This window comes from Hemitrygon akajei, chromosome 9, assembly GCF_048418815.1.
Source record: "Hemitrygon akajei chromosome 9, sHemAka1.3, whole genome shotgun sequence".
Lineage (NCBI taxonomy): Eukaryota > Metazoa > Chordata > Chondrichthyes > Myliobatiformes > Dasyatidae > Hemitrygon > Hemitrygon akajei.
In genome coordinates, this window is record NC_133132.1 from 50,055,236 (window position 1) to 50,127,324 (window position 72,089).

The 72,089-nt window shown below is 44.5% G+C and overlaps 1 pseudogene; it reads left to right on the plus strand.

Annotated features, from left to right (window-relative positions):
- Nucleotides 1–911: 911 nt before the first annotated feature.
- On the plus strand, nt 912–32,474 carry LOC140732651 (uncharacterized; annotated as a pseudogene).
- Nucleotides 32,475–72,089: the final 39,615 nt, after the last annotated feature.

Sequence of the window (72,089 nt, forward strand, 5' to 3'; positions counted from 1 at the left end):
ACTCAGAGAGTGGTTGGTGCATGGAATGCACTGCCTGAGTCAGTGGTGGAGGCAGATACACTAGTGAAATTTAAGAGACTACTAGACAGGTTTATGGAGGAATTTAAGGTGGGGGATTCTATGGGAGGCAGGGTTTAAGGGTCGGCACAACATTGTGGGCCAAAGGGCCTGTACTGTGCTATATTGTTCTATGTTCTATCTGGAATGTGTCTGCCCATTAACTCCCAGACTGGCCAGATATACAATGGACGATAAGATGCTAACTCATATGCCACATAATAGGGCAAACAAAGTTTTCCTATTAAGCTGAAAGGGTGTGAGGGATTAGATGAGGGGGGTGGGTTGGAATCACATGAGAAGCACTGAATGGAATAGGGTGTGTGTGCAGAACAGGACAGGGGTGTGGGGAAATCTACAGGGTGTGGGCACAGAACAGTGCAGGGAGCGTGGTGAAACAGCGTGGGGCTAGGACGGGGTGTCATGGAACAGGACAGGTTATGAGGAGAGAAAGGGTGGGCCTAGGACAGTGTATGTGTGGGCAACGGGCCAGGTTGTGTGGGGTAAGGACATGGAGAACGGGACATGTCTTTGGGGCAGGTCCTGGTGTACTGACAACTGCTCTTTTATACCCTCACCATCTCACCTTGGAGTTTGTGTCCTTCCTCGGGAATGTACCTTTTAATTTCTGTCCCGGGCCGCCTCTGCTGCTGCAGTAAGGTCTCTGCAGAAGCAGCAGACGCCACCGAGAACGTGTGGGAAGCATCGCCCTTGACAGGAGCACGCCAGATGGCCGAGGTACGCACCTGCCGCTGCTGGAGTCGGCACCTGTAGCCCCCAAGCCGGCGTGGGTTTGCAGCTTCCACCGCTCTTATCCGCGCTCACGCCTTCGTCATGTTATATATAGCCGGGGCATGTGGGCAGATGCGAACGGCAGCCTGCGGAATCCGCGCCACCTTTCCTTCCCGAGGGCCGGTGGAAGGGAGGATGAGGTGCTTCACCGTGTGCGCCCAGTCCCCGCAGAGGCTGCCGCACTCCAGCACAGGACCCCATCCGGGGAGGTGGCTACATGCAGTGTGCGAATTCAGTTTACAGCAGGCCCAGAGACATCTCCGAATCGCTTGGTCGAACAGACAGCGCCGTGCGGACTCTCCTTCCCGGCCTCGGGAGAAGTCAGTGCATTTACACAGGGCCTGAGGCAGAGTACCACTTCAGTACAGAAGCATCTTCTATCTCCCAGGGGGAGAGAGAGAGACTGTGCGTGTGTGACTGCTTTAATACACGTTTGTGTGTTTTCGTACTTCGCTCTCTTTCTACGTTCCACGAACAGACGCAGATGGAATGCCACTGTGCTTTCTGCTTCAGATGCAGACCGACCTCACTGACATTTCTCGCGTCCAACTTGTGTGTTTTACCGCCATTTCCACCCCAATGCGTCTGTCTTTTAGCGTGCCCGTGTAGTTCCGCCTGCTCCCGTGTCTCATGCTCCCCGTCTCTCCCAGTCTGTTTCTTTCAGCGTGCCCGTGTAGTTCCGCCTGCTCCCGTGTCTCATGCTCCCCGTCTCTCCCAGTCTGTTTCTTTCTGCGTGCCCGTGCTTAGCTGCCTCTTTATGTCCCTATTTAAGCCTTTTGAAGTCTTGAGGCGGGAATAGATTGAACAAACGAGGAACAAAACTTCAAAATATTTCACTGAATGGCCGGAGAGGGGTTGGGGTGAAGGTCCAGGACTTAAAACTTTTTTCTAAATCGGCGCTTTTATGGAGCTAAACGTCTCTCCAGTTTTACCATTAGAACATTATAACACAAGAAAGTTTTTGGACAAGACCAGGCCATTCGGCCCAACAAAGCCTGCCAAATTCCTATTCACGTAGTCTATTGAAATAACTATTAAATTTAGATTTGCAAGTCTCTAAGGTACCACTCTCAGCTTCACAACTAGGTAGTTTGTTCCATGTGTCCACAATACACTGTGTAAAGGAATGCTTCCTGATGTTAGTCTGAAATCTCCCTTTAGCTAGTCTCCACCTGCAGCCCTGGGTCCTCATTGATGGATTAATTCTGAAGTACCAGCTGGCATCCACCCTTAATGATTTTGAACACTTCTGTCATGTCTGCTCTTATTCTACATCTGCTTAGGCTAAAGAGATATAATTCTTTCAGTCTTTCTTCATAGTTCACACCCTGCAGATCCGGAATGAGTCTCGTCGCCCTTCTCGGGACTCTCTCCAGTGCCGTCAACGGATTCAATCAATTTCTTTTAGAAAAAGGGATCCAGTGCTTTCTCAGCATACGTGATGAATAAGCTCTTCTCGGGCTTCCAGCCGATACAAGTATTGATTACAACTGACGTTTCGATGACGAAGCGATGTTTGTCAGCGAAACCCTGAAGAAGATGCCCGTATCCGGCTGGAAGCCCGAGGAAAGTTTATTTATGTTTGTGAGTGAGAGAGAGCGAGAGAAGATTTCAGAGGGAGACAGAGGAAAGGATATGGGGGAGAGTGAGAGAGTTAGGGAGGATTTCAGAGGGAGGCAGAGGAAAGGATATGGGGGAGAGTGAGAGAATATTTCAGAGGGAGACAGAGGAAAGGATATGGGGAGAGTGAGAGAGAGAAAGAGTGAGAGAAGATTTCAGAGGGAGACAGAGGAAAGGATATGGGGAGAGTGAGAGAGAGAAAGAGTGAGAGAAGATTTCAGAGGGAGACAGAGGAAAGGATATGGGGGAGAGTGAGAGAGAGTAAGAGTGAGAGAAGATTTCAGAGGGAGACAGGAAAGGATATGGGGGAGAGTGAGAGAGAGAAAGAGTGAGAGAGAGAAAGAGTGAGAGAAGATTTCAGAGGGAGACAGAGGAAAGGATACAGGGGAGAGTGAGAGAGTTAGGGAGGATTTCAGAGGGAGGCAGAGGAAAGGATATGGGGGAAAGTGAGAGAGAGAAAGAGTGAGAGAAGATTTCAGAGGGAGACAGAGGAAAGGATACAGGGGAGAGTGAGAGAGTTAGGGAGGATTTCAGAGGGAGGCAGAGGAAAGGATATGGGGGAGAGTGAGAGAGGGAGGATTTCAGAGGGAGGCAGAGGAAAGGATATGGGGGAGAGTGAGAGAGAGAAAGAGTGAGAGAAGATTTCAGAGGGAGACAGAGGAAAGGATATGGGGAGAGTGAGAGAGTTAGGGAGGATTTCAGAGGGAGGCAGAGGAAAGGATATGGGGAGAGTGAGAGAGAGAAAGAGTGAGAGATTTCAGAGGGAGACAGAGGAAAGGATATGGGGGAGAGTGAGAGAGTTAGGGAGGATTTCAGAGGGAGGCAGAGGAAAGGACATGGGGAGAGTGAGAGAGAGAAAGAGTGAGAGATTTCAGAGGGAGACAGGAAAGGATATGGGGGAGAGTGAGAGAGTTAGGGAGGATTTCAGAGGGAGGCAGAGGAAAGGACATGGGGAGAGTGAGAGAGAGAAAGAGTGAGAGATTTCAGAGGGAGACAGGAAAGGATATGGGGGAGAGTGAGAGAGAGAAAGAGTGAGAGAAGATTTCAGAGGGAGACAGAGGAAAGGATACAGGGGAGAGTGAGAGAGTTAGGGAGGATTTCAGAGGGAGGCAGAGGAAAGGATATGGGGAGAGTGAGAGAGAGAAAGAGTGAGAGATTTCAGAGGGAGACAGAGGAAAGGATATGGGGGAGAGTGAGAGAGAGAAAGAGTGAGAAGATTTCAGAGGGAGACAGAGGAAAGGATATGGGGAGAGTGAGAGAGTTAGGGAGGATTTCAGAGGGAGACAGGAAAGGATATGGGGGAGAGTGAGAGAGTTAGGGAGGATTTCAGAGGGAGGCAGAGGAAAGGATATGGGGGAGAGTGAGAGAGAGAAAGAGTGAGAGAAGATTTCAGAGGGAGACAGAGGAAAGGATACAGGGGAGAGTGAGAGAGTTAGGGAGGATTTCAGAGGGAGGCAGAGGAAAGGATATGGGGGAGAGTGAGAGAGTTAGGGAGGATTTCAGAGGGAGGCAGAGGAAAGGATATGGGGAGAGTGAGAGAGTTAGGGAGGATTTCAGAGGGAGGCAGAGGAAAGGATATGGGGGAGAGTGAGAGAGAGAAAGAGTGAGAGAAGATTTCAGAGGGAGACAGAGGAAAGGATATGGGGGAGAGTGAGAGAGAGAAAGAGTGAGAGAAGATTTCAGAGGGAGACAGAGGAAAGGATATGGGGAGAGTGAGAGAGTTAGGGAGGATTTCAGAGGGAGACAGGAAAGGATATGGGGGAGAGCGAGAGAGAAAGAGACTGGCAGTATGTGAAGAGCAAGAGGATAAGGAATGAGAGATTAGGACCAATCAAGTGTGACAGTGGAAAAGTGTGCATGGAACTGGATGAGATAGCAGAGGTACTTAATGAATACTTTGCTTCAGTATTCACTATGGAAAAGGACCTTGGCGATTGTAGGGATGACTTACAGTGGACTGAAAAGCTTGAGCATGTACTGTAAGGGGATGTGCTGGAGCTTTTGGAAAGCACCAAGTTGGATAAGTCACCGGGACCAGACTAGATATACCCCAGCAACACATACAAGCTGGATGAACTCAGCAGGTCGGGCAGCATCCGTGGAAACGAGCAGTCAATGTTTAGGGCCAAGACCTGACGAAGGGTCTTGGCCTGAAACGTTGACTGCTCATTTCCACGGATGCTGCCCGACCTGCTGAGTTCCTCCAGCTTGATGTACTTGTTGATCTGACCACAGCATCTGCAGTGTACTTTGTGAGATATACCCCAGGCTATGATGGGAGGAGAGTGAGGAGATTGCTGAGCCTCTGGCAATGATCTTTGCATCATCAGTAGGGACAGGAGAGGTTCTGGAGGATTGCAGATGTTGTTTCCCTATTCAAGAAAGGGAGGAGAGGTAGCCCCGGAAATTATAGACCAGTGAGTCTTATTTCAGTGGTTGGTAAGTTGATGGAAAAGATCCTGAGAGGCAGAATTTATGATCATTTGGAGAGGCATAATATGATTAGGAATAGTCAGCAGGGCTTTGTTAAAGGCAGGTCGTGCCTTATGAGCCTGATTACATTTTTTGGGGATGTGACTAAACACATGTAGATGCAGTGTATATGGATTTCAGCAAGGCATTTGATAAGGTACCCCATGCAAGGCTTATTGAGAAAGTAAGGAGGCATGGGATGCAAGGGGACATTGCTCTGTGGATCCAGAACTGACTTGCCCACAGAAGGCAAAGTGTTGTTGTAGACGGGTCATATTCTGCATGGAGGTCGGTCACCAGTGGGGTGTTTCAAGGACCCTTACTCTTCGTGATTTTTATAAATGACCTGGATGAGGAAGTGAAGGGAAGGGTTAGTAAATTTGTGGATGACACAAAGGTTGGGGGGTGTTGTGGATAGTGTGGAGGGCTGTCAGAGGTCGCAACGGGACATCGATAGGATGCCAAACTGGGATGAGAAGTGGCAGTTGGAGTTCAACCCAGATAAGTGTGAGGTGGTTCATTTTGGTAGGTCAAATATGATGGCAGAATATAGTATTAATGTTAAGACTCTTGGCAGTGTGGAGGGTAAGAGGGATCTTGGGGTCCCAGTCCATAGGACACTCAAAGCTGCTGTGCAAGTTGACTCTGTGGTTAAGAAGACGTATGGTGCATTAGATTTTATCAATCATGGGATTGAGTTTAAGAGCCGAGAGGTAATGTTACAGCTATATAGGACCCTGGTCAGACCCCACTTGGAGTACTGTGCTCAGTTCTGGTTGTCTCACTACAGGAAGGATGTGGAAACTATAGAAAGGGTGCAGTGGAGATTTAAAAGGATGTTGCCTGGATTGGGTAGCATGCCTTATGAGAACAGGTTGAGTGGACACGGCCTTTTCTCCTTGGAGCGACGGAGGATGAGAGGTGACCTGATAGAGTTGTATATAAGATGATGAGAGGCATTGATTATGTGGATGACCAGAGGCTTTTTCCCAGGGCTGAAATGACTAACACAAGAGGGCACAGTTTTAAGGTGCTTGGAAGTAGGTACAGAGGAGAGGTCAGGGGTAGGTTTTTTACGCAGAGAGTGGTGAGTGCATGGAATGAGCTGACAGCGACGGTGGTGGAGGCAGATACAATGAGGTCTTTTAAGATAATCTTGGATAGGCACATGCAGCTTAGCAAAACAGAGGGCTATGGGCATGTTCGGCACAGCATCGTGAGCTGATGGGCCTGTATTGGGCTGCTGGTTTTCCATGTTTCTATGAGTTGTAAAGAGTCTGTAGGTTGTAGGTGGTTGGTAGGTAGGAGACACATCTCTTGAAAAGGAAGTATAAGGCGCTTCTTCTCTCTGCTGTCCTGCAGGTCACCCTTGGGCAAGATGTAGTACCTGCTTACCCCCTTGATCAGGGTCACGGGAAACCATGGGAGCCGGTGGTGGATAGTCGTTTGAGCAGCTGGTGCATATCACAAGTCCTGGCTATGCAACCACTGATGCCAGGCAGACAATCTCTGAAGAGTATTGATAATGGCTGAGGTCACCCGTCTTGTAAAGGCACTGCCCAGAAGAAGACAATGGCAAACTACTCTGTAGAAAGATTTGCCAAGAACGATCATGGTCAAAGATCATGATCGCTTACGTCACACGGCACACAATGATGATGTTGAGGTTGTGGAGTCAGTTCAGGGTAGTAGTGAATTAAGTTATCCATGCTGGTTCAGGAGCCTGATGGCTGAGGGGTAATAACTGTTCCTGAGCCTGGTGGTGTGGGTCCTGAGGCTTCTGTACCTCCTGCCTGATGGCAGTCATGTGGAGATGGCATAGCCTGGATGGTGGCGATCTTTGATGAAGGATGCTACTTTCTTCTGTAGTGGTCCTTGTAAATGTGCTCATTGGTGGAGAGGCTAGGTAGGAGTTTTGTAGAGTGTCCCAGGAGAATCCTCAAGAGGGGTCTTGCCCTGTTACATCAACAATTTGTATCCCCCCCCCCATACAGATATTGCTCAACTCTTGGATTCCTCCAGAAGCTTGTTTGTTGCTTTAGAGAAAGTGATGTGAGCCGGTCACAGAGGGGAAGAGAGGCAGAAGAGTTGGAGAGGAAGGTCACCCCCCACCCCCACTGAGAGTGAGTATGAACACAGCTCAGGCAGCGTCTGCTTCTCCCCTGGTTAGTGGGCATCAGGAACTCTGGATGAGGGATGGATTGACATATCAATATCTCAGTCACAATCAGGAGTAACTTGTTCTGTCGATTTCAAATATAATCAGATCTGGCTAAGGCTCACTGGTTACACTTGAGGAGTCAGCAGAGTCCGAGCACTGGACGAAGGAGATTGCAATGAAATCTCCCAGCATAATGGTCAGCTTCACAACTGCTGTCTTCTGCTACTTTCTGTAAGGTTTTATCCACAGGACCTGCCTGTGTTGCCTCCTTCCTGAGTCTCTGCAACAGCCGTTGCTGTCAACTTGCCTCGGGGTCTCCCCAGCACTTGAGGAAATTCCCACTCACACAACAGCCCGGGGTATAGAAGTGATCGGGTAACCACTCAGAGGAGTGGCTGTTACCTACCTATAGTTCTGCGAGCGAAGGGTTCCACCTTACAAGAAACCAGGCCCCGTGAACATAATAAACGGACGGAGGCTCGGTGAATGTGGAGGTGCGGGCCGACAGCTCCAGGGACCCGGGAACCTGCACGCTCTCTCGCTCTCTTTGCCACTGTGGGCTTCCCCTGGAAGTTCCACTTTCCACAAAGGTGCGCGTAGGCAAATTATTTGGCCACTGTAAACTGCTCCATGGTGTCGCTTAGCTTTAAAATGATTATCTAAAGTGGCTATAAATTGGAATCAAAAGATTCATGGGGTCATACAGCACAGAAAAAGAACCTTGGGCCCAACCGGTCCATGCCGAACAAGATTCCCACCTAAGCTAGTCTTATTTGCCTATCTTTAATCCAAATCACTTAAACCTTCCGATCTATCTAAATGCCTTTTAAGTGTTGTTTTTGTACCTGCCTCAACCATTTCCTCTGGCAATTCATTTCATTTATCCACCGTCCTCTGTGTGATGAAGCTGCCCCTCAGGTTGCTTTCAAATCTTTCCCCTCTCACCCTAAACCCAAGCCCTGTAGATTTTGAATGCCTTTCCCTACAAAAGAAAAAGACTGTGCCTTTACCCTGTCCGTACCGCTCATGATTTTATATACCTCTGATGGGTCATCCCTGCATCCCCCGCACTCCACGGAATGAAGTCCTAGTGGAGGCCCTTTGGTCCATGATGTGGTGCTGACTTTATGCTAAGATCAATCCAACCCTTCCCTCGTACATAGCTCTCCATGGTTCTATCATTGTTCGTTTCTACCATTCAATGTTCAGTTTACAGGAATTTCAAGCTGCTGGGTGTCAAGATATCTGAGGACATAATCTGGTCCCAACATATTGATGCAGCTATGTTTCATTGAAATTTCATTAGGAGTCTGAGGAGATTTGGTTTGTCACCTAAAACAACACACAAAACCTTATACAGATGTACCATGGAGAACATTCTGACTGGCTGCATCACCGTCTGGTATTGGGGGTGGGCTGGGGAGTGGGGGGGGGGCTACTGCACCATGTCAATGTAAACTGCAGAGAGTGGTAAAATTGGTCAGCTCTATCATGGTCACTAGCTTCCATAGTATCCAAGACATCTTCGAGGAATGATGCCTCAGAAAGGCGGTGTCCATCAGTAAGGACCCCCACCACCCAGAACGTGCTCTCTTCTCATTGTTACCATCAAGGAGGAGGTACAGAAGCCTGAAGGCACACACTGAGTGATTCAGGAACAGCTTCTTCCCCTCTGCCACCAGATTACTGAATAGACAATGAACCCATGAACACTACCTCACCACTTTTTAAGATTTCTGTTTTTGTACTTACATATTTTAATTTAACTATTTAATATCCATATACATACTTACTATATTCAATTTTCCCATATCTATTATAATGTATTGCATTGTACTGCATCCACAAAATTAACAAATCCATAATGTACACCGATGATATTAAATCTGATTCTGACTTGAAACAGAGCTCAGTTTCTGGATATGAAAGAAATGAAGGATTATGGAGGTTGGGCAGGAGGTGATGCTGAGGAAGAAGATCAGCTGTGATCTCGATGCGCATTGAAGCAAGCCCAAATGGCGGGATGGCCTACTCCAGCTCCTTTTTTTTGTATGTTATTATATTAAATACAACTCCAAGATAAAGCAGTGCATTATCAAAATGCTTATTCCTCCCAACTGACTGAGGAAGCCAGAACATATTTGTTAATGGAATAACTTGGGTAGATTTGCGACCTTATATGTATGCTCCAGTAAGATTAGATCTTCTAGTGATGGGTCGGCTGGCTTCTCCTATCCCTCCACATAGGTTTAAGTGTTTCCCCTTGAAATTAGACAAAGGAGGGGGGAAGGGATATGTGTGGGTGGGGGAGGGAGATAAAGAGAGAGATGGGGTGGAGAGGGTGAGTGGGAGAGGGAAAGAGAGAATGAATGAATATTGAACATTTAGGGAGGGCTGTTGAGCATCAGTAGATGGTACTGGAGCAAGTTTTAAATATTATGGTTTGCAGATTTAGACTCTAATTCAGGTTTATGATGTGTTCTAGTTATAGTCGTTCCTTTCTTATTGCTAATTTTGAGCAATTTTTTAATTGGGGCAGCCTGAAGATAATGAACACTGAGCGGAACTGAAATATGCCTTTTACTTCTGTTTCGTGTTTTATATTTTGTGTTTTCCTCATTTTTTTGTTGGAGTTTGAGCGATTTTTTTTTGCATGCATGGAGGAGGAGGAGGAACATGCATGTGTTTCTTTGAATGGGTTGGTTCCATGGTCTTTGTTTCATGACTGTCTGTGGGGAAGATGAATTGCAGGGTTGTACACTGCGTACATACTTTGATAATAAATGTACTTTAAACTTTGACTATGGATGGCCCAAATCAGAAATGGAATCTGCGGGAGGAAAAGAAATTTGACATTGTCAGCATTTCATTTCAGGATTGAGAATCCTGATGCTCGGTTTCATCACAAAATGTCGGCAGCTCCTGTTCCCCCCTCAGATGCTGCTCAACTTCTGGAATTTGTTATTCCTGATTTCAGCATCTGTAGTCTCTTGTGTTTGCATCAGCTATGTTTCTCTCACTACAGCTCCTGCCTGTATTGCTGAGTGTTTCACACGTTTGCAGTTCCTACTCCAGGTTAGAACGTCTGTTTGGTAGAAAAGCAATATAACTCATATAAGGTGGGGCCCCAAGGTAGAATAAATCTCTGATTGTGCCTGGTTGTTTAAATTCAAGCATTAAAAATGCTTACACACAACTTAAAATGAAATTTGACTTCACCAGCAAAACCTCTTGGAAAATTCTGTGCTGAGTTACAGCTAAGGAATGTCTTTAATTCAGTACCTTCTCAAAATAAAACGATAAATAACCAAGGCAACAATCAATGCTGTTTTCTCAAGCAAGATTGCAAGGATTTATGTTTGCAGGACTTTTTTTTAAATTGAAAAGTAGCTCAGAAAATATCCTTTTCTCCCTGAAAAACACTATTTTCTAAGGAACTTCGTTAAAACAAACACCAAACCTCTGCCAATAAATTTTAAAGGAGGCTTATGAAATATTAGTAAGTGTCAAATTGCTAAGATCTACAGATAAATCTGTCTCCACAACAGAGAGTCTCTGCTGGCTCTGTGGCACTGCCTGTGTGCTCTGTTGCTTAGCAACCCATAGACATTTTCCTATGCTTATGGAGGGGAGTTCAAAGAGATTTTCTCCAAAAGCAGGGAAGTGGCAGTTACTTGTTGGCAAGACAGCTTATTACATATTGTAGGCGCTGACAGAGAAGAAAAGGAGTGCAGTGACATTACCGAGCCATCGAGCCATACAGCACTGAAGTGGGCCCTCTGGAACACCAACTTCACATGACCTGTTTACGTCCGACTACACTAATCCCCCTCATTCACATTAGATCTATGTTTTACCTATTTAAGTGTCTGACCAAATGTTCTTCAACGAGCTCCAGGTATTAACTGCACTCTGGGTAAAGAAAACTTTCCCCTCAGATCCCTTCAAAATTCCTTTGGCTCACCTTAAAAGTGTGCCCTGTTTACCAGTGCATTGCAATTTTCGGAAACGTGCTGCATGCAAGTTGGCTCTGCATTTTTAAGATCACAACACAGATACTCTGATCTCGCCATGAAGTGAGTATGATGTGCAGCAGGGTAGATGATCATGGTCATTTGGACATTGAGTGTAAGGTCAGTTCCATTGCATGCTTCAGTAACAAGTCACAGGAGTCTTCAATTGACAAAGACAGGCATCAGTGGCACGTAGAAAACCTACAGCACAATACAGGCCCTTCGGCCCACAAAGTTGTGCCGAACATGTCCCTACCTTAGAAATTACTAGGCTTACCTATAGCCCTCTATTTTTCTAAGCTCCATTCACCATTACCTGTAATGCATGAACATTGCCCTTGGTTAATTAAAAATCAAGACCTTGAATTTGGAACAAAACTCAGAGTACGCCAGTTACTTGTGTATATTCTTCAGAGACCGAGATTACTTAAAGTTGGCACTTTAAGGCTCTTGAAAGAGAATACACTGCTTTTTCTGCACAATTCTCTACATCCACCAGAAAGATAACCAAAGCAGTGTCAGTGACCAACATCCCTGACATTAAGGCCATGGTGGCATTCTCCTAGCTCCACCAGGCAGGCCATATTGTTCATGTAGGTGCTTTCCAACACAGGTACACTATTCCCAGCTCTGTCACAGGGAGAGATTACCAGGCAGACAGAGTATCTGCTCAAAGCCTCCTGGAGAAAGTATACAGTAGCTTCCTCCTGAATCCTGGGGATCTTTGTCCCATGACTGTTCAAAGTGGAGAAGGAGCACATAGCAGCCCCCCAGCAGGGGCACCCCACTTCATTAACTATCCGCCCAATCACTGCATCACCCACCACCTCTCCCAATGAGAGTCAATGGTAGCTTCATTTGCTTCATCGGAACCCACAAGAAACAGATGAAGGTAATTGTTGATCCCAAGGAACTGAGATAGAGAAAGAAGAAGATGACATTAATTACACTTGGGAGTACTTTCTTGGCTACAAAATGTTAAGATGTTCTGGGGCTGTGAAAACCATTATATTATTATATGTATTTATAAAAATGCAAAATGCAGCATAGGACTACTATTACCCTCAGTCTGCAGTGGTTCAATAATTCACCTCGTCAATGCCCTCACGTGGACAGTCACTGTTGGCCTTGCCAATAAATAATACAAAACACTTTCTTTGATGTTAATTCTCTTTGCAGTGGGGAATTTCATATTTTCCCATTCTCTGACTCCAACAATTTCTCTTGGATTGTTTGATGGATTTATTAAACATTACATTGTATTTATGGTACAGATAAATTTTAATCTTGGTGGGATAGAGGTTTGTTTTGGCAGTCACAAGCAAACCCAAATATGTGAAGGAAGCCATTTAAACCTCAAATTATGATCACTTTAACAGCTAAAATGTCTTCCTTTCCGGCCAAACAGCTCAAGGAGGATGAGTGGCCCATTCCATGGTAATGAGTATCCTACTTGGCCTCAATACGTGTCTGATCTAGCATGCGAACAGCGTCCTTTCATTCTACACCAGCGGGCTCAAAGCAACACTGTACTTCTCGATGTCAAATCAAACTGAAGTGTCAAGCAGCTTGACTCAATAATGTGATGGAAGAGGAGAGAGTAGGTGTCCAAATGAATTACTCCTGTACAGTTCATCCAGCAAAGTGGAAATTCTCACCGAGATCCCTAATTCCTGGAAAAAACAACCAATCTGTCAGTGGAATTCGACATGAGACGGATGTCATAGTTTGATGCATTGATAACATCCATCGCTGGAGCAGCCTTTTCTTGCCAATGAGTTCAAAGTTCAAAGCTCAAAGTACAATTATTATTAAAGTACGTTTGCTGTGTACAACCTTGAGATTTGTCTCCTTACAGGCTGCCACACAAAAAAACAATAGAATCTATTAAAAAAGAAAAAAAAACTTTTTTTTTCTTCTCCGCAAAGTTTTAGATTTGACCAGAAGGATTTTTCCTTTTTTTTCCAATTGTATCTTCAAAGTGGACTACCCAGTCCCTTTTTTTTAGTTTTAGGTTAGTTTAGTGGGTTTTTTCCTCTCAATAACAGAAATTTTGGAGTCTTTTTTTACTATGAATTGTTTAGAGGAGATGTGATCCTTTTTTTCCCTTTATATTAGCTTCACACTATATATGATTTTAGATAGATAGATAGATAGATAGATACTTTATTCATCCCCATGGGGAAATTCAACTTTTTTCCAATGTCCCATACACTTGTTGTAGCAAAACTAATTACATACAATACTTAACTCAGTAAAAAATATGATATACATCTAAATCACTATCTCAAAAAGCATTTTGACAGTGTATATTCCTTTCTTTGTACTATTATTGAAATATGTATTTGAGATAACTTCTCTGACTTTTATTTATCCTTATTCTTTTAAATCAATAAAAAAAGATTGAAAATGAAAAAAGACTATCAAACATAAAAACAAAAGAACAAATTGTGCAAGAAGTATAAAGTAAGCAAATGCATTCAGAACTGAAGTTCACGAAAGTGAGTTCACAGCCGTGAAGCCAGTCACCACTGCAGTCGGTCCAGGAGTCCGTTAGTTGCAGGCCACGGCGTCAGTTCAGCACAGAGATGCACTCACATGTATCATCATGAAGTGTTTCGAGAGGCTCATCATGAGGCACATCAAGACCCTGCTGCCCCCCTCACTGGACCCCCTGCAGTTTGTGTACCGTCCCAACTGTTCAACAGACGACGCCATTGCCATCACCTCCACCCGGCCCTAACCCGCCCGGACAAAAAAGACACGTACGTTCGAATGCTGTTCATAGACTTCAGTTCAGCATTCAACACAACCATTCCTCGGAAGATGATTGGAAAGCTGAGCCTACTGGCCTGAACACCTCCCTCTGCAACTGGATCTTAGACTTCCTGACCGGGAGACCTCAGTCAGTCCGGATCGGGAGCAGCATCTCCAACACCATCACACTGAGCACGGGGGCTCCCCAGGGCTGTGTGCTCAGTCCACTGCTGTTCACTCTGCTGACCCACGACTGTGCTGCAACACACAGCTCGAACCACATCATCAAGTTCGCCAATGACACGACCGTGCTGGGTCTCATCAGCAAGAACAATGAGTCAGCGTACAGAGAGGAGGTGCAGCGGCTAATGGACTGGTGCAGAGCCAGCAATCTGTCTCTGAATGTGAACAAAACAAAAGAGATGGTTGTTGACTTCAGGAGGGCACGGAGTGACCACTCCCTGCTGAACATTGATGGCTCCTCAGTAGAGATCGTTAAGATCACCAAATTTCTTAGTGTTCACCTGGCAGAGAATCTCACCTGGTCCCTCAACACCAGCTCCATAGCAAAGAAAGCCCAGCAGCGTCTCTACTTTCTGCGAAGGCTGAGGAAAGTCCATCTCCCACCCCACATCTTCATCACATTCTACAGGGGTTGTATTGAGAGCATCCTGAGCAGCTGAATCACTGCCTGGTTCGGAAATTGCACCATCTCAGATCACAAGACCCTGCAGCGGATAGTGAGGTCAGCTGAGAAGATCATCGGGGTCTCTCTTCCCGCCATTACAGACACTTACACCACACGCTGCATCCGCAAAGCAAACAGCATTATGAAGGACCCCACACACCCCTCATACAAACTCTTCTCCCTCCTGCCATCTGGGAAAAGGCACCAAAGTATTCGGGCTCTCACGACCAGACTATGTAACAGTTTCTTCCCCCAAGCCATTCGACTCCTCAATACCCAGAGTCTGGACTGACACCAACTTACTGCCCTGTGCTGTGCCTATAGTCTTGTTTATTATTTATTGTAATGTTTTGTGCACTTTATGCAGCCCTGGGTAGGCCTGTAGTCTAGTGCAGTTTTTGTGTTGGTTTATGTAGTTCAGTGTAGTTTTGTATTGTTTTCCGTAGCACCATGGTCCTGAAAAATGTTGTCTCGGTTTTTACTGTGTACTGTACCAGCAGTTAAGGTCGAAATGACAATAAAAAGTGACTTGACTTGAAACCTCGTCAAGTGGTGAGCTGTACATTGGCCTGTCCAGCCCTGACACCTCACCTTTTCAATCTGGCCCTTTCTATGAGTGAAGTCCTCCTGTAGTGACCTTCCAGCTGTATTCCTGCCATCTCCCACCAGAAGGGCAGCTTCTGTCCTACTGTTAAAAGAACGGACCTCATGTACAATAAGGATGGACTACTGATTTTCCAATCACGGACCTATTGTCTACCTGCCTTGCACTTTATCTGTAACTATAACTCCATATTCTATTAGGGTATTCCTTCTGTATTATCCCAAAGTACTTATGTTTGGAAATATCTATCTGTATGACCTGCAAAACAAACATTTTCACAGTACCTCAGTACAGGTGACATTACTAAACCAAAACTTGCAAAAGCTTGACCTTTCAGACTTTGTTGGAGAAACCACGGAGATCCCTCAGTGAGTGAAGGCGATGAATGGTGCTAGGAGTGGTTGCATTAATCACTTAGCTGTGGGTAAGGGGATTTGCAATAGTTACAATGAGAGAAGAAGCCGCAAGCTTGTTAAACCAATGAGCTACAGAGCAGGTTCATGTGGAGCATGACTGCTGCAGAGGCCACTCTGAAATCAAGCATCTACCTCTTCTGTGAAAAAAAACTAGGAGAAAGTCAGGATCCAGAGAAGAAAAGACTCTGCAGTTCTGCAGCAATATTCATATTTCTTGCAGATTGTATCGGATGCTTCACATTCAGTGAGGACTTCTGAGTTCTAGTCACTGTGACAGATATTTGACAGCCAGCCTGTACCTATCAATTCTCATTAACACTAAAGTGAAAATAACTAGATAAGCAGCTGTTGGAAATGCTGATAAATATTGGCTTGCCCACCACTGTGAGCTCCTCTTCTTTAGTGGAGTTCCATGAACTTCAAAGTGCAAAGTAAATTTATTATCAAAGTGCATATATGTCCCCATATACAACCCTGAGATTCATTTTCTTGCAGGCATACTCAATAAATTCAATTGATGCCACAGTAGTATTACAGTGTGGGATGTCAGAATTCAGAGTTCAATTCTGGCATCACCTGTACGTTCTCCCTGTGAAATGCACATGTTTTCTTCAGATGCTCTGCTTTCTTCCCACAGTCCAAAGATGTACTGGCTAGTAGGTTAATTGGTCAAAGTAAGTTGTCCTTGTAACTAGGCTAGGATTAAAATCGTGGGATTGCAGGGGCAGAAGGGCCTATTCTGTGCTGTACATTGAAATAAAATTGCCATGTGCAGAAGTTCGCTGATGACACGGCCATAGTGGGGTGTGTCAGGAATGGACAGGAGGAGGAGTATAGGAAACTGATACAGGACTTTGTGATATGGTGCAACTCAAACTACCTGCGTCTCAATATCACCAAGACCAAGGAGATGGTGGTGGACTTTAGGAGATCTAGGCCTCATATGGAGCCAGTGATCATTAATGGAGAACGTGTGGAGCAGGTTAAGACCTACAAGTATCTGGGAGTACAGTTAGACGAGAAGCTAGACTGGACTGCCAACACAGATGCCTTGTGCAGGAAGGCACAGAGTCGACTGTACTTCCTAAGAAGGTTGGCGTCATTCAATGTCTGTAGTGAGATGCTGAAGATGTTCTATAGGTCAGTTGTGGAGAGCGCCCTCTTCTTTGTGGTGGCGTGTTGGGGAGGAAGCATTAAGAAGAGGGACGCCTCACGTCTTAATAAGCTGGTAAGGAAGGCGGGCTCTGTCGTGGGCAAAGTACTCAAGAGTTTAACATCGGTAGCTAAGCGAAGGGCGCTGAGTAGGCTACGGTCAATTATGGATAACTCTGAACATCCTCTACATAGCACCATCCAGAGACAGAGAAGCAGTTTCAGCGACAGGTTACTATCGATGCAATGCTCCTCAGACAGGATGAAGAGGTCAATACTCCCCAATGCCATTAGGCTTTACAATTCTACTGCCAGGACTTAAGAACTTTTTAAAAGCTATTATTAATGCTTTTTGAGATAGTGATTTAGATGCATATCATAATTTTTACTGAGTTAAGTATTGTATGTAATTAGTTTTGCTACAACAAGTGTATGGGACATTGGGAAAAAAAGTTGAATTTCCCCATGGGGATGAATAAAGTATCTATCTATCTATCTATCTATCTATCTATCTATCTATCTATCTATCTATCTATCTATCTATCTATCTATCTATCTATCTATAATAAGCACAACAGAATTGAACATGGGCGTTCAACCAGTGTGCAAAAGACAGCAAACTCTGCAAATACAAAAAGCAAGAAATAATAATAATAATAAATTAATAAGCAATAAATATTTAAACCATGAAATAAAGAGTCCTTGAAAGTGAATCCATAGGTTGTGGGAACATTTTAATGATGGGACAAGTGAAGTTGAGTGAAGATATCCCCTTTGATTCAAGAAGCACCCTAGGAGCAGACAGTTTTAACATGCTGACAAAAGACGTCATCATGAGGCATCACTCAAGAGATAGCACATAAGTACTGCCTTGGAGAGTCTTCCTAGACTGCTGTGTTCAAACCCACTGAGGACTTTCTAAGTCAGTCTTTGACGCAACTACATGCTGACCACAGATACCAAACCTGCAGGAGGTCAGACCTAGACATTAATCTTTCTGCCTCCATAGTGTGACATGTCCACATTGGATGAAGATCTTAGAAAGCAAAAAAAAAAAAACTCATTATGCTGGGGATCACAATAATGTGGATCCTCCCAGAGCCCAATTTCAGAATTTACTAATTCTCAGTTGAGAGCTCTTGGGATATTGCAAGTTGGACATGCAGGCTTTGTCCCAACTTAACTTGAATAAAGTTTGCAAAAGTCTTGTTTGTTGATCCTGAAAATTAAATCATCCATTAGGCAAAGTTATGGATCATATAACAGAATCTTATGCTGTTTATTTAATCTCCTCTCTTCTAAAGAGGGAGGATGATTAAGTATCAAGACAAGTAGCCAGCACTCTGGACCATTTACCTAGACACACGAGTTCAGCTGGGAATTTACTTTCAAGTAATTAAATAAAACTGGATTTTGAAAAATGATAGTATCTGTAACAATGAAATGTTGCAAAAGCCCATCTAATTCAATGCTCTAAAGACCAGTCAATCTGCCAGTACCATTCAGTGTGGTCCACGTATCTCCAAATTAATGTGGTTGACAAGAGCAATTAGGAATGGACAAAAAATGTGCAGAGCTGGTGTGCATATAGACTCATAGAGCACGAGAGCACATAAACAGGCCCATCCATCCACGTAGCCAAATTTTTCTTAAATGTTGGAATTAAACTCATATCCATCACTTCCATTGCATTCCACACTTATACTACCCTCTTAGTGAAGAAGTTCTCCCTCAAGTTTCCTTTAAACATTTCACCTTTCACCCTTAACCTATGGCCTCCAGTTCTCATCTCACCCAACCTCAGTGGAAGAAAATCTGTGTGCTTTTACCCTATCTATACACCAACATAGAAACCTGATGCAGAGTTGACTAAGGTTTTCAGGAACAGAAGGAATGCGCTGGAAGGAATCGTTGTGGTTCTAAGCTACATTTCAGAGATTTGAGGAGATAAGCTAGGCTGACGTGATACTGAGTGTGTCTTGCACTGTCAATGCCATTCCTTTTCTCATTGTAGTGTGGTGGTTAACACAACGCTTTGCAGTACCAGCGGTTTCAAGGAGTTTGTACGTTCTCCCTATGACTGTGTCGGTTTCCTCCAGGTATTCCAGTTTTCTCCCACAGTCCAAAGACGTACTGGTTGGTAGGTTAATTGGTTATTGTAACAGTGCCGCGCTTGGAATAAAATTGGGGAATTGCCGGGCTTTACAGCTCGAAGGGCCAGAAGGGCCTATTTCAAACTGAGTCTTAATAAATGAATGAATAACGAATAAACTATATCTCAAGGGCCGTCTCTGATGAAATTAATAGCACAATATCAACAAAAATCAGATGGATTTTCAGCAGTGTTTATTACAGAACCATTGTATAATAATGTGTTATTGGTTTATTATTGTCACATAGAGGAGCAGAACTTGGCCTTTGGTCCATTGAGTCTGCTCCACCGTTTGATCATGGCTGATCTATTTTCCCTCGCTGCCCCATTCTCCTGCCTGATGAAGGAGGACAGGGAGGAAGAATAGGAGGTACCCTTCATTATGATTGTTGCTTTTCTGAGACAGTGGGAAGGGTAGATGGAGTCAGTGGTTTGTGTGATGCATTCACAACTCCCTGTAATTTCTTGCACTCTTGGGCAAATCAGTTATCACACCGACTTGTGATGCATCTACTTTCTGTGGTGCATCTATAAAAATTGGTGAGGGGCAATGGGGACGTCCCAAATTTCCTTAGCATCCTGGAGAAATACAGACACTGGTTCATTTTCTTGACTTTGGCATCTACGTGGTTGGAGCAGGACATAGTACAGTGGTACTTACTCTTAGGAACTTGAAGCTCTCAACCACCTCCACCTCCACCTCGGCATCATTGATGCATTCCAAATCATTGCTACCTGAGATGTGGCCCAATGCAGTGGTATCATCTGAAAACTTGTAGATGGAGTTAGAGAAAAATCTGGCCAGGTAGCCATAAGTATACAGAGACTGGGATGCAGAGGACAATCATGGTGGAAGTGGTGCTGCCTGTCCTTATTCAACTCATGGTTATAAAGTCAAAGATCCAGCTCCAGAGGGAGGCACTAGCTCCCAGGGTTTGGTGATGATTTTACTTGGAATCATAGTATTGTGGGCGGAGCAATAGTCTGACATAGATGCCTTTACTGTCCGGATGCTCCAATGAGATAGCATCGGCAAATTGCAGTAAGTTTAAGGTTGTCTGCAAAGTGAGAGCTGGGGTGTGCCAATGACAGCCTCTCAAAGCACTGAATATCCTGTTCAGGCTTATCCTCACCCTTACTCGTTAGAGCACTGGGCAGTAGGCATTAAGACACATTACATTTTTTTTCTTGTGTCGCAGGGTGATTGTGGTCTTATTAAAGCAGGGAGAAGTTAAAAATATCTGCAAATATCTCTGCCTGAATCCACCCAGGGCATGATCTGAACATGACACTATCTGAGTATTTACCTTCCAAAAAGCTGATCTGATATGTTAGAAAAGAAGAATTTGCAAGAACTCTTGAAAGATCCATGACTGTTCTTGGCAAATTTTTCGACAGAACTTGTTTGCCATTTCCTTCTGCTGGGCAGTGTCTTTACATGACAGGTGACCCCCAACCATTATCAGTACTCTTCAGAGATTGTCTGCCTGTTATTAGTGGTCGCTTAACCAGGACTTGTGATGTGCACCAGCTACTCGTACGACCATCCACCACCTGCTCCCATGGCTTCACATGACCTGATTGGGAGGGTGGGTCTATGCAGGTGCTACACCTTGCCCAAGGGGGACCTGCAGGCTGGTGGAGGCAAGGAGAGGCTTACACCTCCTCTGGTACAGACGTATCTCCACCCCACCACCCCGTACAGCAAGGTCCATAGCCGGAACAGTTTGCAAATTGGAAAACAAGTTGCCACTCGCTGGAAGATTCCTGGATTCCTGCAGCAGTGGCGAATCCATTACGCAGGTGCTCATTCCTACGTTCGCCCTGTACATAAACTTGTGTTTTGTAAGCTGAGGAGGACCTGTGTTAATCCCTAAACTCCTGGAGCTGGGTGAGGTTGAAGTGGGGGAAAGCTGGTGCAGGAGGCAACTTACAGAGTCTACTTTGGAGTCAATTAGTAAGTTGTGCCTAAAAGCCGAATAGTTGCTGGAACTGAGTATTCTGTTCGGGTTTATACTGGTATTGAATTCAAGGCAGCGGAATCCAGAAGAGCTTTATACACAATACTTCTACCGGTAGAATTATGTGTTTGGTCCTGGTAATCAGGTGCCTTTTCTGCAGAAAGTGCATTTATCCCCTCAGAATATGCTTTCATAATCAGTGACTGGTCCTTTGTTTGCCAGTCACTTCATTTTAAATTGCTGGAAATTACATCAAAATAAACTAAGCAAATATAGTCACTGTGCATTTATGTGTGGACCTTGGAAGAAGTTTGGACTGTTGAGTGTGTCTCCAGATAGCTATGGATTAAGAGGTGTAACCCGTGGACCAAGCTGGGGCCTGATCTACCCTGACTAGGTCACTGAGGTGAGGGTGTTTGATGTTGAAAGACCCGAAACACCCAATGAGCCCAGGTTACATCATTGATGATGTGTCCCAGTGCATCTGAGGATGTATCTCAGCATCATAATATCACTCCACTTCAGTTGTCTTTGAGAAGGTAGCAAAGAACCACCTCTGGGAGCTACTGCAGTCCTTCTGATGAAGTTTCTCCCACAGCGCTGTATATGATGGAAGCCCAAGATGTGGATCTGGAGATGATGAAGAAGAAACAGTGATATAGAGTATATCCAAAATAGAATAGCATGCAATATTAAGAAGAGATAATTATTTTTAATACTTTAAATGTCCTTATTATTGCTCTCCTTGAAATCAACATTAATTTGAAATGTTCTGTGTAAATGCAATGAGATCTCATTGAAACCTACTGAACAGAGTGGATGTGGAGAGGAGGTCTCCATTAGTAGGAAAATTTAGAATCTGAGGGCACGGCCTCAAAATAACGAGTCATCCTTTCAAAACTGAGATGAGAAGGAATTACTTCAGCCAGAGGTGGGATTGATCTGTAGAATTCATTGCCATTGAGGGTAGTGGAGGCCACGTCATTGGAAGTATTTTAGACAGAGATTGATAGGTTGAGGGGATGAAGGATTACAGAGAGAAAGCAGGAGATAGAGTTTGAAAAAGATACCAGCCACAATTGAATACCAGGGTAGATTTGATGGGCCAAATGGCCTGATTCTTCTCCGCTATCTTATTTAGAGATGGTGCCCAGAGGAGATTCCCAGATTCTGGGTTTCTTAGCCTATGACAGTCCTAATACATCTCCCTGACAAAATAGCCCAATTACGATAATATATATACTGTATCTCTTTAACAGAGTAAAAAAATGGCACAATGGCAATAATATCTACACTTTCATTGGAAACACCCAAAGCTGGTAATATGTGTGTCTCCATTGGTAGTCACATACTGTCTTGATATCAAAGGTATTGATCTCAGCTCTGCTCCAGCAGCGGCCTCTTGCATCCAGACCCAAATCTGAGGTTGTGATGAGCGCAGAGGTCAATAACTTAAGGCACAACACAAACTAAGCACTGGTGAGCAAGTTACTTTGGTGTTGGCATCACTACTGAGGCCTCTTTCCAGTAGATGACAAAGAGGGTGATGTAGCTGTCAACAGTTGGGTTTAATTTTTGAGCCATGCCTTGTAGCTACATACTGGAATAGTCGGAAGGTACCTTGAGCTATTACTTCAAAAAGCATTGTTAAATTGATCCTCACTCTTTATAGCCTCTGGGAATAAAAGGTTTTGCCTGAACTCCTGAAGAGACTTTCATGAAAAACATAACAAATCTTGCTGTTGTTATATAGGTGTGTATTGTCAAAGAAAGTTACAGGGCAGGAAGCAAAACCATTTAGAATTAAAACATTTTTAACAGTGGGAATTAGGGATGCCAGAAACCAGGGCCAAAAACCTGGATCATCTTAACAGTAATTAATGACCTGACTAAGGAAATAAGCAAAGGTCAGGAAAAACTGAATGATTTAATAAGTTTCCAGCTTGGAACTTAATAATAAAATAGCCAAACATGGAAAAAAGTGAATAGCTTTTGAAAAGGTAATCCCCACTAAACATCCTTAGGTTCGAGTTATTCAATTAAGAATATTTGCTGGAGTTTTCCATTGCACAGAGCAACTCTTTTCTTGAGAACCGGGGAAGCATCATGCTCCATCAGTCCTTGGGTCCAGTTGCAGAGTGAGCTATAGAGGCCCAAGTTTAGAAGCTTGGTGATTAGCACCAAGGGTACGAGCGGTAATGGATAAATAGTTGACTGGCATGTGTTCTGTTGTTGTCTCAATGCTCCAAAGCAGAGAAGAGAGCCAATGAGACTGCGTCCACCATACACCTCCCATGGCAGTAGGCGAATTGCATTGGATACAGGTCATTACTCAGGCAGGAGTTACACAGAGAGTGGTGGATGCCTGGAAAACTTCACTAGCAGCAGCAGAACAGTTGAGTTGAAGAAGTTTTTAAGAAGGTAGATAAATACTCAGGAACTGGAGAGATATGGAAGGGATTAGACCAATGTGATATTATGTTCAGTACAGACATGAAGAGCCAAAGGCCCCGACCCTGTGCTGTACATTTTCACCCTCTGTGGACGCCCGGAACTACTCCCCATGTGAATTACTCCAGTTTTTAGGCAGTGGTGGAGCTGAGTGAATTTGCAGGTATAACTTTAGCCACAGGCATCCTAGGAATTTGATGTTGTGGTGCTCACTGACCCTGGCAATTAGCCTGCAGACATTTCATCACCAGCCATCCTCCTTCATTCGGGCTGATCTCCCTTCTCCACCGCTTCCCCCCATTTTTCCTTTACGTCCTTTTAACTTTTTTATTTGGTTCCCGGGATCATGGTGAATATTGGTAGCTTGGGCTGAGGCATTTGATGTTGCAGTGTTCGCTGAGCTTGGCGATCAGATCACAGACGTTTCATCACCATTCGCCAGGACATCCTCAGTGCACAGTGGCTGGTGTTTCTCTCTGCCAGTGCTCACATTTACACAGGCCCCTGTTCACTTGCCTTGGTCTCAATTGGCTACCCCTTCAGTTGACCTTTGAATGCTATTGGCTCACGGTACTTTGTCTCTTAGGGGTTCGTAGGTGACATCTATTTTGATATTCTTGTTTATGGAACTGTCAGAAGAGAACCACGCTTCTAAAAGTTCTTGTGCCTGCTTCGTGTTTGTCTGTGCCAGAAACTCCGCCATGTCCCATTTAAAGTGGTCTTGGTGTACCGAGATCAGTGACAGTGGATCATGTCTCCTTACCACCAGTTTGTGTTTCCGTAAACGAGTTAAGGCTCTATGTCCTGTCTGGCTGACGTAGTTCTTGTCACAGTCTCCACAGGTGATCCCGTACACCACATTGCTTCTATCGGTTGTCTTTACTGGTACCTTGGTTCTTGAGAAAAGCTTCCTTAAAGTCGCCGTTGGTTTGTAAGCGATTGTGATGCTGTGAGGTTCGAGCAGTCAAGCTGCCATTTCTGAGATATTCTTGGTGTTGGCTAAAGTCATGTGTCTCAATGTGTGTTAAGTAATGTCTGCATGACTTTCTCTCCTTTGTAAGCATCCCTTGATGAAATTCTGTGGGTAACCATTGTTCTGGAGCACTCTGAATAAGTGCTTCTCTTCTCTGGAAGGAAATTCAGTGGTGCTGCAGTGTGTTTGTTCTCTCTTAAATAAGGTGTGAATGTAGCTTTCCTTGTGTCAGGCTGGGTGGTTGCTATGGTAGAACAATTCTTGGTCTGAGTGTGTCCCCTTCCGGTAGACAGAAGTCTCTAATTTACCATCAAGTACACCCAGGTTACTACTTTCTCTTTCCGTTGACTCAATAACCAAGGTACCTGTAAAGATAACCGCCAAAAGCACTGTGGTGTACAGAATCACCTGTGGAGACTGCAACAAGAACTCCATCGGCCGGACAGGATGTAAACTCTCAACTCGTTTACAGGAACATAAACTGGCCGTACAGAGCGTGATCCACTGTTGCTGGTCTTGACCAGTTTAACTGGGACACCACGGAGGCAAACATGAAGCAGGCAGGAGAATTTTTAGAAGCACGGTTCTCCTCTGCTAGTTCTGTAAACACACATATCGAAATAGATGTCATCTACGAACCCCTAAGAGACAAAGTACCGTGAACCAATAGCATTCAAAGGTCAACTGAAGGGGTAGCCAATCGAGACCAAGGCAAGCGAACAGGGGCCTGTGTAAATGTGAGCACTGGCAGAGAGAAACACCAGCCACTGTGCACTGAGGATGTCCTGGCGAATGGTGATGAAACGTCTGTGATCTAATCGCCAAGCTCAGCGAACACTGCAACATCAAATGCCTCAGCCCAAGCTACCGATATTCACCATGATCCCGGGAACCAAATAAAAAAGTTTAAAGGATGTAAAGGAAAAATGGGGGGAAGCGGTGGAGAAGGGAGATCAGCCCGAATGAAGGAGGATGATAACACATCATGGGAGGAAATGAATAAGAGCTTAATGGTAGAACTGGGGGAAAAATACATTTAATGTGTATAGGCTCTGTGGTAGAAGATGTGTAGGGACAGAATGTATAAAGGCAGAAACTAAGCAAGCATGTAACAAAGGCGGAGAGGTTTTAATGACGATTTAAGTGATAGTTAAAACCACAGCACAGCAGTCCCAGGAGAAAAAGGAAGAAGTTAATGTGATACAGAACAAATTTATATCTATAAGGAGCAAGGGCTGTAGGTGCCAAAAAAATTGGATTTGGAAAGTAAGGGATAGCAAAACAATGGAAGAGCAAAAGCTGGTGTTAATCATATCGAGCAGGAGAGATTGAAACAAGAGGCAAAAAGTGACAAAACAGACCTTATGAGCTACAAAAATTGAGCAAAAAAAATTCTTTTGTTATATTAAAAGCACACATAATAGAAAAAAAAGGGAGGGTAGTTAAGAAGAAAGAGGATCTAATAAAAATGAAATGGCGACATTTCAAAGGAAAATATGAGGCACAGCGAGTTAACGGAACTGGGAAAATAGAGACGCGAGTAGAGAGGGCATGAATGTCAGAGTTGTGGGGAGTTCATGAACATGGGAAGGATGAAAACAAAATATAAGCAGAGGATGTTTTTCTCTGGTGTGTTGGAAGCTGTTGGGAGACCCAATAGAAGTTTATAAAATGTTGAGAGACATAGATAGGGTATAAAGGCAGAATGTTGTATTCCCAGGATAGATTGTGCAGCTTTGAGGGGAAAAGGTTAAAGAACATTCACTGTGTGAGGCAAGTTTATTCCAGTGTGGCAGGTGCCTGGAATATGCTAGCAGGGGAAGAGGTGGAAGCTGTTACAATGGCAATGTTTTTTGACCAGGCAGGGAATAAAACGATACAGACTATGTGCATGCAGATGGGATTAATTTGGATTGGCATAATGTTTGGCATTCCTGCTCTGTATTGTTCTATGTTCTGTGTTTTTAAAAAACGGTCTAGTCCTGCAAGCTCACTGGGCATTCATCAAGACCTTGGATCAGTGATATGCAACGATGAATTATAGTTAGCTTAACAGCCACTGCAAGATTTTTATTTTCTAAAATTAAACATGGATCTCTTGAAATTTCTGAAAAGAAATAAAAAATGTTGATGCTAGTGTGATGATGCTATTAAGTTTGCCGACTGCCAAGTTCTAAACTCAAACGAAGACCTGAAGCCCTATCCGATGTAGATAGCTATGGGTACTCTCCATAACGGGAAGTTATACTGTAATAATCCAATCTTCAAAAGCTAGTTTTATCCTCCATGGTGAGCTTAGCTGCCAATACTCACTATTTGAGCAGTGCCCCCCCATCACCACCATGGAGAAGATACTTCCAGCTAACAAGGCCGTTTAAACAAAGTTCATTTATTTTCAGTGATACATGTTTAAATTCAAACAACATTCTTTAAAGCACATTTAAAACTCAGAGGGTTTCTACCTTATAAAAATTTCCAAATTACAAACCATTTCTAAAACACAAAGGATTTCCAAACTGCGGATACAATTCCTATGAGTGAAAAATACATACCAATGAGCTGCAGATGAACCATTCATTCATTGCAGAAATCGAAGGCAGAGGAGTGGATTCTATATCACCGCATGTTTTTGTCATTCTTCTTGAAGTTCCTGGATCATTCCTAATAAGCTTGGATTTCTCTCTTGGATTTCTGCTGTTTCTTTGCCACTTGGGTGACATCACACACATACAATATATCTATTTTTCAGATTCCTTCTAACACAAGCAGTTGAAAAACTTCTAGAGACTGAGATCCCAGGTACCCTCAATTAATGTTGTGAAACTGAATACACAGATTTTCCAACTACTAACAGATCAGCAAGTGATAATATCAATATGGTCTGCAGGTTTCCATGAACTAAACAACTTAATGGGTGTTGTCTGTTTTGAAACAAGCCCGATTAAATAACCCGTTATTTTACAATGCACCCCTTGAGCAGCTATCCCAGAGGTTGTAGGCCAACAGTCTGCTCTAAAGACAGTGTTTGTTTGTAAAGCTATCCTCTTAACTTCAAACTGCTTACTGCTTACCTCTTGCATTAAGAATGGAAGAAAGGCTCAACAAAGAATATTGGTTGGAAGATTCATTTATTCAAAAACAGCACTTTGATCTTTAAAAGTGCACGGCTGCCAATGTTTAGAAAGCTGAGGTTGGTAATAAAGAAAACCTACTGGCACAGGACAGTGAGTAACCGACAGACTAGAAATGTTGAAATAAGGAACAGAAAATTTTGGAAACACTCAGCAGGTCAGGTAGCATCGATGAAAAGAGGAACGGAATGAATATTTCAGGTTGAAGGCCTTCATCAGTGCTTAGCAAGAGATCAAGCAAGTTTATTTGAAATGGCAGAGAAGCTGGAGGATTGTTCAAAGGGTGAGGCTGGTGGTTGCTGTGGAGATAAGTTATTGAGGTCTTCCAGTCAACAGGTTAATGGCAGGTAGAGGAGAAGGTAAAACAAAGGCATAAGACTCTCTGTTGATCAGAGAGAGCCTATGTGATTGAGAGGGCTGTGGGTGGTGCAGGCCTTTGACAACTATTTAAATTGATAACTCAAATTCTATCATAAGAGAGCTCCATCATGGAACTGACAGCAACTTATTGATCAAAAACTGGCTGATTGTTTGCGTGCCAAGAAAAACAATGGATGAGAAATTAGTTGACAGACAGTAAGCTTATTGGTGTATTGCAGACATTCGTAATGTACAGTATATAACTGATGTGGATGAGGGTCAAAATTTGCCAATGACACTAAAATGGATGGAATTTGGCATTGTTGAGGAGGATGTAAAGAATCTTCATGGCAACAAAGACAAAAATAAGCAAAAACATGACAGATACTACAGCAAGACAGGAAGGCAATGGTTGGAAAATGTTGAAACAGACCGACTTGGATACAGGTCAATGAAAGAAAATATACAAATCAAAGGAGTAGCTAAGGCAGCAATTGGAAATGAATATTTTACTGCCGCTATACAATAGTTTACCAAGACTGCACCTGGAGACCAAAACCGATCTCCCTATCTTTCTTAAGTAAGGAGACTAGTCTAAGAAAGAATGTTCTTGCGATAGGGCCAGTGCAACAAAACCTCACCAAGCTGACTCCATGGATACCAGGACTGCCTTATGAGGAGAGCTTTGGGTCAATTTCACAAGTTGTATTCACAAGTTTAGAAGAATGAGAGGGGTTAAAACATGGAACATAGAGCAGTACAGCACTGGACAGGCCATTTGGCCCATGATATTGTGCTGGTCTTAATGCCAATTCATACTGAATGTCATCCATATCCCTCCATTCCTTCACATCCATGAGTCAATCCAAAAGCTTCTTAAACTCCACCAAACGGCCTGATTCGACAGATACCCCAGGTACCTCTCTGTGTAAAAATACATACTCCACACTTCACCTTTAAACACCCCACAACCTTAATAGCAAGTCCTCTGGTATTTGACAGTTTTCCCCTGGGGGACAGATTCTGACTCTCTACCCCATCTATGCTTCTCATAATTTAAAAGAAAATCTCTATGAGGTCTCCAGTCAGACACACTACAGAACTGAGGGAACAAACTTCCCTTATATCTCATGCTCTCTAATCCAGACAGCATCTTGGTAAACCCCTTTCTGCACAGTCTCCACATTCCCCTGTGGGGCAAACAGAACTGCATCCGCCAAGTGTAGTCTGAACAAGTTTTATACAGCTGAAGCATGACTTCCTTATGTTGATACTCAACACCCTTACCGATTAAGGCAAGCATGCCTTACAACGTTTTCACCATCTTATCCACTTCCATAGCTACTTTCAGTGAACTATGGACCTGGACCCCAAGATCCCTCTTCTCCTCAGTACTATTAAGTGATCTATCATTAACAGTACACTTTCTCCTTCCATTTGACCTCCCAAAATGCAACATTTCACACTTGCCCGGATTAACCTCCAGATGCCATTTCTTTGATCATCTCTGTATCTTATCTATTTCCTGCTGTATTTTTTTGATAGTCCTTTATGTTATGCACAACTCCACCAATCTTGGTGTCATCTGCAAACTTGCTAATCCAGCCATCTACATTTGCACTCAATCACAAACAAAGGTCACAGCACTGATCCCTGAAGAACACCACTAGTTATGGACCTCCACCCTTCCACTCCCATTCTCTGTTTTCAGTTCTGAATTCAAGCCTGAAATTTACCCTGGATCCCATGCATCTTTATCTTCAACCTACCATTAGGGACATTATCAAATGCCTTACTATCTAATTAAAATTTGCAAAATTCCAACTGGGCAATACTGATTGTTTATGGAATGAACTATCCCTGACTCATGCATTTAGAAATAAGGGTTACAATCTTATTTTACAGGACAAGAGATAAAAGACTGAGATCAAGAGAAGTTCCTTATCGGATGGTGGAGAACAAGTGGAATTTCCTATCACAGAGGATTGGAGAAACTCTATCAGCATAACACATCTCTAGAATGATTCCCAGTATCTGCACCTGTAGGCATACAATACCAACTTCCCATGTGAGGCACTGGTGACACCTCCAGAACTGGTGACCCAATTCAACCCACCCTGAGCCCACTGTGAAGAAGGTCAAAGAAGCAGTCAAATCAGCAAGAGCAAGTTCTGCCCCTGGCCCCAGCAGAGTGCTTTACAAAGTCTATAAGCAGCTCCCAAGGCTCCTTGTGCGACTCTGGAAGATCTTAAAGGTGTTCTGGTGGAGAGGAAAGGTCGCTGCTCAGTGGAGGAACGTGGAGGGTGTCTGGATACCAAAAGAAGATGATTCAAGCAACATCGAGCAGTTTCATATCATCTTGCTGTTCAGCGTTGAAGGGAAGATCTTCTTCAAGACTGCGGCCCAAAGTTTAACTGAGTTTCTCTTGAAGAATGGATACATAGACACCTCAGTACAGAAGGGGGGAGTCCCAGGAGTACCTGGCTACCTAGAGCACACAGGAGTGGTGACCCAGCTCACCCGGGAGGCAAGGGAAAACAGAGGAGACATTGCAGCACTCTGGCTAGACCTAACCAACGCCTATGGATCCACCCCACACAAGCTCGTTGTAACAGCACTGACAAGACACCATGTTCCAGAGATGGTACGAAACCTCATTCTTGACTATTACAGCAACTTCAGGTTGAGAATCTCCTCAGGGTCACTAACATCTGCCTGGCATTGGCTGGAGAAGGGGGTGTCACTCTTCTCATTGGCCATGAACATGATTGTCAAGTCAGCGGAGGTGGAATGTAGAGGCCACATGTCTAGACCTGGCACTTGGCAGCCCCCCATAAGAGCATTCATGGACAACCTGATGGTGTTGGCAACATCCGTCCCTGGGTGCAGATGGCTCCTTCACGGACTGGAACGGCTCATCTCATTGGCAAGAATGAGCTTTAAACAAGCCAAGATCAGGTCTCTGGTCCTGAAGAAGGGAAGAGTGGCCAACCGGTTCCGCTTTACCCTGGGAGGGATCCAGATGCCAACAGTGACAGAAAACCCAGTCAAGAGCCTGAGCAAGATCTTCAACAGTTCACTGAAGGACCCAGCCGCACTTCAACAAACCAGAAGCGACTTGATAACCTGGCTCACTGCGATTGACAAATCGGGGCTTCCAGGAAAATTCAAAGCCTGGATGTACCAACATGGAGTCTTGCCAAGGCGGCTCTGGCCCCTTCTAGTCTACGAGGTGCCAATGTCGACAGTGGAGGCTCCAGAAAAGACCATCAGTCAGTTTCTCCGGAGGTGGTTAGGGCTCCCCCGGACCTTAAGCAGCATTGCCCTGTATGGGCATTCCACCAAGCTGCAGCTCCCCATCAGCGGCCTATCAGAGGAACACAAAATCACTCGAGCCAGGGAGGTTATGATGTACCGAGACTCCTCTGATGTTAAAGTTTCTTCGGCAGGAATCCACGTAAAGACCGGAAGGAAGTGACAGGCACAGGGAGCTGTCAACAGAGCAGAGGCTCGGCTGTGGCACAACATTTTGGTGGGCACTGTGGCGGTGGGGCGGGCAGGACTGGGCTGTTTTCCCAAACCGCGCTCTGACAAAACCCGCGGAAAGGAGAAGTGTCAACTGGTTCAGGACGAGATACGAGCAGAAGTGGAGGAAGAACGATACAGCAAGATGGTCGGCATGTACAAACAGGACTAGATGGGAGCATGCGGAACCTCGCGAGTTCACCTGGTCAGAGCTCTGGAGAGCCGAACCATTGTGCATCAAGTTTCTCATCCAATCAGTCTATGACGTTCTCCCAAGCCCGGCCAACCTGCAGCTGGGACATGGCAAACACTCCAGCATGCCAACTGTGCCAGAAGAGGGGCACCTTGGAGCATATACTCAGTTGCTGCCCGAAGGCGTTGGGGGAAGAGCAATACCACTGGCGCCATGACCAAGTCCTAAGATCTATGGCGGATGCAATCGGCACAGCAATTCAAGACAGCAAAAATCAGCACGTTCCCAAACAGTGCATCACCTCTATTAGAGCGGGGGAGAAGGCTCGATGTCGGCCTAGCTCCTCGGGAGGGCATCTTGCCACTGCACAAGACTGGCAGCTCAAAGTTGACCTAGGGAGGCAGCTCAAGTTCCCAGAGATCATTGCAGCTACTCTGCTCCACCTGGACATGGTGTCAATGTCGGAGTCTACAAAGCAAATGGTCCTGCTGGAACTTACTCTTCCCCGGGAAGACCGGATTGACGAGGCCAACGAGCGCAAGAGGGCTAAGTACACAGATCTTGTTGCAGAATGCTGGAGCAATGGCTGGAGAGCTCGCTGTGAGCCAGTCGAAGTTGGGTGCCAGGGATTTGCTGCCCATTCATTACAGCGGACTCTTAAACTCCTTGGAGAAGGACTGCAGTGCAGAAGAGCCACCAAGAACATTCTGGAGGCTGCTGAAAAGGCCTCGCGATGGCTGTGGATCCGGAGGGGGGATCCGTGGATTAGTGCACCACTTGGACACAAGTCAGGGGGGCTGATCACCCCCCGGCTGGGTCGCCCGGGAAAGGGTGTCTGATGATTAAAGACCCGAAACATCCTACGATCCCGGGCTCATCACTGAAGACGTGTCCAAGTAGCACCAGAAGCTGTATTCTACAACTACAGGCTTAATTGATTCATATGAATCATACTTCATATGATTCAGAGCCATCATCTCAGAGTTAGAAGCTCGACTCTAGACACATGACCATGATCTAGTCTGTAGAAGAGAGAAATGTGGGAAGGCACTGCCTTTCAGTGGAGATGTTAAATAATGGCTCTCTCAAGTAGAAATAAAAGAATTGTAAATACTATGTTTTTTTGTGGTTTTCTCAGTTCTCAACCATCACTGGGGTCACAGAGCTAAGCAACATGGAAACACATACTTTGGCTCAACTGGTTGATGCTAAGCAAGTCACCAACTTGGGCTAGTCCATTGTCCTGTTTTCCTGTCCACGTACCTGCCTAAATACTATTTAAACATTGTAATTGCACCCAGTCTTCATCTGGTAGCTCGTTCCATGTGCCCACCACCCTCTGTGTGAGGAAGTTGTCCTTCAGGTCCCCACCAAAGCAGATCATTGCTGTTGTATTCAGATTGATTGCTAAGTTACCCAAGATCCAGAGTGACTACCTTCTAAACAAAAAGAGTGGCTCTGAACCGCTGCCTTGCAACTCTTGGGACGCGGGTTTAAACCTGACCTCTGGTGCTGTCAAGGTGGAGTTTGCATGCTCTCCTTGTGACTGCCTGGTTTCCTCTGGGTTCTCCAGTTACTTCCACATTCCAAAAAACATGCTGACTAATAGATTAATTATCCACCATATAGTGCCTGTAGCATTGCTGAGTGATAGAATCTAGGGGAGCAGTGTTTGTAATGTGGGGCAATCAAATGCATTAGAACAAGATTAGTGCGAATGGATGCTTAATGGGCCAAAGGACCTGTTTTTGTGCTGCAACTCTATGACCACCCCTTCACCCTTTCTCTGATTTTTACACGCCTTGTTCTCTTTCTCATTCTCCAGCCCATTTTTCATTTCCCAAGCCCTCCCTTTGCCTATTGCTTCACTCTTCATATCTTGCCCTTGAACCAGACATTTGGTCACCTCTCAAATTCTTGACTCATTTTCTCTGACACCTGCTTAACTGTCTCTCTAACATGAAGAGACCAACAGAAACACAGGTCAAAGTAGAATGTCCTGGCTCTCTGCCTTACAGGGTAATGAATAACTGTCTCATCACTCATTTCACTTATCCCACACCAGTAATCCTACATCCATCCAATCTCCTACCACCTAGCAAGAGATACAGAAACATCTCTGCACGGACAATCCAGACTGAAAAATACCTTTTTCTCCAGGGCTATAATGCAACTGAATAATGCTCCCCCCTCACCCACCCATAGTCCATAGGCTCTAAAACTAAATGTAACACATGGGCATGTGCAAAATTTGACTTTAAATGGGACAGCTAACCTCCCTTTGATTTCAGAGCTCTTTGTTTATTTTTTAATTTCAGCTTTAATTCTTGATGCTTAATTCTTAATTTTCTAATGAATCATTGCATTTTATAACATGGGCACGTGCAACACTTGAATGGGGCAGCCATTGTTTCTTTTCATCTTAGAGTTGTTTGTTTTTCATTCAGTTGTAACTTAGATGTCGCTCTAAATAACTCAGATGCTATTTTAAATGTAGCCATTGTGTTTTTAGTAATTGAATTGGCAGTATGCTGATTTGCACTGAGCAGAGCGTCACTGCAATTTTGTTGTCCTGAGCAATGACAATAAAGCTTTAAAACCAAAATCAAAAACATCTGCCTTGTGTCATCCGTAGCTAGTTATGATACAAATATAGGTGGGGAAGCAGGGAGTCTCGAGAAAGACTTGGGAGATTAGGGGAATGGGTAAAGAAATGGCCGACGGAACACAGTGTAGGTAAGTGTATGGCCTTGCCCTTTGCGAAAAGGAACAAAAACATAGCCTATTTTCTAAATGGTGAAAACATACAGAAATCAGAGGTAAAAAGACACTTCAGAGTCCTTGGGCAGGATTCCCTTAAGGTTAACTTGCAGGTTGGTGGTGAGGAAGGCAAATACAACGTTAGCATTCATTTTGGGAGGACTGGAATAGACAAACAAGGACGCAATACTTTATTAGGCATTGGGCAGACCGTACTTGGAGTATCGTGAGCAGTTTTGGGCCCCTTATCTAAAAAAGGATGCGCTGGCATTGGCGAGAGTCACGAGGAGGTTCACGAAAATAATTCCAGGAACGGAAGGGTTAATGTTTGAGGAACGTTTGACAGCACTGTCCTGTATTCACTGAAGGGGGAGGAACCTTATTGAAACCTTTCAAATATTGAAGGGTCTAGATAGAGTAGATGTGGAGAGGATGTTTCCTGTCATGGGGGAGTCTAGGACCGGAGGGCATAACATCAGAATAGAAGGACATTCCTTTAGAACAGAGATGAGGAGGAATATCTTTAGTCAGAGTGTGGTAAATCTATGGAGTTCATTGCCATGGATGGCTGTGGAGGCCAAGTCATTGGGTATACTTAAAGCACATGTTGGTTGGTTCCTGGTTAGTCAGGGTATCAAAGGCTACGAGGAGAACACAGGAGAATGGGATTGAGAGGGATAATAGATCAGCATGATGGGCCAAATGACCTAATTCTGCTTCTAATTCTTATGTTCTTATGGTGCCATGGCACCCAGTTGTATCAAGAGGTGACAGATTCTCCTCCCGTTCCAGAAACTACAGCAGGAAATCCAGACATACTCATCTGAGCAGGTTGATGGAGTGCTGTATTCTCTTGGACCAGAAGTTAAACAGATACAATCTCTGCCCTGTAAAGTGATTCCAGAAGATTAAAGAGGGAAGTTTTCTTCAGTGTCCTAACTTTACTTATTTTGTCATTAATGCATTCTGCACAAATATTTCCTTCGTTCCAGCAACTGAGGTCCCACATCGATCGTGAAATACTTTGAGATGTCCTACAGAAGGGCAAGACTTTCTTTCCTTCCTCACTATAATTTCAAAAACTATTCTCCGTTGGAGGTCAAGATGGGACTTCTTGTCAAGTTGGCACTTGCGTACAACGTTCCTTTAGTCAACATCTTCTGGATAGATCATGAAACCATTTTTTTTCACTTCTATTATGTCTTTTACATTTGCTTCTTGTCTTGAATTTGATTCTGGAACTGTCGGAGCCCATGTTTTACTGTTTGGGCTGGGGATGGTTTGGGCGCTTCGGTGCTCTACCATCTCTGAGATTGCAGGAGGCAGAGGCAGCGTGAGTGAACCTCGTGGTGAGAAGGCTGCAGGATGGAGCGCAAGCTAATGTTTGACCCTCTTTCTCTCCACTGTTTGCCGATTAAAGCGATGAGGGTGATTGAAACGTCAAGGCGAGTGTGGAAGTTTGGAGATCATTTGAGTGTTTCAGTGCTCCAGGCAGATTCTGGGAGGCAGCGTACGCGAACCTTGTAATGGGCAGGATGCAGGTTAGGCCACAATATAGTGTTTGGCTTCATTTCACTGATTAAAGCTTCCCTTGTTTGCAGATTAAAGCGATGAGGGAGCTTGAAGCATTGATGTGAGTGCAGAGGATGAACACCGGATGCCTGTATTTTGATCCTCAGATTTCTGCATCTCCAGTCACTTGTGCAGGCCTGGAATAGATTCAGGTTCAGATTCAGCTTCAGATTTATCTACCACATGTACGTCAAAACATACAGAGAAGTGTGTCATTTGCAGTAACAAGCAACACAACCCAAGAATGATCTGGGAGCGGCCTACAAGTGTCCCCACACATTCTGGCGCCAACATAGCGTGGTCACAGTGTTTGGCAGAACCATGCAGAGCACAGCAAAACAGGACAACCCAAGCATATTGACCTTTGGGCTTTTATCCGGATTTCCAATCGATCATCAGGCTTCAATATTTGGCATCCACCCAGGTCATGCAGCTGTTGATTAAATAGAGCCCAAACTTAAGGCCCTGACGCCTGGACGTCGATGATGGGATCCTGAAAACTAGGCCTCAAAGTCCTGTCCCACTAATGATAGGAACTCAAACGTCCTTGTGGGTCTACCAGCCTCACATCTGACCATGCTAGCTTGCAGCGGAAACTTAGAGTCCTCCAATTTCCTGACATCCCTATCCCTAAACCGACCCCTACTCCCCTCTCTGTCCTCAAAAGGATCCTCACAAGCCTAAAACATACCTTTAAAAAATCTAACTCCGAGCGGTGACCTCAGGAAAGATCAGACCTCAGTACTATATTGCCTTCAATAGGTTTGCTCTCTGTCAGTAGAGTCATAGAGTCATAGAAAAGTACAGCACAGAAGCAGGCCCTTTGGCCCATCTAGTCCATGCTGAAACCATTTAAACAGCATACTCTTATCAGGCTGCATGAGGACCATAGCCCTCCATAACCCTACCAAACTTCTCTTAAACATTGAAATCAAGCACACGAGCACCACTTGTGCTGGCAGCTCGTTCCGCACTCCCGCCACCCTCTGAGTGAAGAAGTTTCCACTCATGTTCCCCTTAAACTTCTCACCTTTCACCCTTAACCCATGACCTCTGGTTGTAATCCCACCCAACCTCAGTGGAAAAAGGCTGCTTGCATTTACCCTATCCGTACCCTTCATAATTCTGAGTACCCCTATCAAATCACCCCTCAATCTTCTACTTTCTGAAGAATATAGAGCTAACCTGTTCAATATTTCCTTATAACTCAGCTTCTCCAGAGCTGGCAAATGCCTTGCAAATTTTCTCTGTACTCTTTCAATCTTATTTTTATCGTTCCTGTAGGGAGGTGACCAAAACTGTTTTTCCCATGAATTTCCCATGGGGATGAATAAAGTATCTATCTATCTATCTAATACTCCAAATTAGGCCTCACCAATGCCTTCTATCACCTCAACATACCATCCCATCTCCTGTACTCAATACATTGATTTATGAAGGCCAATGTACCAAAAGCTTTCTTTTAGAGACAGATAATCAAACACTTACTCTCCCTTTCTCTTTCTTCTGCCTCTTTGTAAGTGTAAAGTACTTTATTAGTTTAACCCTTTGGTACTGCAATAAGTGACACTACTCTAACCCATCTTTTACAGCTGCTCTCCCTGAGGCACTAAGCTCTGTTGAATGGGTGCTCCAAGTTCAGAAGCAGTAATGGCAGCCACCTTCAGTTTACGTCCAGTGTCTTTTCTGTCACTATCAGGATCTTTAACAGTTCCACCGTCAGTCTTCTTGGGGAGTTTACAGGAATGGAGACCGTGGAAGTGAATGGGTTCCCATAACAATACATGCAGTAGATGTGTGAGCGCTAGGGCTGAATGCTTAATGGTGAGAATACCAAAGGATCCTTGGCAATGGAATGACACCTTACGTCAGTCAGAATCTGCCCCCAAGGGAGGTTTTGTTTCTGTGTGAACACCAGCACAGGCCACAGGCACAGCTCTCCGAAATCTCTGCTGTTTCTCTCTTCAGTATTTCCACTAAGCCACTAACACCCAGTGTAGAGTGTACGTGAAGATACAGAGTCACAACATTACACAGTGTGGAAACAGCTCCTTTGGCCCAACTGCTGTATGCAGAGTCCTGCCGAAGAATTTTGGCTCCAAACATCGACTGTACTCTTCTCCATAGATGCTGCCTGGCCTGCTGAGTTCCTCCAGCATTTTGTGTGTTTTGCTCGGATTTCCAGCATCTGCAAATTTTCTCTCGTTTGCTGTATGCAAAGTAAGCTTACCAACTAAGACAGTTCCATTTGCCTGTGTTTAGCCCAAAACATTCTAAACCAGGGGTTCCCAACCTTTCTTATGCCATGGACCCCTGTCCGTAGACCCCACTTTGGGAACTCCTGTTCGAAACCCTTCCTATCTGTCTAAATGTCTTTTAAAATGGGTTATTGTACCTGACTCAACCAGTTTGGCAGCTCATTCCATATGCAGACCACTCTCTGTGGAAAACAAAATGACTCTGAAGTTCCTACTAATTCTTTCCCCTCTCGGCCCTGCTGTTTAATTCCTGATGCACCAACTCTTGTCACCCACAGTTTCATACATTTTTTATGAAATCAGCTCGCGGTTTCTTTCATTCCAAGGTAAGAAGTTCTAGCCTGTCCAAACTCTTTGTAACTCAGTCCCCCGAGACCTTGTAAACCTTCACTATAGACGGAGACCAAAACAGAACAGAAATGTTGAGAGGCGTTATTAAAGGAGGTGCAAAGGCCTGCACTGCCCCTTTGGGGGAAGACTGGAGTGGGTGTGGGACTTCGTGACTGCATGGATTTCCCCTGGCTGTCTCAGTTACTTCACGCATTCTAAAAGTATGTGGTGTGGTAGGTTAATGGCGCTCTGAGAATGATCACACTGTGTCGGCGAGCAGCAAGGTCTGGGTGCAGTAGTTGGGAACGTGAGGAGGGTGAGAAAAGAATGGTAGGACTTGTGCAAGTGTGTGGCTGCTGGTAGGAGCTCAGCGTTCCGAACGGCCTGTTTCTGTGCCGTACGACTGCACGATTATTTACCTTGCTGCTGTCACGGATAGATTTATAAGCCGCGGTGCAAAAGCTAAGATGATCCCAAAATAGTGACCCACCCAGGTCAGTGAGCACAAGAACTGTGAGGGGGGAACAAACCTGACATTTTTGCCGAGACACTTTAGATGTGCCTATATTTATGGTGGGGTGGGGTGGGGGGTGGAATTAAGCTAGTAAGTCAAGTACAAGGACATTTAGGTCAAATAGATACCAATGGAAAATGATGGGAATGAAAGAGAAAGGTCAAAAAGTTTTTGAAATATGATTGCTTCCATTTTGTTTTGAACATTTATTACTCCTTTTGCCCTGGTGGTCCTTCTGGTGAAGGGGCTCCCACAGAGCCGAGAGCTGCAAACAGGCTACCAGACAGGAAGCAAAGAATAGCAGATGTTGGCTGGGGAGATGCCAGCACTTCCCTGACAAAGCTGGGCCAATGAGGCCGTGGTGTTCCGCTTGCAATGCAGCGGAGGTTATCCTGCTCCAGGAACGAGCACAGAAAGCTGAGCAGATGGAGCGTACAGTCCTGAAGGGGAGCCAGCTGCTGAGAAGCCAAGCTGGGCTACCGCCCCTCATCCCTCATCCTGGCAGGGTGGCCCTGTTCGAAAGACCAGTGCAGTTCCTCCTGGTGCCCTAACTTGCGATGATTAATCAACTTAATCAAAACCATCCTTTGGAGGAATATAATATTATGACAGACATGGATAGGATTAATAGTCACCATCTGTTCCCCAGGGCAGGGAGTTTCAAACTATAGGGCGAGAGGAGAGAAATTTCACACAGATGTTGGTGAATATCTGGAAGAAGCTGCCCGAGGTGGTGGTTGTGGCAGATTACAATGTTTAAATTAGCAGGTAGGCAGCCGTCGATCCCAGGGGAGCAGGGGTTTGCGCCTCTGGTGGACCGTGGCCTCTCCAGGGTGCAAGCCTGGGTGGGAAGATTTGAAGAACCGGCTGTTGCCCACGCAGCAGGTTCCCCCTCTCCACGTCACTGATGTAGTCCAAGGGAAGGGTAAGCACCGATACAGCTTGGCACCAGTGTCGTCGCAGAGGTTGCCAGAGTGAAGTTGTAAGTGACATCAAACTGCCTTAGGGACCCCAGCTCTGGATTTCTTCCTCGGGGTTTACTCCCGAAGCCTTTCCTGTGGGTGGGTCTGGCCGCAAGGCAGCGGAGGTTTAAAATCAGAGTTTTCCTTCTCCTGGGTGGGCTGCTGTCCAAGTCTGACAAGCTGCACCTGCCTGAAGCAACAGGTTTTGAGGCACCACTGATCCGCCCTTGCCCCTTCTCTTGTCAGTAGGAACAGTTCTGCCGGGCCTAGTAGCTAAGCTACATGTGAAGGGAACGAGTTGGACTTGGTTGTCAGAGGCCATTAGAGTTACACGCCATTTAGATCACTTTATAGGTAGTGGGAGCTTATCCCCACTGTCACCCCCAGCTATGACAGCCTTAGGAACCAATGTTTAAATGTTTAAATTACTTGGATAAGAACGGTGCAGAAGGCCAAGTGGGATTCAGATACACAGGCATCACCTATAGCATGGATGAGGTGTGATCAAAGAGTTGATTTCTCCACTGTACATTCTATACTTTTGTGAAACAGTCCATATTCATAAGCAGCAAGTCCTGAACAATATTCAGGCACGCCAAATATGATGTTCAAGTCACAGAAAGCACCAGACAACGACCGTCCCAACAAGAGAGTCTGACCGCCTATACTTGAAATGTAATGGTGTTACCTTAACTCTAACATCAACCAGTGGCACGGAACTTACCACCAAACAAGGCACATAAATACCATGGCTACAACAGGATGTCAAAGGCTGGAGATTCTGCAGGGAGTGACCCCATCTACAACAGCACAAGTTAGGGATGTGACGGAAAACTCTCCACTTCCCCGGACTTACGCCATACCCAAGAAGTTTGGCGCAATCCAGTGCAAGTTGGCCCAGCTGATTCATACCCATCAACCACTCGAAACACTGATCCCCACAACCGATGGTATACAAGGACTGCCGCTGAACTCTCTACAAAATACACCGCAGTTACTAACCTAGGTTTATCTGGTAGTCCCTCCCAAAGCCCACAAGCACCACCACCAAGAAGGTCAAAGGGCTTCAGGTAAATGGGAACACTACCACCTGCAGGCCCCCCTGCAAACTGCACACCATCCTGACCTGGAAATACATCATTGTTCCTTCATCATTGCCTGCTGTAACTTCTGGAATGTCCTACACAACAACGCTGTTGTCAGGCGTGATCAGTAAGACAGCTCACCATCGTCTTGCCAAGTGCAGCAGCCATGAGCAATAAATAGTGGCCTTGTCTCAACGCCAAATCCCCAAAAAATGCATAAATAAACAAAAGGCAGCCTCCGCTTCGGTTCTCTTATCTGACAAAATCCATCGATGTCTGGGCAAAGCTTCTCAGCTGATGTCTTGTTGCAACATCTGAGCCTTGCAGATGTTAGTTGTCTAGTGTGAGAAGAATTGTCCCCTGTACAATAAGCTCTAATTTTAGCCTTCAGTCCCCTACACCAGACGTTTGCGGAGGAAATTGATTCTTTCTGCCTATCCGCCCTGCAATTAGATCATCCTTTAACCCTCCACACATAGAACAGGAATGCTATGGAGCCTTTTCCTAATTTGACACTTACAGGCTGGTGTCGTTCTGGTGAATCTGCACTACACAATGAATAAAGGAAGGATGTCCAACCTAACGTGGACCATGTCCTGTGAGCATCGTGCTGCAGAGACACATGGAGAGGATGTGCACGGCCCATTTTGGTGCCTCCTTCTCTGTGGTGACAGCCTGGCAGAGTTTAGGTGGTGAATACCCAGTCATACAGTACTGTCTGTGCAAAAGTCTTAGGCACATATATATAGCTAGAGGGCCTAAGACTTTGCACAGGACTATATATTGGTTGTGATTAGTAGGAATTCTCCCAAGTTTGATCCACAGAGAAAAGGGCTGAAGTGAGGTATGGGTAGTATGGTGAAACTGCACCATTTTCTTCCCAGATTCCTCGGCTTGGTTGCATTGAGGGTTGTCTAGACTGTTTGCAGACTGTAAAGGACACCTCACTCATGAACCATTCTTCTACTTACCAACTCCATACTTTCTTTTCATAGGATTCGGTGTTTCTCAGGTTATATTTTCAAAGGGCTTAGATGTATAGTTGAAAAAGAATAATTTACCAGGCTTTAGGGAGCGATGGGAAGGGAGGCTTGTTCAAAAGTTAGCACAGACTCAGTGGGGCAAATGTCACAGGGAGGAAATTCCCTTCCGAGATAGTGTTAATAGCTTTTGAAGGTCACTTTCTAACAGCAGAATTCTTTTAACTAATAATAGTAACTGGTGGAGAAAGTGAAACGCAGAGCTGTATTTTTTTATTCCTGTTTTTTGAGTACATTTCAGCAGAGTGGAAACATTGGCTGCCTCCGACTGACTCCCTGTCAGGCTTGACAAAGTCCTTGTGTAACCTGTCATATTCTGCCTGAGGTGAAGTAATGGAGGAGATTGCTGATGGTGGGGCTGGGGGGTGGGGTGGGGGGGAAATGGGAGCTTTCATGCCTCAATCTACAGATAGTGGTGATAGTGAAATGCTAATCTGGGATTTAACCCCTTGTTTACAATTATCAAGGCTACCAACAGCCTTTTCTGTGCTAAATCCCCAAGGTTCTCCAATGCCCTCATGCACATAAGGTGAAATCCATCCACTGATCTAGCTTGTCTTGAGTCTGTGCTAACAATACTGTCCAGCCTCATGTTTGCCACATTTACCCGTTCTCTTCCCAAACTTCCTCTGACGCATTTCTCCCTCCTCCTGCCTGCTGCTTGCATTAGCTTCTGCCTTTGATTTGCCCTTAACTCTAACGTCCACACCATTTGTACAAATGGAGATTTGACAGACACATAACTAACACTGATGCAACACAGCGGTATCAGCTCATCAAAGAGCCGTCTTCACAGAAATCAGCCCAAGGTCGAAGTTCTTAGGTGTGTGGAAAGCATTAGGCTGAGTGTCGGCCTTAGCTCTCGTTCAAGCCAAAATGTTTTGAGTTCCGAGTCCCACTTGAGACCGTGAATTAGCACAGTTTTAGAGGGAGTGCTGCACTGAAAGCTGTGCTGTCATTCAAATCGGATTAAAATAGGACTTCCTAAAACCCACTTTGAATAATATTGCAAGTTGAAAATAAAGCATGCAAACTTCTTCCAGAACAGCTGGTCAAAGGTTGGTCTGCCAATAAGCCATTAATCTATAAAAAATACCCTCACTGTTTGTGTAGTGTGACACCTTCACAGGCCCAAGTGTGTGCTAAGCAACAGCAAAGACTCACTCCAAAGTTACCCCAAAGGCTTCGCATTTCATCCGACAATCAACAAACCGAAGGTTCTGTCTCTCCCTGGCAAGGGAGAGGGAGACGTCCCCCATTTTCACAGCGAGAGGGAGACGTAACGGCAACCTGCTGGTTTACAATGTTAAGAGTCTGTTCTGTCACTGTTTTTGACGAATATATGGTAAATTTTTCCAACCAGACGAAGGCCAATTTATGTCGAACTTATTTCTCCTGATAACTGACTAATCTTCTGTCCAAGTCCGCAGGTTGCATTGTTATGCTCTACACCATGCAATATTACTTTCCACAATAAAGTTTGAAATGACACTGTATCCAAAACCCTCTGGAAATATCCTGCAAAAAGAGCTGGAACAGCTACCCCTGACCCAAACTTCGACTTTCTGTTCTTTTCAAACTTATCCTGTTGCTCTCAACATGTTTTTGTTTTATTTTGACCCATGCCTTTGCCAAAATTCATTCCTGGACTCAACACTTGTAGTTGTAACAGAACTGAAGGAAAATTGTTTCACCTTAAGGCAGGGTATAAACATTAGAAACTGGCAATTGGTTTATTATTCTCACGTCTACCAAGGAGCAGTGAAAAACATAGTTTTGCATGCCCCCAATACAGATTATTTCACCACATCAGTACTGTACATGGAAGTAGTACAAAGGGAAGCAGTAACAGATTGCAGAATTAAAGGGAAAGTGCAGTGTAGGCAGACACCAAGGTGTAGGACCATAATGAGTTGGCTTGTGAGGCCAGGAGTCCATTTTATTGTTCAAGAGGTCAGAATGAGAATCAGAATCAGGTTTATTATCAGTGACATATGCCATGAAATATGTTGTTTTGTGGCAACAGAGCAGTACAAGACATAGAAATTACCATATGTTACAAAAATAAATAAATAGTGTTTGTGGGTCCATGGACTGTTCAGAAATCTCATAGTGGAGGGGAAGAAGCTGTTCTTAAAACTTGGAGGTGTGCCTTCAGGCTCCTGAACATCCTCCCCAATGACAGTAACACAAAGAGGGCACGTTGAGGGTCTTTAATGATGAATGTTGTAAGAAAATTAGACCATCAGACACAGTAGCAGAATTAGGCCATTCTGTCCACCAAGTCTGCTCCGCCATTTCATCGTGGCTGATCCAATTCCCTCTCAACCCTTCTTCCCATATCCTTTCACACCCTGACTAATCAAGAACCAATCAACCTCTGCCTTAAATAAATCCATTGGCTTGGCCTCCACAGCTGCCTGTGGCAATGAATTCCACAGAGTCGCCACTCTCTGTATAAAGATATTCCACCTCATCTCTGTTCTAAATGGATGTCCCTTTATTTTGAGGCTGTGCCCTCTGGTCCTAGACTCTCCCACCGAAGGAAGCATTCGTTTCACGTCTAGGCCTTTCAACATTTGATAGGTTTCAATGAGATCCCCCCTCATTCTTCTAAATTCCAGTGAGTACAGGCTCAGAGCCTTCAATTGCTGCTCATATAATAACTCGTTCATTCCCAGAGTCATTCTTGTGTACCTCTTTTGAACCCTCTCCAACGTCAGCACATCCTTTCTTAAATAAGGGGTTCAAAACTGCTCCAGGTGAGGCCTCACCAGTGCCTTATATAGCCTTAGCATTATATCCTTGCTTTTATACACTAGCCATCTTGAAGTGAATGGGAACATCGCATTCGCCTTCCTCACCAGCAATTCAACCTTCAAATTAACCTTTAGGGAATCCTGCATCAGGACTCCCAAATGCATTTGTACCTCAGAGTTTTGAATTTTCTCTCTGTTTAGAAAATAGTCTGTGCTTTTATTCCTTCTACCCAAATGCACCTCCCAACACTATCTGCCACGTCCTTGCCCATTCTCATAATTTGCCCAAGACCTGCAACCTCTCTGCTTCCTCAGCACTATCTGCCCCTCCACCTTCCTGTGTATCGTCCACAAACCTGGCCACAAAGCTTTCAATTCCGCCATCCAAGTTGTTGACATACAGTGTAAAAAGAAATGGTTCCAACACAGACCTCTGTGGAACACCACTAGTCACCGGCAGCCAATCTAAAAAAGGCTCCCTTTATTCCCACTCTTTTCCTCCTGCCAATCAGCCACTGCTTTATCCATGCAAAAATATTTCCTGTAATAGTCTGGGCTGTAAACTTGTTTAGCAGCCTTGTGCATGGCACCCTGTCAAAGGCCTTCTGAAAATCCACGTACACAACATTCACCAATTCTCTTTTGTCTATCCTGCATGTTATTTCTTCAAAGGATTTCAACAGATCCATCAGGTAAGATCTTCCCTTGTGGAAACCATGTTGACTATGGCCTATTTTATCATGTGCCTCCATGTACTCTGAAACTTCACCCTTAACAATCGACTCCAACTTCTTCCCAAACACTGAGGTCAGGCTTGTTGAGGCACCTGCTTTCTGAAGATGTACTCGACGTCAGGGAGCTGCCATTCAATCTTTTAACAGCAGGGAAGAAGCTGTCCTTCAGCCTGGTCAATTGAGTCTTCATGCTTCTTAACAGAGAACTATTATCCTGTCAGCCTAACATCAGTATTGGGGAAGATGCTAGAGTCCATTATTAAGGATGAAATAGTGGCATATCTAGATAGCAGTGATAGGATTGGGCCGAGCCAGCCTGGATTTACCAAGGGCAAATCATGCTTGACTAATCTATTGGAGTTTTTCGAGGATGTAACCAGGAAGTTAGACAAGGGAGATCCAGTGGATGTAGTGTACCTCGATTTTCAGAAGGCATTTGATAAGGTCCCACATAGGAGATTGGTGAGTAAAATCAGAGCTCATGGCATTGGGGGGAAGACATTGACATGGATAGAAAACTGGTTGGCAGATAGAAAGCAAAGGGTAGCGGTGAATGGGTGTTTCTCGGAATGGCAGATGGTGACTAGTGGGGTGCCACAGGGCTCGGTATTGGGACCACAGCTGTTTACGATTTACATCAACGATTTAGATGAAGGCATTGAGAATAACATCAGCAAGTTTGCTGATGATACTAAACTGGGTGGCAGTGTGACATGTGATGAGGATGTTAGGAGAATTCAGGGTGACTTGGATAGGCTGGGTGAGTGGGCAGATACTTGGCAGATGACGTTTAATCTGAATAATTTTGAGGTTATCCACTTTGGGAGTAAGAACAGGAAGGTAGATTATTATCTGAATGGTGTAGAGTTAGGTAAGGGAGAAATACAAAGAGATCTAGGAGTCCTTGTTCATCAGTCACTGAAGGTGAATGAGCAAGTGCAGCAGGCAGTGAAGAAGGCTAATGGAATGTTGGCCTTTATTACAAAGGGAATTGTGTACAAGAGCAAGGAAATCCTTTTGCATTTGTACAGGGCCCTGGTGAGACCACACCTGGAGTATTGTGTACAGTTTTGGTCTCCAGGGTTAAGGAAGGACATCCTGGCTGTAGAGGAAATGCAGCGTAGATTCACAAGGTTAATTCCTGGGATGTCTGGACTGTCTTACACAGAGAGGTTAGAGAGACTGGGCTTGTACACGCTGGAATTAAGGACATTGGGAGGGGATCTGATTGCAACATATAAGATTATTAAGGGATTGGACAAGATAGAGGCAGGAAATATGTTCCAGATGCTGGGAGAGTCCAGTACCAGAGAGCATGGTTTGAGAATAAGGGGTAGGTCATTTAGGACAGAGTTAAGGAAAAACTTCTTCTCCCAGAGAGTTGTGGGGGTCTGGAATGCACTGCCTTGGAAGGCAGTGGAGGCCAATTCTCTGGATGCTTTCAAGAAGGAGCTAGATAGGTATCTTATGGATAGGGGAATCAAGGGATATGGGGACAAGGCAGGAACCGGGTATTGATAGTAGATGATCAGCCATGATCTCAGAATGGCAGTGCAGGCTCGAAGGGCCGAATGGTCTACTTCTGCACCTATTGTCTATTGTCTATTAATCTTCTGACAAGGTGGGTGGGGTCTTTGTTTTTGTTAGTTGCTTTGCAAGACAGTGAGAAGTGTAGACAGAATCTGTTTTCATGATGACCTGAGCTGTGCCCACTACTCTCTACGGTTTCTCATAGTCCTGGGCAGAGCAGTTGCTGCTCCAAGCCATGAGGCATTGGGTAAGGATGCTTTCTGTGGTGCATTGATAAAAATTGGTGGAGATCAATGGGGATATGGTGAAGTTCTTTTGCCTCCTGAGGAAAAAGAGATGTTGGTGCACTTTCTTGGCAATGTCATCTTCGTGGTTGGAGACAAGGGTAGGCTTTTGATGATGATTACTCCTGGGATCTTGAATCCCTCGACCAAATCCACCTTTGCACCAATTGATGTAACCGTAAGTATGGGCAACTGAAGCTGTTGACCAGCTTCTTTACTTTACTGACATTGAGGGCAAGAATGTTGTACTAAGCCTTCCTTTCCCATTCCCCATCTGCGCATTCCCCCATCCTGAGGCTTTGGAATATTTGAAACGCTGTATGTATGATGTGCAGAATTCATAGCACAATAACAGGCCATTCAAGCAAACTGCCCACTCTTGCTGTTTATGCTCCATAACGCTTCTTAACAAATCCTCTCAGCATAATATTGCAATGCTTTTCTTCCACAGAATTCAGTGCCATATCTTAATTATCATGGGGTCGTGCAATACAGAAACAGGCCCTGTGGCCCTGGCAGCACCATTTACACTAATCCCATTCCAATTCCTTTTCCTGTGCGTCCATTAACTCCTCTCACTTATGCTAGGGACAATTTACAGTGGCCAATTAACCCACCACCCAGCATGTCTTTGGGACGTGGGGGGCAGCTGGAAGAGAGTCAAAGGGAGAAGGTGGAAACAGCACGTGATCAGGAACGGACCTGGGTCCGTGGAGTGTTGAGGAAGCAGCTCTACTTGCTGAGCTACCTTGGTGGGTCACCCTAGTGGACCATGGCAGTCGAGGCGGTGAAGGCATTCCCACAGGGAGTGGGGGTTTTGATAGAACTGAGTTTCAGAGAGTAGTTAAAAGTCAATCTTGTTCCTTTTGGCTTGAAGTCACATTTTGCCACGCTGGATGAGGCTGGCAGATATCCTTTCCTAAAGATAACTGGGGAAACACTTGAGTTTGCAAGGTTCTACTAATTTAGTAACCACATTTACTGATGATAGCTTTTGTTACAAATGCATTTAATATAGCAAATTAAATACTCTAACAAATGTGGTGGGATTCAAGCTTGTGGATATGGATTACGTATACTGCCGCAGGATACTATTCTCTGAATCTGCCATCTTTCCCTAAGCCTCCAATGCCAGTGCACGGCCACTGCCTTTCTACATGGCCCAGCCACTCAGTTAACAATAACAAGAAGTACTGGTACTTGCCTCGGATTAACACCAACTTCAACATTTTTCCCGAGCCTCGGTGGGGATGCCCTGCTTTATTTTTTCACTCTGTGGCAGAATACCTGGTCTTGAGGGGCTGCTTTAATCTATTGCTCTGACCGGTTGAACAGGAGCTGACATGTTGATGTCACTGGTTCAAGTGCAGGGAGGGCAAGCTAGTTACTGAGGCAGATTCTTTGAACATGGTGCTTTTGAGATCAGCATTCTTCCCTTGTCCACTTACCTCAGTCTCCACAGGTTTTTTTTTATCGGAATCAGAAACAGGTTTAATATCACTGGCATATGTCATGAAATGTGTTGCTATGCAGCAGCAGTACAGTGCAATACTTAATGATAAAAAACTGTGAATTACAGTAAGATTTAGTAGGCAGCCTCTGGTGGACTGTGTCCTCGACGGGGCACAAGCCTGGGCGGGAAGATTTGAAGAACCGGCTGTTGCCCCACGCAGCGGGTTCCCCCTCTCCACGTCACTGATGTAGTCCAAGGGAAGGGCAAGTGCCGATACAGCTCGGCTCCCATGTCATCACAGAGGTTGCCAGAGTGAAGTTGTAAATAGCATCAAACTGCCTTAGGGACCCCAGCTCTGGATTTCTTCCTCAGGGTTTATTCCCGAAGCCTTTCCCGTGGGTGGGTATGGCCACAAGGCAGTGGAGATTTAAAACCAGAGTTTTCCTTCTCCTAGCTGGGCTGCTGTCCAAGACCGACAAGCCCCACCTGCCCAAATTACGGTAGGGTAGATATATATAAAGAGTTAAATTAAATAAGTAGTGCAAAAAGTGGAAAAAATTAGTGAGGTGGTGTTCAAGGGTTCAACGTCCATTCAGAAATTGTATGGCAGAGGGGAAGAAGCTGCTCTTGAATCATTGAGTGCAGGCCTTCAGGCGCTTGCGCCTGCTCCCTGATGGTAGCAATGAGAACAAGGCATGCCCTGGGTGATGGGGGTCCTTAATGATGGATGCTGCCTTTCTGAGGCCCTGCTCCTTGAAGATGTCCTGGATGCTGGGGAGGCTAGTGTCTATGTTTGCAGCTATCTGCAGCTTATTTTGATCCTGCGCATTACCCTGCCACACCTGACAGTAAAGCAGCCACAGTACATCTGTAGAAAAGTTCAAGTGTCTTTGGTGTCTCCTTAAACTCTGAATGAAATACAGCCACTGTTGTGCCTTTATTGTAGCTGCCTTGATATGCTGGCCCCAGGATTGTTCCTCAGAGATGTTGACACCCAGGAATTTGAAATTGCTCACTCCTTCCACTTCTGATCCCTCACTGAGGACTGGTGTGTGTTCCCTCGACTTACCCCTTCCACAATCAATTCTTTGGTTGTACTGATGTTCAGTGCAAGGTTGTTGTTGTGACACCCACTCAGCCACTGATCTATCTCGCCACCATCTGAAATTCTGCCAACAACTTAAAATCTAAATTTGCCTTTTGTTTCTGGGATTTGTTATGTCTGGGACCTTGCAGCCTTTTCGTGGAGTTATGCTGTTACACTTGTTTGGCCTGGAACATTTCCCAGAGTCGTATACAGTAAAGTGCTTTTGGCCATTCATTTTGCTGAAGGATAGTTTATTAGATTTAATGGATTCTGAGGCTCATTTGTGGGGCTTTTCGTGCCTGGCGCTTCGGGCTGAACCAGGTTTGAGTGCAGGGGCTGAAAAGAAGCGTGGAGGGCTGCAGTTTGTCGGATCAATCTCTTCCCCTAAAGAAGATTGCTGTTCCCTGTCTCTGTTCCTTTACTTCTCTGACTGTTTCTAGTCAGCCGTGCTTTGAAATAACTGCACCCATTTGTACTGTGGAGCCTGCTTAGTTTGTACTGCTTTCGCTGAAGGAAAGGCAGGAAGGCGGAGAGACAATATTCTATAGTATAGAATCATAGAGCATTACAGCACAGAAACAGGCCCTTCAGCCGTCTAGTCCGTGCTGAACTATTATGCTGCCTAGTCCCTGAACAATTGCCCTCCATACCTCTCCCATCCATGCACCTACCTTAATATCGCTTAAGCTTTGAAATTGAACTTGCACTGGCTGGCAGCTCATTCCGCACTCTCGACACCCTCTGAGTGAAGAGGTTCTCCCCCATAGTCCCCTTAAATATTTCACCTTACACCCTTAATCCATGATCTCTAGTTCGAGTCTCACCGAACCTCTGTGGAAAAAATCCTGCCTGCATTTACCCCACCTATAGTTTTGTATACCTCTGTCAAATCTCCCCTCATTCTTTGACATTCCAGGTGTATACCTACAGTTTATATAATGTATATGGGTGGATTAATAAATTTGCAGATGACACAAGGATTGGTGGGGTTGTGGGCAATGTAGAGGGCTGTCAAAGGGTGCAGCAGAATATAGATACGGGCAGAGAAATCGCAGCTGAAGATTAATCTGAGTAAGTGTAAGGTGTTGCACTTTCTGAGGTCAAACATAAGGGTAAAGTAAACAGTTAATGGTAAATGCTTTGATACCCTTCTCTATCCCGAAGGTCGGAAGGTCAGTGTAAACGACCTTGTATTGTGGGTGAATGGCAAAAAGAATCAAAGGACAGTGGATGGGGTGTGTGAGAGAGAATGGATAAGATGCAAAGCCTGCAGGAAAATAAGAAGAGGGGAAAAGGGACTAATGGGATAATTCCTCTTGGAGATAGCATGAGTCCATTGGGCAGAATAGCCTCATCCCATAAGATTAAAGTGCGGAATTTTTTTTTAAAAAAGCCATCTGTAACGACTACAAAATTAATGGATTATAATAGGAAACATCTGGTTCACAAATGAGACTCGATGGGTGACTCATATATGTGACTCTAGACCAGTCTATGTGATTGGCAATTAAATGGACAGGCAAGCCACACAGTTGCAGCAGAACCATGACATTAAAAGAGCGAAAGAATAAATTCAGACCAAGTTCAAGATCAAGTTCAGTTTATTATCATTCAACCGTACACATGTGTACCGCCAAACGAAACAACATTCCTCCGGACCACGGTGCACAGCGCAGTTCATATTACTCACGCACATAACACATACAGTAATACCACCACAAATTAATTAACTAATAGTATAGTGCATATACGATACAAGTTAAGAAACAAACTTCTGCATGGAGGCCGGTGACCAGTGGAGTGCCTCAGGGATCTGTTCTGGGACCCCTACTCTTTGTGATTTTTATAAATGACCTGGATGAAGAAGTGGAGGGATGGGTTAGTAAATTTGCTGATGACACAAAGGTTGGGAGTGTTGTGGATAGTGTGGAGGGCTGTCAGAGGTTACAACAAGACATTGATAGGATGGAAAACTGGGCTGTGAAGTGGCAGATGGAGTTCAACACAGATAAGTGTGAGGTGGTTCATTTTGGTAGGTCAAATATGATGGCAGAATATAGCATTAATGGTAAGACTCTTGGCAGTGTGGAGGATCAGAGGGATCATGGGATCCGAGTCCATAGGACGTTCAAAGCTGCTGTGCAGGTTGACTCTGTGGTTAAGAAGGCACATGGTGCATTGGCCTTCATCAATCGTGGGATTGAGTTTAGGAGCCAAGAGGTAATGTTGCAGCTATATAGGACCCTGGTCAGACCCCACTTGGAGTACTGTGCCTAATTCTGGTCGCTTCACTACAGGAGGGATGTGGAAACCATAGAAAAGGTGCAGAGGAGATTTACAAGGATGTTGCCTGGATTGGGAAGCATGCCTTATGAGAATAGGTTGAGTGAACTTGGCTTTTTCTCCTTGGAGCGACGGAAGTTGAGAGGTGACCTGATAGAGGTGTATAAGGTAATGAGAGGCATTGATCATGTGGATAGTCAGAGGCTTTTTCCCAGGGCTGAAACGGCTAACACAAGAGGGCACAGTTTTAAGGTGCTTGGAAGTAGGTACAGAAGAGATGTCCGGGTAAGTTTTTTACGCAGAGAGTGGTGAGTGCATGGCTGCAGTGGTGGAGGTGGAAACGATAGGGTCTTTTAAGAGACTCCTGGATGGCTACGTGGAGCTTAGAAAAATAGAGGGCTATGGGTAAAACCTAGGTAGTTCTAAGGTAGGGACATGTTCGGCACAACTTTGTGGGCTGAAGGGCCAGTATTGTGCTGTAGGTTATCTGTTTCTATATACCGTTACTGGGGTTTCATATGCAGTGGGACCTGGATAGTATCAGAGAGTTCAGTGGTCATACGACCTGGGGGAAGAAGCTCTTTCCCATCCAGACAATTCTTGTCTTAATGCTACTGTACCTTCTGTCTGATGGTGAGAGATTGTTGCACAGTTGGGAGGGATCATTGACAATGCATATACAGTGGCCCCGATAAATAATAGGTTGAAAGGGAACCCCAGTAATCCTCTCAGTAGTCCTCACAATGCTTTGTAGGGATTTGCAGTCAGATGCCTTGCAATTCCTGTATCAGAGTGCGATGCAGCTGGTCAGGACACTGTCGATGATGCTCCTGTAAAAATCGGGGAAAATAGGGGAGAGAAGCCTCACTTCCCTCAATCTCCTCAGGAAGTGGAGACGTTGCTGTGCTTTCTTGACCAAAGAGGTTGTGTTGACGGACCAGGTGAGATCATCTGTTATGTGCTGTCCTAGAAACTCGGTGTTCCAAAGTCTCCCCACGGAGGAGCTGTGTATGTGCAGTCAAGAGTGTCAGCCGCACCTTCTTCAAGCTCACAGTTACCTCTTTGGTCTTGTCCACGTTGAGGCTCAAGATGTTGTGCTCACACCGTTCTACCAGTCGCTCTCCCTCCTCTCCGTACGCCACCTCGTCGTCATCGTTGATGAGGACAACCACTGTTGTGTCATCGCTGAACTTGATGATTCGGTTTGAGCGGGATCTTGCAGTGCAGTCGTGTGTCAGCGTGGGCACGCAGCCCTGGGGAGCACTGGGTCGCAGCGTGATGGGGTGAGAAAGATTTCTGCCAGCACGGACTGGCTGTGGCCTCTCTGTCAAGAAGCCCAGGATTTAGTTACTCGGAGAGAAGTCTGAACCCCACTGAGGAGCGTTTACACGTCAGCTTCTCAGATGATTGTGTTAAACGTTAGGCTGATCAATAAACAGCATCCTGGCTTTCGAGGCACTATATTTCAGGTATGACATGACAGAGTGGAGCGACGAGGCTATGGCATCATCAGTGATAAGCAAACTGGAAAGGGCCCAATGTAGAAGTAAGATTATCCAGTATTGACTCAGGCTCCCATTTCAAGAAAACTCTTGTTGCTCTTGGCCAATCTGCATGGCAAAGTCTTCCTCATGGTTATCTGATGGCTGGTGTCAGGCTTGTCACTGTAAACATGGAGCAGCCTGATACACTCAGAGAATCATAACCTCCAAGCAACATATCAGACACGTCCTTTACAATCCCAATCTCTGCTATGTCCTGTCCTAGCAGTGTGGTTGTCGCGCTGATATCCAGGCAGAAGGGAATCTACGTGGTAGCCCTCAATACTGACTCCCGGTCGAGCTTAAGGAGGCATCCTGCTCCTGATTACTAGCTACACGAGAGTGCTAGAGGCGAGGCTGAGTAGTCGTAGTCACATTTAGTCAGACATTCCTGAGTGGAGGTTCAGCTTGGCTTTCTCCAGAGGTCCCACTCTCACAGAAGACGACTCGCAGTCAATCGGATTGATTCCAGCTGAGAACACTGGACACGGCAAAGACTATGAGACCAGACAGCGCCCCAGTTGTCACACTGCCGGCCTATGCTGCAGTTTCAGCTGTGCCTTTAGGGAAAGAAGCTTTCCAGAGAGGTTAAAACATTGGTGATGGAACCGCTATTGACAGTAGCATCAAACAACCCCGACTCAGCAATAAGTTTCTCACCGATATCCAGCTAAACCCAGCCAGTGCATCTGCACTGAACTTTGAGGCAAGTGGTCTGGGGTTCGAATCCTGCCAGTTCCTTGCACGCCTTCCATCCGTGCTGGGTTGAGCGTCGAGCTAGCAACTCGGCCTCGTAAAAAACAGACAAATGCTAAAGAGACAGAAAGGTTGCTGCTTGATGCGCCACACAGCGCAAAAAGGAAGAACGATGTCCATTATGGGATTTGCCGTGACAACGCAGTTCCAGACCATCAGAGCTTTTGTGAGAGTGGCTACTGTTGACATTAAGAAAGTGCTGGACTAGGTGTGGCATCAAGCAGTTCTGGCAAAACTGAGATCAGTGAGCCACCAGGAGAATAACACATCTAATGGCCAGAGCCATACACCCACAATTGAAAAAGGCGATGGTTCTCGGAAGTCGATCGTCCCAGCCCCAGAGCATCACTGCGGGAGAACTGAGCAACATGGAAAAGGAGCCAGATCAATCAGGAATAAAGATGATAGAAATAAAGGGCCTTGGATCGGGGAGTCAAGAAATCATTAAGGTAGAGTTAAAGAGTTAAACCATAATGGGACATGTATGTAGGCTCAAAGCAGTACTGATAATGACCAGTAAATTAGAGGTGAATGTTACAAGGGTAATACAACTATCATGAGGAGTTTAATCTATAATAAAGTGGGCAACCCAAATTAGCAGGAAGAAGATTTTATGGAACACATTAATAAGGTTATCTGGCTCATTATGCTGAGGAACCAAGAGAAACTGGCTAGCATCGTGTAATCAGAAAAGATTAACTGATGACCAGTGAGTTAAGAGGAATTGTGATCAAAACGTGACCTGTTTGATATAAAGATTGACGGTAATTTAGTGCAATTTAAAACCTAGGTCTCAAAGGAAATGAGAGATATGAGGTGTGAGTTTGTAAAGTGATAAAGTGGTAAAGTGATAAACTGCATTATGAAGTAAATCATCTGGGCTAATCTTTAAGCAATTAATACATAGTTTTATATATATATATATATATATACACACACACAGAGCCTTATGAAGGAAAAAAATAAAACAACAGGGAAATTGCTCCAGCTGTGACTTTCAAGGGAAGTTAAAGATAGCATCATATTAAGGGAACTTTGCCAAAAAATAGCAGTAAGGCTGAGGATTGGGAATGTTTCAGAAATCAGCAGAGGAGCAAGGGGTTGCAGGCTACCAAGAAGAAACATAAAAACAAACTGTAAGTTATGCAAAAGCAAAACAGGGTTAGTAAGTCTCCAGACTGACAGAGGAATAATTAGTTCGAGGAAAAGGAAAACGGCAGAGAAAATAAACATGTACTTTTATTAGTCTTTACAGAAAACAACTGCCCTGGAAAACAGAGACGCACCATTTAGAGTGGATGAGAAGAGAAATCAGAAGTGAAAAATAATGAGTCTTGGAGACATTAATGGAAGTGAAAGGGGACAAGTTCTCAAGACTCGATGATATGCATCTTACAGTTTACAGAGAAGAGAGTGAAAGCTTCATTGAGAGAGTATTTTAGAGATGGCAAGCATAATTCTGAACATTTCAGCCTACTTGTAAAATGTAATAAGCAAGGTCCAGATCAAGGAGAAGACCAGCTTCTGCAGGGATCACTCTCTGTGTGACTCTCGTCCACTTATCCCTCCCTACCAGTCTCCTTCCTGGCACTTACCCCTACAACATGCTAAATGCTATATCTGCCCCTACACCTTCTCCCTCACCACCACTAAACAGTCCTTCAGGCGAGGTAGTGCTCACCTGTGAATCTGTCAGGGTCATCTGTTGCATCCAATGCTCCTGGTGTGGCCTCCTCTACACTGGTGAGACCCAGGGTGGGTTGGGGGATTGTTTCGTCGAGTACCTTTGCTATGTCCACTCACTGTAACAACTAGGATCTCCTGATGACCAACCATTTCAGTTCCACTTTCTATTCCCATACCGACATGCCTGTCCATGGCCTTTTTGATGCTGATGAAGGCTAGAGGAGCCACTCCGCATATTCCTGCTTGCACTCCCTCTCCACTCCCTTGTCCTCATGACATAACAGAGCATAAGCAACAGAACATTAACAAGAAAACAGGCCTCGTTCCTCTCCGCCACCTACCCACCTACGCACATATGGAATCCTCCAACCCAACCATGCTAGCTTTGGCCTCCAACAGACTCGGACTCGGGCATGCAGACCTTGGGCTTTGACTTCCGCAGAGGACCTGCAGAGACATGCCATCTCGGGGCTCTGGCAACAGGCCTCGACTTCTGGACTTCCAATCAACCCTCAGAGCTCGATCTTTACTACCAACCCAGAAACATTCAATCACCAAACACTAGGCCTTGAACTCTGGATTTGCTGATGATGGGACCACAAAAACCAGTCCGCAAACTCTGGCCCCACCAATTCAAGGACCTTTATTAAAGATTTAGATATAAATATGAGAGATATGATTAATAAATTCAAGGATGACATGATAAATGTTGATGTTGTTGATATCAAGAGGATAGTTCTAGCCTACAAAATAAGACGGGCAGAGCAATGGAGAATGGAACTTAAACAAGATACATGTGAGGAGATTCAATTTGACAAGACTGATAAGGATAGGATGTACACAATGAATGAGGGCCCTAGGGAATATTGAGGAACTGTGTGCTGTGACGGTAACACTACAGGCATATAGGTGGTGAAGAGGACGTATTGGATACTCACCTTCATTAGTCGGGAATAGAATATTAATGCAGGAAATTTGTGGTACAGCTTTATAAAACATCAATTTGTCAGGCCTGCACATGCAGGCTCCTCCCAGAATCCACCTAGCTATCAGAAGTCACCTGCCACTCATTTCCAATTCTTCACCTGCAGCCTATATAAACCCAGTTCTCATTCACAGTCTTTTTTCATTGAACCAGCCAGCCTCAACCAGCTCCTCCTAGCCTTCAGATACCCGGGTGCCTGTTGAGCGTAGTATCTGTTCTTGTTTTGTGGCCAGCCGAGGCTTGTTATTTTTGCAGTCCATGATTAAAGTTATCATTCATCGCTGAATTGTCTCCATTACTCTACTCTTGGGTCAAACTTCCTTTACATTTCCTGACGTGGTCACCTGGAGTATCATATACAGGTCATGTACATTAAGTGCTGCATGTGATTGCCTGAGAGGTGGATCAGAGGAGTTTCACCAGGATGCTGCATATGAGGAAAGACTGGATAGGCTGAGTTTATTTTCTTTGGAATGGAGAAGCTTGGAAGGAGACTTGATGGAAGTATTATGAGGGCTAGGGGTAGAATGGACAGTGAAGACTTTCCACCATTGCATAGCTCAGACTAAGTGATAACAGGTTTAGAAAGTCATTCTTGGATTTGGAGGCTGTCTCCAATTATGGAATGGCACTGAGCTCCAGATGTTCATGATCTAAGTTAATATTGGATGGGATGATCAAGTGTAATGCATCTAAATTGTCTGATGCAACAAAGCTGGTTGGCAGAGACAATAGGAGGTTGCAGAAGGTATTCAGGAGAATATAGACAGGTTAAGTAAACAAGCAAGGATATAACTGATAGAACATCAGAATTATCAGGTTTAATATCACCAGCATATGTTGTGAAATTTGTTGTCTTTGCAACAGTAGTAAAATGCAATGCAGAATAACAGAGAAAAGGTGAATTCCAGTAAGCGTATATATTAAATAGTTAAATTTAAAAAGTTGTGCAAAAGGAATAAATGGAATCCAAGATGGCAGCGCGATGCGGTTTGCAGTGGCCTCTCCGGAGCTGATATCTGTTATTTGTTAAGCGGGGTGCCGTGCACAATCCTAATCTGATGAAAAACGGACGTGGGAGCACGGAGGAACATCTGGAAATCTCCAGGAAGGCCTTCTTCATTGCTGCTGCTGTTGTGAGGTCTGGGACTCTGCTGGGAAGAACAGGACCCCAGTCCTCGGGGTCGCATTGCCGGTGGCTGGTGGCGGGGGGGGTTGTAGTGCACTCAGCAGAGGATGCAGCTCAGAGAGGCTGTGCCGGAGGGGATGGACGGAGGCTCGGAGGTTCAATGGACTCGGAGTCTGCTGCGGTCAGGTCGCTTTCAGTGTGTGCTGCGTCTGCGAGGCTGAGTCCGGCGGCGCCGTGGAAGTCCATAGTGGGGGTATTCCCTTCTGCCACCGGCGTGGGATGACGAGTCTGTTGGGATCCTGAGGACTTGTGGAAACTGTGTGGTGGTTTCTTTCGAACTTATAGTCTTTTAACATCTTTGCACTATTTTTACTGTGCCCATGGTCTGTTTTTTATCAATTATGGTATTGTCTGCACTGTTGTAACTATATGTTAACTATAACTATATGTAACTATGTGGTTTTGTGTAGGTCTTGTAGCTTTAGTTTTCGGTTTGTTGGGTGGTAAAGTTGGTCTCCTGACTTGGTGTGTCTGGGTAGTCTTGTTTGTCTGGTGGGTTTGGAGCTCCTTTCTGGGGAACTCACTAAGACGGTAGTGCAATATTAATACGCAGCAGCCTCTCCGGACTCTGGATTTGGGGATTGCCAAACGTTATGTGGATTTTCTGGTGTAGTCTGTTTTGTCGTGTGCTTTTGTGATATCATTCTGGAAGAACGTTGTCTCATTTTTTTAACTGCATTGCATTTGTGGTTTCTAAATGACGATAAACCGAAATTCAATTCAATTCAATTCAAAAATAAAACTAAAAATAAAAAATGTAGTGAGGTAGTGTTCATGGGTTCAATGTCCATTCAGAAATCGGATGGCAAAGGGGAAGCAGCTGTCCTTGAATCATTGAATGCATGCATTCAGGCACCTGTACCTCCTCCCTGATGGTAGCAATGAGATGAGTGCAGCTCCTGGGTGATGCTGCCTTTCTGAGACATTGTTCCTTGAAGATGTCCTGCATACTACAGAGGCTAGTGCCCATGATGGAACTGGCTCGGTTTACAGATCTCTGCAGCTTATTTCGATCCTGTGCAGTAGCACCCCTCCATACCAGAGGGCGATGCAGCCAGTTAGAGTGCTCTCCAGGGTATATCTGTAGCAATTTGCAAGCGTCTTAGGTGACGTACCAAATCTCCACAAACTCCTAATGAAGTATAGCCATTGTTGTGCCTTCTTTGTAGCTGCATCGATATATAAATCCTCTGAGATATCGACTTGGAAGACTGTCGGTCTTCATTTGGGTGAAACAATAGAAAGGCTGTGCACTTTCCAAATGATAAATGAAAAACTGAGAAATTGGATTAGTCTAAATTCCTCTTTTCTTCTCTATCATGGAAAGACATGGATTCCGTGCTCTTCTTCTGTAGCGTTTTGGACCAGAAACATCTCACTTTGGCTAAAACCATATTGATTGAATTGAAAATGGAAGGGTGGACTCTCTTACGCCTCACCTTCGGTAACTGCCAATATTGTTAGGAGGCAATGTATCTCCTTCTGAAGCAACTCCTGGTGAGGAATAAACAAAGATAAACCGAGCCAATTTTGCATTAAGCATCAGAATTTTATATTCAGGTCTTGAAGAGTTAAGGGAGCTGAAGACTCATCCTCGGTGTGGGCGATTTAGTAACCATCTGCCTTATGGATGATAATGGTACGTAATTGAGTAACAGGATACTCATTACAACTGAAAGTAAATTACAGAAGCCAGGCGGTGCTGCAAATAACTAACATCTGTCCTAGAGTACCTCTCTGGTATCATTTTTTACTTTTCCACAATCGCTATCTCCTATTCAAATGGCACCGAAACCAGCAGCGCTAAAGCTTTCAATATTCATCACCATTTCACACAAGTTTGAAGAGAAAGCAAGGAGCAGCTGGTGTGATGGCATCACAGCCGTCTAACAGAAGGCCATCGGCATGGCTTTCTCACTTTCTAATAACAGCCAGCGCGTACAGTGAAACCTGCGGTATATTCTTTTAAAGGCTTCTTATGTGTTAGCGTGTTTAATCTTCAGTCAGCTGGCTTCGTCAACAATGCAGGTCCCACCCTCACTTTCCCAATGCCAAGCAATACTGAAGATTATTTACACAGGCAGAGATTTTAATTTATGTACAGTACTGGGCAAAATTCTTAGGGACATGTAAAGAAATCAGTAACGTGAAGATGCTCTCAAAATAATGAAAAGTTTCTAATATTACTGTTAAGAACAGTAAACAGTAAAAAACCTAAATCAAATCAATATTTGTTGTGACCTCCCTTTGCTTTTAAAACTGTATCAATTCTCGTCGGTACACTGTTGTGCAGTTTTATAACAAAATTGGCTGGCAGTTTGTTCCAAGCATCTTGGAGAACTTGCCATAGTTTATCTGCAGGCTTTGGCTGTCTGGCTTGCTTTTGTCTCTCCAAGTAATCCCAGACCACCTCAGTGATGTTGAGATCAGGGCCCTGTGGAGGCCATACCATCTGAAACCATATAGAAAATCTAGGGTGTCTAAGACTTTGGCACGGTATTGTAAATTGCTCAAAACCTTCTCTAAATACATCCCATAATAGGCATTGCATGAATCACACCCAACTCTCTCGCCAACTCAGTACCCAATGGATGGATTTTATATTCACCACCCACACACCAAATCATGGAGGAGGTACGGCCTAGGAACATGTGCTCTGTTGCCTTTGTTAAATTCTTAATATGGCATGTCTTTAACATTCAGTCTGTTGCAACAAGCAGAGCCAAATTTTGGAGACAGAATAAAACGTACTTACACCAGTGTCTCTCACATTCAGCACATATAACCATTGATGAATTTCTAACTCTGAAAAGTAGAATCCGCACCTGCGAAACTTCATATAATTGTTATGTCACAGAAACAGGGTGTTTACTTCAGCGAGTCTATGACTAGAAAATAAATAGAAGAACCCCATTAGTGATAAAAGAGAAAACATGTCCCTGGAATCGGAGGAGGTAGGGGAGGATCTTAGTAAATATTTTATTTCAGTATTTGCCAGTGAGAGGGACCTTGACAAATGTGAGGTCACCTTACAACAGGCTAATGTGCTGAGTGTGTTAAGGTTAAGAAAGAGGTTGTGCTGGAGCTTTTGAAAAACATTAGGGTAGTTAAGTCCCTGGGACTGGATAGGATATACCCCAGCTTACCAAAGGATGATCTCTGTGTCCTCGCTGGCTACAGGAGTAGTATCAGAAGATTAGAGGGAGGCAAATGTTATTCCTTTGTTCAAGAAAGGTATTAGGGATAATCCTGGGAATTACAGACCAGTGAGTCATACGTTAGGAGCGGGCAAACTATTGGAGTGGATTCTTAGAGACAGGGTTTATGTGCATTTGGGGAAGTATAGTCTGATTAGGGGTAATCAGCATGGCTTTGTGAGGGCAGATCTTAACTCGTGAGCCTCACAGACTTCTTCAAGGAAGTGACAAAACAAACTGATGAAGGAAGAGCAGTGGATGTGGTGTGTATGGACCTTAGTAAGGTGTTCAACAAGGTTTCCCATGATAGGAAAGTCAGGAGGCATGGGATTCAGGGAAATTTGGTTGCATGGATTTGGAATCGGTTTGACTACAAAATGCAGAGGGTGGTACTAGATGGAGCACATTCTGCCTGGAGTCTGTGACTGCTGATGTTCCATAGGGATCTGTTCTGGGATCCCTGTTCTTTGTGATTTTTATAAATGACTTAGATGAAGAAGTGGATGGGCGGGTGATGCACCATCAATAACTCTCAGAGATGGGAAGTGAAGGATAGGCTTTTATTAGCAGAAAAAGGGAGCACGGCATCTCGGAGACTGAGGGACGAGCAGTGCCTCCAATCGCCTTTATACAGGGGTCTGTGGGAGGAGCCACAGGAGCAATCAGCAGAGGGGCGTGTCCAGACAGGTATACATAGTTTACCACAGCGGGTAGGTAAGTGTGCAGATAACAGGAAGATTGGTGGTGTTGTGGATAGTGTAGAAGATTGTTGTAGGTTACAGTGGGACATTGTCAGGATACAGAGCTGGACCAAGAGCTGGTAGATGGACATCAGTCCAGAAATGTGTGAAATGATCACTTTGAAAGGTTGGACTTGAAGGTGAGTACAAGGTTAATGGCAGGACTCTTCATAGTGTGGAGAAACAGAGTGATCCTGAAGTCTACATCTATAGATCCCTCAAAGTTGCTGCACAAGTTGATAGGGTGGTTAAGAAGGCATATGGTGTGTTGGCCTTCAGTAGTCAGTGGAATGACTTCAAGAGCCATGAAGTTATGTTGCAGCTCTATAAAACTCTGATTACACTGCACTTGGAATATTGTGTTTGATTCGGTTGCCTCATTACAGGAAGGATGTGGAAAGTTTAGTGAAGATGCAGAGGAGGTTTTCCAGAATTCTGCCTGACTTAGAGAGCATGTCTTTTGAGGATAGTTTGAGTGAGCTAGAATTTTTCTCTTTGGAGCAAAGGAAGATGAAAGGTTACTTGATAGAGGTATGTATGTTGACAAAAGGCATAGATAGAGTGGGTAACCAATGCATCGTTTCCCAGGACAGAAATGGCAAATACTCCTCGCCTCCCCCCACCTTCTTACTCTGATGCCTTGCATCTTTTCCTCCAGTCCTGATCAAGGGTTTCAGCTCAAAACCTTAACTGTACTCTTTTCCATAGATAACGCCTGGCCTGCTGAGTTCCTCCAGCATTTTGGGTGTGTTGCTTGGATTTCCAGCATCTGCGGATTTTTTTCTTCTTCATAAGTTTAAGGTGATTGGAGGAAAGTTCGGGGGGGGGGGGGGGCTGTCAGAAGTAGGTGTTTTACACAGAGAGTGAAAAGTGCATGAGCGCACCGCCCCGAATGGTGATAGAGGCAGGTACATTACGGACATTTTAGGGACTATTGGTTGGGCACGTGCTTGAAAGAAAAACGGAGGGCTTTGTGGGGGGAAAAGGTTTGATTGATCTTGGAGTAGGTTTGGCACAATATCACAGGCTGAAGGGCCTGTATTGTACTGTTCTATGTTCTATCCTCTGTGATTAATTCCCCACTTATTCTTGCAGCCTTGCAAATTGTTGCCTCAAAGCAGATTCAGCATTCAATTAGCATCTGAGTACTATTTAACCAAAGGACTGGAGTTCCTGCGTTCACCACTACCCTTTCAGTCATGTGTTCTACATCCCTGCTGTTATTCCTCCCCACATCTAATCATTCAACATATCGCTTTAAGACTGTGTAATTGGCACGAATAAGAGAAAGGGTGTGACCAATCTCCATTATGAAAACACTGCTGCAGCATGAACATAAATGGAAACTAAATACTCTCCGATGGTTGATACTTGGGAAGGATTGCAATTAAGTGGAAAAAATGGGGAGGAGAGGAACGTAGGCATGAGAAATGACCTTGGCTTGACAGATCACAATGTAGAATTTGGGTCAAACTAAGGAATAGCAAAGGGCAGGAAACACTGATAAGGGTTACATACATGGCACCAAATAGTACTTGTAATACTGTGCATGGCATACAGGGGTAACCCAGTACTCAAGGGAGACCAACCTGTATGTAGACCAGGTGAATGAAAAGGAAGATACATTTTTGGAATGTGCATGAAATGCTATTTCATAGAAAACCCATAGCACAATACAGGCCACTCGGCCCTCAAAGCTGCACCGAACATGTCAACTACCTAGGCTTACCCATAGCCCTCTATTTTTCTAAGCTCCATGTATCCATCTAGGTGTCTCTTTCCGCCTCCACCACCGGCTGCCAATTCCACGCACTCACCACTGTCTGTGTAAAAAATTTACCTTTGACATCTCCTCTGTTTCTGCTTCCAAGCACCTTAAAGCTATACCTTCTCGTGCTAGCCATATTTCAAGTCAATATGCTGAGAAACCGAACATAGAAAAGGCTGATTAAATAGTAAATGATCACAAAATATTTCTCCCAAACTTTATCTTGTGTATGGGTACCCATATGGTTTAGGGTAACCACCCCCTTGGCTCCAAGACCACATTTCCAGTGCCCCCCACCTCTCTTTACAGCCATAACATATAATCTATAAACAATTTTGATTTACGGTGCACAGTGAAAGAAAATTACAACCACAAATTCAAAATAGTGATAGATAATTGCAAAACTTGTTCAAATCTATTTAAAGCCACGAGGCAAATTATTTATTTATTTAATTACAGTAAAAACCGTTTTCATCAACAATTTTAGAGCCTACATTAGTAGTCCAACTATTCAGTACTTCATTGCTTTTTCACCTTTCAATAAGATGGGTGGGCGTGGTGCAGTGATATCATAGGCTTGAATAGGCTGCTGGAGACAGATATGATAAGGTCTTTTATGAGGCTCCTGGATAGGTACGTGGAGCTTAGAAAAATAGAGGGCTATAGGTAACCCTAGGTAATTTCTAAAGTAAGTACATGTTCAGCACAGCATTGTGGGCTGAAGGGCCTGAATTGTGCAGTAGGTTTTCTATGTTTAGTGTTTTTTTCCTTCTATCAAAGTGCATGAACATACATTCCCCTACTCTATATTCCATCTGCCACTTCTTTGCCCATTCTCCCAATCTGTCCAAGTTCTTCTGTAGACCCCCTGCTTCCTCAACACTGCCTCGCCCTTCACCTATCTTCATATTGCCCACAAACCTGGTCACAAAGCCATCAATTCTATCATCCCAATTATTGACATATAACATGAAAAGAATTGGTCCCAATACCAACTCCTGTGGAACACCACTAGTCACCGACAGCCAAACAGGAAAAGTAATCTTTATTCCCAATTTTTGCTTCCTGCCGGTCAGCCAATCTTCTGTCCAAGAAATCTTATCTTGTTAAGCAGCCTCATGTGTGGCACTTCGTCAAAAGCCTTCTGAAAATCCAAGTAAACAACATCCACTGACTCTCCTGCCTGTCATTTCCTCAAAGAATTCCAACAGATTTGTCAGGCAATATTGTTCTTTAAGGAAACCATGCTGTATTTGACTATTTTATTATGTGCCTCTAAGGATTCCCAAAACCTCATGCTTAATAATGGACAACATCTTCCTAACTGCTGAAGTCGGGCTAACTGACCTATGATTTCCTTTCTTCTGCCTCCCTCCCTTCTCAAAGAGTGGAATGACATTTGAATTTTCCAGTCCTCAGGAACCATTCCAGAATCTCGTGATTCTTGAAAGATGCCTCCATAATTTCTTCATCTGCCTCTTTCAGAATCCTGGGTTTTTGTCCATCTGGTCCAGGTGACCTACCTAACTTCAGACCTTTCAGCTTCCCAACTACCTTCTCCTTAATAATTGCAACTGCACTCACTTCTGCCTCCTGACACTCTTGAATTCCTGCCATAGTGCTAGTATTTCTTACAGTGAAGACTGATTCAAGATACTTAGTAAGATCGCCTGCCATTTCTTTGTCCCCCATTACTACCTCTCCAGCATAATTTTCTAGCAGACTATATCCACTTTCCCTTCCACATTTGCTCTTCATATAGTATATCTGCAAAATCTTTTGCTATCTTCTCTGATATTATTGGCTAGCTTACCTTCATATTTCAGCTTTTCTCTCCTTATTGCTTTTCTGTTGCCTTCTGTAGGTTTTTAAAAGCTTCCCCGTCCTCTGACTTACCACTAACTTTTGCTCTATTATATGCCCTTACTTTTGCCTTTATGCTGTCTTTGACTCTCCTTGTCAGCAATGGTTGCCTTGTTCTCCCTTTAGAATACTTCTTCATTTCGGCATGTATCTAATCCAGAATTGTCTTTTCTCTAGTGGGCTCAACCACAAGCTACTCTAAAAAGCCATCTTGTAGGAATTCCGCAAATCCTCTCTTGGGATCCAGCACCAACCTCGTTTTTCCAATCTACCTGCATGCTGGAATTCCTCATGACTATTGTAACATCAGCCTTTCGACATGTCTTTTCTATTTCCCATTGTAACTGGTATGTCACATCCTGTCTATTGTTCAGAGCCTGTATATACAGTAACTCCCACCATGATTTTTCAACTCTTGCTATTTCTTAACTCCACCCACAAGGGTTCTATACCTTCTGGTCCTACGTCACCTCTTTCTAAAGATTCAACTTCATTTTTTAACCAACAGAGCCATGCCACCACCTCTGCCTGCCTGCCTGTCCTTTCAATACAATGTGTCTCCTTGAATGCTAAGCTCCCAACTACGATCTTCTTCCAGCCACGACTCACTGATGCCCATGTCATACCTCCCAATCCCTTAATTGCGCTACCAGATACTTACCTTACACCATATATTGCCAGCATGCAGATATAACCCTTTCAGTTCTGTCTTCTTCACCCTTTACAATTTTGCTCCCATGTTACACTTCAACTCATCCTACTGACTGCAATTTTGCCCTATCATCTGCCATTCTTTCATCGAAGTCTCACTATACACTTCATCTACCTGTATACCAACTGCCCCATCCTCAGCCCTATCACTGTTTGCAATACTCCTCCCAAATCATTTTAAACCCTCCCCAACAGCTTTAGCAGATCTGCCTGCGAGGATGTTAATCTCCCTTGTGTTCAGGTGTAACCTGTCCTTTTCTCGTATGAGTTTTACCTGCCCCAATGATCCAGAAATCCAAAACCCTGCCCACTACCACCAGCCCCTCAGCCACTCATTTATCTGCCCTGTCATCATGTTCCTGCCCTGACAGACTCGTGACGCTGGGAGTACTCCAGAGATGACTACCTTTGGAGGCCTTGCTCTTCAACTTTTTCTCTAACTCCGTATGCAAACTGTGCCGGAGTTCTTCACCATTTCTATCTTCGTCCTTGGTGCCAAAGTGCACCGCAACTTTGGCTGCTCACCTTCTCCGCTGAGAATCTCTGAGACAACCTTGACCCTGGCACCTACGAGGCAATACACCATCCTGGCTTCTCATAGAATCTCCTGTCCATCCCCTTGACTATCAAACCTCCTATCGCTATCGCTCTACCTGACTTTACCTTTCTCTGTTGATCCGTGCAGTCAATCATTTAGGTTTTTCGCGACAAGATGCTGTCTGTGAATTACACAGGGAATGGTATTATGTTGCTTACAGCTTTTTTCAGCAAAGTAATAACCCACGGTGGTGTCCTGTCATTGTTGGTGCCACATCTATTGCACAAGCAAGAATGTCGGTGAGCAGAGTGCCCTTCTTTTTGAAAAATTGCTCACCAACCTTCTTCATTTCTGTTTCCAGTCCCCTTGCAAATAATATCCCTTGCACAACGCTTCCCCTTTTATGAAGCGGACTCAGAACCTCCCTTAATGCTGGCAGAATTACTTCTCCATTGTATGGGTCGTTCCAGATTTAGCAATGAGCAATGAAATGTTTTATGAAGCATGCAAACCATCCCTGATTTGCTGTGAAGTGCTGACAAACATGTTTTGGAGTGTTTTCTGTTACTGAAAGTTTTGACAAAGTGACTGAAAGTAAGTCAAGTTCTTGTTTGCTTTATCGAAGTGCATTCTCTTCAAATGAAGGAGCTTGGATGGTTTTGTTGCCTCATTTGAGAAAACTTATTCACACAACAGACACATTGGCTGCTGGTGCTGGTATCAATCCATATTTCAGATACTCCACTTATGCTGTCTACACTTCTTTCTTGTTTGGTCCACTTCTGCTGTTTTCGTTATTAATTAATTAGTCACCTATTGTTTAAGTCCAACCTCCAGTGCTGTAATCAACAAAGGGGAAAATTATGAAATCATCATAGTTCAGACAACATCTGGCTCTTTGCCTTGAAGGTACATAAAATGGGACAGAGACATCTCAGTTGGGCCGTGGGCTGGAGAAGCATGCTCAAGAAGACAGCTTTACACAGCGGGCAACAGAAGAGGAAGGCTCTGGCTCAACGGGGCCTTGGCGATAAAGGGTCGAGGCGAGGTAGGTTCCCTGTTTAGAATACAGACAGGAGAATCTCCTTTACTGTAGCATTGGAGATGGATAAGAACAGGCAAGTTAGAGAAATGTTTAATTGGAATAAGGGGAAATATGAGGCTATCAGGCAGGAACTTGGAAGCATAAATTGGAAACAGATGTTCTCAGGGAAATGAACAGAAAAAATATGGCAAATGTTCAGGGGATATTTGTGTGGGGTTCTGCAAAGATACGTTCCAATGAGACAGGGAGAGGATCGTAGGGTACAGGAACTGTGATGTACAAAGGCTGTTGTAAATCTAGTCAAGAAGAAAAGAAGAGCTTACAAAAGGTTCAAAAAACTAGGTAATGATAGAGATCTAGAAAACTAGAAAACTAGCAGGAAGGAGCTTAGAATGAAATTAGGAGAGCCAAAAGGGGCCATGAGAAGGCCTTGGCAGACAGGATTAAGGAAAACCCTAAGGCATTCTACAAGTATGTGAAGAGCAAGAGGATAAGACATGAGAGAATAGGACCAATCAAGTGTGACAGTGGAAAAGTGTGCATGGAACTGGATGAGATAGCAGAGGTACTTAATGAATACTTTGTTTCAGTATTCACTACGGAAAAGGATCTTGGCAATTGTAGGGATGACTTGCAGCGGACTGAAAAGCTTGAGCATGTACTGTAAGAGGATGTGCTGGAGCTTTTGGAAAGCATCAAGTTGGATAAGTCACCTGGACCGAACAAGATGTACCTCAGGCTATTATGGGAAGTGAGGGAGGAGATTGCTGAGCCTTTGACGATGACCTTTGCATCATCAATGGGGTCGGGAGAGGTTCTGAAGGATTGGAGGGTTGCGGATGTTGTTCCTTTATTCAAAACAGGGAGTAGGGATAACTCAGGAAATTATAGACTAGTGAGTCTTACTTCAGTGGTTGGTAGGTTGATGGAGAAGATCCTGAGAGGCAGGATTTATGAACATTTTGAGAGGCATAATATGATTAGGAATAGTCAGCATGGCTTTGTGAAAGGCAGGTCATGCCTTACGAGCCTGATTGGATTTTTTGAGGATGTGACTAAACACACTGATGAAGGAAGAGCAGTAGATGTAGTGTATATGGATTTCAGCAAGGTGTTTGATAAGGTACCCCATGCAAGGCTTACTGAGAAAGTAAGGAGGCATGGGATCCAAGGGGACATTGCTTTGCGGATCCAGAACTGGCTTGCCCACAGAAAGCAAAGAGTGCACGTAGACAGGTCATATTCTGCATGGAGGTCGGTCACCAGTGGGGTGCCTCAGGGATCTGTTCAGGAACCCCTACTCTTCGTGATTTTTATAAATAACCTGGATGAGGAAGTGGAGGGATGGGTTAGTCAGTTTGCTGATGACACAAAGGTTGGGGATGTTGTGGATAGTTTGGAAGGCTGTCAGAGGTTACAGCGGGACATTGATAAGACGTGAATCTCAGCTGAGAAGTGGCAGATGGAGTTCAACCTAGATAAGTGTGAAGTGGTTCAATTTGGTAGGTCAAATATGCTGGCAGAATATAGCATTAATGGTAAGACTCTTGGCAGTGGAGGATCAGAGGGATCTTGGGTTCCGAATCCATAGGACTCTCAAGGCTGCTGCGCAGGTTGACTCTGTGGTTAAGAAGGCATACGGTGTATTGGCCTTCATCAATCGTGGGATTGATGTTGCAGCTATATAGGACCCTGGTCAGACCCCACTTGGAGTACTGTGCTCAATTCTGGTCACCTCACTACAGGAAGGTTGTGGAAACCATCGAAAGGGTGCAGGGGAGATTTACTAGGATGTTGCCTGGATTGGGGAGCAACATCCTAGTAAGGTTGAGTGAGCTCGGCCTTTTCTTCTTGGAGCGATGGAGGATGAGAGGTGACCTGATAGAGGTGTACAAGATAATGAGAGGCATTGATCATGTGGATAATCAGAGGCTTTTTCCCAGGGCTGAAATGGCTAGCACAAGAGGGCACAGGTTTAAGGTGCTTGGAAGAAGGTACAGAGGAGATGTCAGGGGTAAGTTTTTTACACAGAGAGTGGTGAGTGCGTGGAATGGGCTGCTGGTGGTGGAGGTGGAAACAAAAGTGTATTTTAAGAGACTCCTGGATGGATACATGGAGCTTAGAAAAATAGAGGGCTATGGGTAAGCCTAGGTAGTTCTAAGGTAAGGACATATTCGGTACAACTTTGTGGGCCGAAGGGTCTGTATTGTGCTGTAGGTTTTCTATGTTTCTGTTTCTAAGACCATTTGAAAGGGAAGAATCAGAACTTTACCCCATGGAACGGCATACCTTAATTCACAGGAATTGCGTCAGTGCGTGATTAGAATATGGGAATAGCCTGAGCTAACAGTGTACTACAGTAGTGAATGCCAATAATGCATGGGAAAGGCTTGGAAATAACAGTATTTCTTCAGTCCAGGTTTCTCATGATAAGTCTCAGAAAATCAAGCCATGAAGTGATTAAGTGACCATTCTTATCAATTATGAGACACTGATGAACAAATGCTTATAATAAGCAACTAATATCTTAAATTTAGTCTGTAATCCCTCAGCTGTTCCCTTTCCTACAGAGCGCCCCCCCACCCCCCACCCCCAACTGCCCCGCCTGGAAACTCCCACTGCCCCCAGGGGGCGGTATCACCCACTTTGGGAAACACCAGTTTATATCAAGGCACTGCTTTCGTTATTAGTGCAAAAGCAAAATAATGCGGGAGCTGGATATCTGAAATAAAAACTAAAATATTGTAGACACTCAATGGATTAGGCAGAGTCTGCGGAGAGATAAAACAGAGTGGCTGTTTCGGGACCTTTCATGTTCATGTTTGGCTTTAAATTTTCTTAGATTGCTTTGACAATAAGGAGCATAGAATAGACTGGTGATTAATTGGTGGTGAGTGGTGAAGAAGTTACTGTAAAGTTCTAAAAAGATCTTCCCCTTTTCCAACGTTGGTTACTGTCAAGTGTGGGGCATCAGGCCTTTGCAGTGTCAGCGAGGTGATGGAGCAAGCAATCGCACACATAGTCAACAGGCAGAAAAATGCAGCTTTAAAATATAACGCTTTGATAAATTAAAAGATATTGTAAATATAAAAAACTTCTATTTTGCACAAAATATGTATCAATGAAAATTAAAATCCGCATAACAACCAGAAAAATTCTAATAGTTTGTTTTGTGCTATGTCATATGACTTGGGTGATCATGGTCTTTCTGTGACCATGATCGCTCTTGGTAAATCTTTCTACAGAAGTGGTTTGCCATTGTCTTCTTCCGGGCAGTCTCTTTCCAAGACGGGTGACCCCAACCATTATCAATACTTTCCAGAGATTATCTACCTGACGTCAGTGGTCACATAACCAAGACTTTGCTGCTCATACGACCATCCACCACGTCTTCATGTGACCCTGATCAGGAGGGCTTGTGGGCTAAGCAGGTGCTGCACCTTACCCTGCAGGCTAGCGGAGGGAAGGAATGCCTTGCACCTCCTTTGGTAGAGATGTATCTCCACCCCGCCACCCATATGTTTACTATGTTATAAACATCAAAAAACTTTTATTTTGCACAAACTATTTGTCATAGAAAATTAAAATCCACAAATGTCAGATCCATGTTTTTTATCAACAACTAGAAAAATGTTAAATAGTAATAATCCTGAAAACTTACTTTAAACATTTCAAAGAATGAAAGGTATTCATGGAATATTATTGAGTAGATAATATCAAATGACCTGAAATACAGCTCCTGTCAATTGCTTTATTTACTTGATTCCTGTCAGGAAGTTTTCCAAGCTGTGAAGGAGTGCTAATCACTGATAGGATCTTTGGGATTTCTTCAATAAGCTGTACATGTACGTATATTCCAAAGTCAATGTACTTAAGGACTGTGAATGCTGATAGTTCAGATGTCATTACAATTGTAAAATCCAGGCCAAAATTTTGGATGC